The 72,089-nt window shown below is 37.8% G+C and overlaps 1 protein-coding gene across 1 annotated transcript; it reads left to right on the top strand.

Annotated features, from left to right (window-relative positions):
- Window positions 1-25,287: 25,287 nt before the first annotated feature.
- On the top strand, window positions 25,288-64,481 carry tox3 (TOX high mobility group box family member 3). The gene is made up of 7 exons (XM_079457354.1): window positions 25,288-26,071; window positions 48,545-48,607; window positions 54,068-54,319; window positions 60,166-60,423; window positions 60,565-60,792; window positions 61,128-61,208; window positions 62,118-64,481. The coding sequence occupies exons 1-7, from the start codon at window positions 25,973-25,975 to the stop codon at window positions 62,886-62,888; spliced, it is 1,752 nt and encodes a 583-aa protein (XP_079313480.1). The 5' UTR covers window positions 25,288-25,972; the 3' UTR covers window positions 62,889-64,481.
- Window positions 64,482-72,089: the final 7,608 nt, after the last annotated feature.

Here is a 72,089-nt window from a genome sequence, read left to right as displayed (position 1 = left end):
AAATGATATATATGTACTGTAAAACAGTCACTACATACTTTATATATTTATATATATCTTCCTATCTATAGGTCTGGATAAAAATAAATGCGCTTGCTTGCTTGTACGCCTGTTTTTTAAGCAAAGAACTGTTTGTCTCCATGCAGTGTAATTCTGTTTATTACCTTTATTAGCTCATTGTTGTTTTTGCTGCTAAATATATTTGAACAGATAGCACCTCATTACTTAGGATTTATACATTCATCACAATCTCATGGCAATTCGTAATGAATTTATGACGTGGCTGATCCGTAGGAATAGGTTTAGGGGTGGGGCTTCATTATTGCTTTTTCTCTAATAGTACATTTTTTCACAACTTTCATCATACAAATTCATATATATTAGCCATCTTGTGACACAGTCACTGATTCTTGTGAAATCAAATGAATACATATTATGTAAATGCAGGCATTTAACAAAATGTTTAACCTAATATACTTAACAGCTGTTTTGGAAGGATTTGGGAGATACTATAAGATGCATATGTGATACAGTACATGTAATATTTGATGTGCTGTTAACAATGTCGTATTCTGTCCCACTGGGCTGAAATATAGATGTGAACTTTGACCCTGGAGCTCATTCAAGATCTTGCCTGAAACAGCATTGATATAAATGCACACAGACAATAGTCTAGTCTTTTCACTCTGCACACATCCACTATGTCCACTAGACGAATACATTTGATTCTTATGATAATTGGTCAGAGGAGAATGTGGATAGGAAAATGTAATTCAAACAGATCTCTGCTGCTGTTTAGTTCACGGGAAAGATCAAAGCTCTTTGCCGTGCTAAAGTTCTTCCGATACTGTTGTCTCTAACATCTGCCTGATAATCACATTTCAGCTGTTGTCAAAGGAAGAGCTCTGATGGGGCTCAGCCTAGAGTCAGGTCATTATTACATCCCCATTGTGCTAAATGTTATTTATTGCTGTCAGAGAGCATTAATGTTTAATTCAGCAGTGGAAAATGGGCAGCTCAAACAGTCAAAGTCCGGACAAAAGAGCTGACTGAACCAATGCCAAACTGTAGGGGGAGAGAGAAGAAAAGAGATCGCTCGAGAGGCAAACATATGGCAAGGGAGGTCGAGGGAGTGAGCGCGCGATGGAGGTGACGACGAATGGATAATCACTTAGATAATGGTTTAAATTTACATGAGTTGTAAAGGGTAATGATGTAATATAATGTTTATCTTGTCTGAAGAGTTTAATTTCCATCAGCCTGACCCAATACCCCGTGACACAATGCATTATAAGACATCTCAAATGAACCTTATAAACAACACAGCAGCTGTGCGCATGCATTAGTGTTAAAGGGGACAGAGAGAGAGAGGCCGTGATGCATGATTAATTCATTAAGATCTTTAGAGAAAGGCTAGCTTTTGGCTAAAGAACCTCTTTCAGATTGATGACGATTTGATGTTTCATCTCTTCATTCCTTATAGTCCCACCTCCAGCAGGATAATAAGCATTTTAAACACCCTTCTATCTATTAAAAGACCTTTTCTTTCCCAGAATTCTTCTAATTATTGTCTAGGAATAAAATAAAGCCTGTCTAAAATAAATCTTTGTGCAGCAGTGAGAATAAAAAAAGACACAGTCCTCCTCCTGAAACGCGCTGCTGATGCCGAACACTCTGATGTTTGTCTTTTAGCCTGCGTAAAGTTCATTCATTATGTAAGAGCGCATTTATATTCAAGCAGTAGACCTTGAAACCATGAAACACACACACACAGTAAGATGCCCCGATAAATACAGATGTTTATTTTCGAATGCTCACCTCACACTTTCTGTTCACCTCATCCTTACGGTCTTATGATGAAACGCATCGGCAGACTTTAAAGGATGCGTGGTAAACCTTTCATGTCAAGCTCAAAGAAAATCAGAGAAAAAATAATAATGTGAATGTGTTGAATTAATAGCCTATTATAACCACTTTAACTGCATGGTCCCTCCCACAGTTTGCTTTGATAATGAAATTGATCCCTTTGCAAGTCATGCGCGTGTGGCCTTACTCTTATGATGAAAGGAATTTCAATGCGGAATCCGGTTGGCGGTTTAATATCATCAGAAGGACCGAGCGTGTTTTTTGTGTTTGGTTTAAAGTGCACCGGCTGTCCTCTGGTTTTGGAGCTCTCGCAGGGGCAACGCTGCCATGTCAAAACAGTCAAGTCATCATCCACTCACCAAGATCATCACGTATAAATCTTCTAAACGTCTCGCAACTATAAAAGAACACGTTGTTTGCGTGTTGCGGGTTGTGTGCATTTGGACAGAATTGTATAACTCTACAATGAAGGATGAGTTAAAGAGAGCGAGAGAGAGAGATTTGATTTTTACAAAGCTTTTATTTTGACAAAATAATTTAATTCACATAACAATTCAATAGGACGTGAAGATTAAGTTATTTTCAAAATAGCACATAGAGCATCCTAATATCACCAAATATTCTCAAAAGACAGCAAATCATCAATACATTTATAGTTATAGAAATCAATCAGAATTCTAGACCGCATCAAGTTGAAAAACAGAGGAACAATGTTTTGTTCTACATTTTGCTAAATTTTCCTTTTTCTACTCAAATAAGTAGCCATCTTAGCTTGACCAACTACAAAATTGAGAAGTTGATACACATTCCTCTTCTTTAAAATATATCCACATCCCAAAATGAGAGAGAGAGAGAGAGAGAGAGAGAGAGAGAGAGAGAGAGAGAGAGAGAGAGAGAGAAACGCAAGGAGTCCAGAGAAGTGAACACACATCAATGTCTGATAAAAGGTGCTTGACATCATCTAAGCAGTGCAGCCCATTTGTAACCAGGTTACCATCTATCTTTCATCAGTAATTGAGAACATGTAGCCACAGTCGAGAGTGTATCAACAATATAAAATGTTGTTAGCCTTCCATCAAGTCAGCGCAGACAAGAATTAATAGCTGTCATTGAAGAGAGAGAGAGAGACCCAGAACCTCACAGGACAAGTTTTGCTCAGTGTCAGAGAACCCAGTTCATTATCACTGCTGTCACACAGGTGCATGTGAGAGAGAGAGAGAGAGAGAGAGAGAGAGAGAGAGAGAGTATTCCTTTTTTTCAGGTTCATAAATAAAACACAACAGTGAAATGGAATTGTTATAATAGGCAAATGTTTTTATTTTAAATTGTAAGTCAGGGTTATGTTGACATATAACATGAAAAAACAGTTTAAAGAAAAACACTGTATAATCTTGTCCTGAATTTGTGTATATGTGTATGTGTGTTTATATACTGCACAAGACATATACATGTTTACATTTGAGTATGGTCCTGGACTTATTTTGGACTGAACATTCAAGAAGTAAAATCCTCATCCTTAAAAAAGAATAGTTGGCTGTTTGTTTGTCAGGCATTTTGGATGTGTATTATAGGATGCTTCTTGTGACTTTAAACAGAGAGTACTTAACTCAAGTCATTATCCCTCGTAGGGCAGTTGTCACGGAGGTACAACCGGGAATGATGTTCCAGGCCCTGTGATGGCCATGTGATTTTCTTTTCTCTGTTTAGTCTTTGTAGCAAATATATAGAGTGCTTTAAAAGGTGTTATCTCTCTGAATAATGTACTCTACTATTGCCTGTGTGGACAACTAAAGTGCTTCACATTTACAAACCAAAGTATTGAACAAAGGGAACCTGAGGAAAAACACAATGCAGTGTTTGAATGTGCTTGCTTTCTTGCTTTAATGAACATTTCAAGACTCATACCTCTCTGAAATTGCGAACATAATATTCAGAGGTGGGAAATACTGTATGTTGTAATTTGTATGTTGTACTTTTTGGAATAAATACTTTACTTCATTATAAAGCACATATTATACCGTGCATTTTACTCCACTAAATTTCATAAATAAATATTTATTGTGTTTTTTTACATAAAAAATATTTTTTAACTCCAGTAAAAGGTTTGAGTAAAATGTTTAAGTACTTAAGTATTAAATGTATCTGTCAAATGTGGAGTAGAATGTATGATATAGGGACAGATTTACCATACACGTGACAGTGACAGCTAAAATTTAGAAAACAAACTGTAAATAATATATTTATTTTATATTATTCATATTCATAATGTAACACAGCGAAAGAGAAATGTATCTTCCTTGTCAGTTCAATTTACGATATTTGTAAGTAAAATCAAAAAAGTGAAATACAGATTTTTAAAGACGTACTTGAGAGATAAAATACTTATGTATTTTCCCACCTCTGATAATAATCTGTCTGGATATCACATGCAATACTGCAGTTAAACAGTAAACACCACCTGTATTGTAATGAGATCTCTGTGGAGGGATCTCGTTCTTTTCACTTCCAAACATACTGTACTTGAAGTTTTCAGTCATAAACTGTTCTTTTCAGAGGAGTCAAGTCAGGTCTAGTTCACTTTAAAGTGTGTATTTTTCATTTTGATCAGTTATACATTGTCTCTATTTCGGATCATTGTTCTGCTGCAACACCCAGTTATATTTGATCTTAAGATTCAGACACAGAAAGTCAGAAACTCGGCTTGCTACTCTTCCATGAAACACTTTTTTCCTCGCTCTCTTTCTTATTGGTGAGCATCGAACACTGACCTTAGCTGATGCTCGAGATGCCTGCAACTCTAAAGAAAAGTTGTATTGAAACTTTATAAACTTTCTGGATGAGGTGCCGCTGTACTAAAGTTTAGCGTTTAGAGTCCAACAATCTTACACAGGCTATTTGGAAGTACAGGCGCATATGCATCTAATTTAAAGAGGAAGAATCAGCAAATACTACAGTACCACCACAAAAGTGTTTCCACATAGGCCCATGTTTCAGCAATTATGGTTCATACTGTTTTTGTTGGGTGTCATGTCTTGTCTGGGGTGCAAGGATCAGCACCAGATTGTGGAGTTTCCCAATTTTCAAAATCCTAGTTTACCTCTGGCTAGATCTGCCCTGTAAACACAAATGACAATTATGGATCTTTTAATCTAGAATGTACATACATGATAAAACAATAAGAGAGAAAGGGTTCACAGTGAGACAGAGACAGCATGATAGAATATGTACAAGTGTACGTGTGTGAGTGTTTGCTGGATGAGTTGAATGATCACTCAGCTCTGCTTGTGTGTGCTCTAATTACACTGCAGATTAGAGAAGGCAAATTAAACTGCTCAATGCCACTGGCAGTAATGACTGCAGGCAAATGATTGTAATTATGAACAGATTGCTTTACTGTTGATAATTAAAATAACAACACAACTTACTTTACGACTGAATGCCAATGGCTGTCTTAAAACGACACGGTCACTGTACAGCCGGCTTTCTTCAGTCTGTCTATCTCTATAAAGCTCTGTTCTTCAGTGTTTTATATAGTCTCTAACACAAGCAGCATCTCCTAACATTCTCTTCGCTGACCGTCCTATGGGGTCTTTTTCTTCATCATTAATTAAACATCACTATCACGCATGCTAGGTTCTTATCAAATAAATAGACATGAAATGTTGTGTTTAATATTTTTCGATTGTAGGATAAACAGGGTTCGTGCAAGGTGCTAGACTCCGTCTGAATTAAAAGCAATCTACTCGCATTTAAATCCATACAGCATGCGCCACTGAAGCGTTGTAATTTTAATGCGCCGGTTTGATAACAAAAGTGTGAACAGAATAGAAGTCAAGAGAGACGGAGTTATTTAAAACAGACTCTATGATCATCATCTTATTACACCTGCCACAATATTGTCTGACCTCCAGGGTTTCATTTGTTATATATAGTTATTCTCTAAGTCTAAGTTCTCTAAGGTGGCAGATTGAACTGGAAACTATGTTGTTTATCTCCAGCTTTTTTAGAATTTAAAGATTATCATTGAATTTCTGTTATAAAGAGATCTATGATTATCCTTGAAAATCAAGAACTGGTGCTTGAAAGTCTGTGAATTTTAGTATACAATGTCTGTACGAACCCTGGATAAACTCTGCTAACATTAATCTTCAATGATGGTCCTATTTATTTTGCAGTAATACCATGCATTGTTTTGTATTCTTCTCTGTACTCTGTACGCTTCCTTTTTTGTGGTTTAATGTAAAGCTGCTTTGAAACAATGCAATATTGGAAAAAAAGTTATATTTTTGTGTTTTTATTATTTATTATTATTACATATGAAGTACATTACACAATATTGGCAGCATTCCATATAATTGTACAATTTTATTGTTAGGTCAGTATTATTGCCATCATCCGAAATCAGGTAGCTACGATTTGTGAATTCTCTGTGTGTGCGCCTGTGAAAATACAGCCGAAACAATAAAGATCCGAAACAAAGGTATAAAATATTCAGATTGAAATCACACAGGAAATCAGTGGAAATGAAAATGTTTGCGGGTAGTCAATAACAAAACGAATCTGTTTTTGTTCCTATTGTCAGTCTCTCTAATGTTTGTGTTTGAATAAGACAGGTTTCATATGATAACAGATGGTGATTCATTTTACATTTGCCCCCTGAGCTGTGCGTATGTGTGTATGAAGTAGAGAGACAGACAGTGTATGTGAGACAGATTTGACTCATGCATGCCACTGGACTGCTGCTGTTGTAGTACTGTCCCTCATCTGCAGTAGAAAATGAAAGTGTGATGAAATGTAATATCAGCCCCCTTGGGCAACTCAGGGGAGACAAGCAAGCAGAACACAATATATATAATGGATATTACTGCAGTTCAGAACACACACAAAGTAGAATATGTACACACAAGGTAAAGGATGCTCCAAAATAAACGGTATCTTGCTTGCAAACACAAACAGATGTGCACATACACACACTGTCAGAGCAACATTAACCAAGTTTATCTTTTTTCTGTTATGTCCATGAAATTCACTTATATTTACCATCAGTCTCATTTTCCATCTTCCTAATGGATTTCAATAACAAGCCTTGAACTCCAGAGCCTATGAAAGTGCGGCACACAGCCATGACAAACCCAAATCACTGGATAACATCTATTATTCATTATCTAAGCCATGTTGAAATAAATTGCTTTTCTTCCAGTCAAGGTTGACTGGGAGAGGGGTGGAGGGGGAACGGGGGGAGAGCAAGAATGAGCAGACGAGTAAGAAAAAATGTCTCTCTGTGTTTGTGTGCATGTTGTACTGAGGACACATTGAATCTGTCAGGGTCTTTGTTATAATGTCAAGCTATAGCTGTATGAGGCTCTTAGCGCTGGTGCTATCAAAATGTGTTCAGTGCTGGATGTGTGTGTGTGTGTGTGTGTGTGTATGAGATAACTGCAATTTTTAACAGAGGCGCGATGGATATTTTCAGTATGACCTATTAATGGATACTGAAAAAAAACCCTCATCATTTGAATCCATAAGCACATTCTTATAATATGAAATATTATGTTCTTATAAGAAACGTGCGTATACATCGTATGTATATACACAATGCCTTAAGCATCTTTTGATGCTCAGCGTTAATTTGAATATGGAAATGCGCTGTTGTCCATTAGCAGGTGATGGGTGTTCTTGTGTTCCTTTCTTGCACCCTCATGGCTATGATAAAGGCTTATGGATATGAATTTGTCTGGCATCGTTAATGTATTAAAACAGATGGTAGCACACCTACAACGCATTAGTCAACTGCTCTTTTGTTGTCACAAATATTATAGTACGCACAGTTTGGTGAGGCCAACTCGAGAAGCTGTTTTAATTTATTTTGCCTATAGTGGTGGGATACTTTGTACCTGGAGGTCACACTTTTCAGGTTCAACTCGCTTTCGAGGAAAAACTGCATGAATTTGTACTCCATTGAAGTGGTAATTGGTAATTATAAAAAGTACTGTATAAAGACATCCAGATCCCTTGGTACAGCATACACAAAAACACACACTCCTACACATCGCAAGCACATCACAGCTTTTATAATAATGTGTTAATTAATAACAGGACTATCTGTCCTAACACAGTTTCCTCAACTCACTCACTTGTGAATATTTGCGCAGCTCTGATTTGTCTGTGTGAAGGCAAGTGTTTGCGAAGGAGTATGTGAGCATGTGTCTGCTTCTGCATCCCTCATGTTACAGGTTGCTATGGAAACAGTTTTTGACTGGCCCTCATCAAATGCTTAGTTCGATACTCTGTGTCCACCGAGAGCAGTTCTTTGATCACAGTTCACAGTTAAGGGATCTTAAAAATCAGGGCAAGCGACGCTACTTTAAAGACAAGAGAGAAAAATCCTTTGGCTGACAGGGTTTGGATAAGAATGTCTTTTTAAGTGAGCATAACAAATAACTCGAGCACTTAGTATAAAATGGTTGAAGCTCTGCATTTCCAAGTGTTATGTATATGTTGTTTGTATCTACTGTATATGTTATATGTAAAGATTTTATAAATAAAATATTTTGGTTGTGGTTTAATCAAATAGAAATGTTAAAACTGATGTCCATGTCAATAATAACCCAAACAAACATTATGTCTATTCACACCAAACCATATCACATAGCTACCTATATGGCTTTTTAGTGAACATTTAGATCTCCAGGTTTAAATTGTAACACGAATAAGCAATCTATACCTCTTGCTCTTGCTTAAAAAATGCAAGAGAGAGAAAAAGAGAATTGTTTTAATCATGTTAGATAATGTCTGTGACATGGATGGCTGGGTTGTGTTTGATTATTGATTGTTCTCATACATGAACCTAGACGATGAAGTAAATTAAATGGCTTGCCAATCAATTATCTTTTCTTTAAACTCTAAAGGAATTGCCAATTTTATCTTGATGCTTTACTGCATGTGGCCTTTGAGATTTACTGTGTGAGCCAATCGAAATCAATAAAGCCAAGCTGGAGTTAACCCTTAAATTACTAGTGAACCTTGTTTTAGGACTTACGATCAATTTATGAAATCCATAAAACCAAAACACAACTGTCTATTAAAGCATCTGTTAGATAGGATGTTCTGCAAAAGCTTATGCATATACAACACAAATTAATTTATGCATATATTGAATGTTATAAAATGTTTTACTTTTTGAGTCTCATAAAGGCTTTTTGCAAGTTTTTGTACATTACTTCAAAGATTCAAACATGTCAGTATTTGCTTTTATAGTTCAATAGCGTATGGTTCAATTGCTTTTTTTAGATCAGAAGCATGATTTTCTGTAAAATGTGACTTCCCCCCCAAACCCCAGCACCAAAATGAGTTCAGACATGCGGAATACAAAAGGATGAGAAAAACATAGCTTGACAGATTTGATGGGCAGATGCTTTGATTAAAATATCAAAACACCACACACAAACACATTGAAAACAGAATAGAGAGAGAAAAAGATAAACAGAAAGAGTGAGAGAAAGAGACCCTGCAACATCATTGACAGTGATGATTTGTTTCATAAATCCACTGCATTTCATTGGACTTCTAACTGACATCATACAGCCCTCTGTTCTCTGGAATTTGGCTAAGGGCCTTAAAAAAGGGCATAAAAAGCCTTTGAAGTATAAAACTGCTTCTTGTTTTTATAGACAAGGTCCTCTGGGCTTACAGTTAGAATATACACAGTGCTAACAGTTTCTTCTATTGTCATCTGCTCTGTTAATAAACCAGAAAGCCTCTTTCTATTAACCCCATTATATTAGTGTTATCAGAAAATCTCTTTTCAACTAACAGCAGGATAAAGTCATGTTCGCAAATTAACATTCATTAAATACCTTTTTTTCTTCCTTTTTTTTTACACTGTGCTTTAATGGAATTTTATGTTAACGGAATGTCGATCATCCATAATCAGGTAAGAGTAAGAGGGAGGTTATTGTAAAGAAAGGGCACATTTTTGAAGTAATATGAATATAGAAGCCAACAGTAATAGCATTTTTAATGTGAAGATTTGAATAGCCTCTTTCTAAAGCCATGTGAATTTGTCTTTCATCATTCCACAATCAACAGGAGTTTAAGTTCATCATTTTAGTAATTACATGCATGTGCGGATATCAGTAAGTGAATGGATTGATCACTGGTGAAATAGAACATACGAGAGAGAGAGAAAAGTGTGTAAGTGTGATGTTAGTGGGTTTAGGCGCCAGAGGATGCTTTTTCCTACACTTTAATTAACCTTTCACTCATGTCTTTAAACCTTTTGTGACTAGGAACCAAAGAATTACTGAGCTTGTATTCCCATGCAATCTGGACTAAAGCAACTAAAGAACAGTACAGGGCTAAAAGCCCCCTGAATATGTCTTTTCTGTTTTTAAGTAAAAGACCAAGTACCGGTAGTAAACGAAAAATGTGAAAAGATGAACAGTAATGATGATGTTTATCACTATGTACGTATTGCTATGGAAACTTACTTGTGATGTATTTGAGAATTATTTTTGTTTATAAAAAGGCATAAAGGAAGATTGGTCAGGTTTCATCTAACATGGACTCCAGGCCATATATGTCTAATCAGGTTTGAAAATGTAGAGAAGAATACCATATGACCTACATTCCTTCACTCTCTTTAATTCAAACACTCTTTCATGGCTTTCTGTCACACATGTTGACAGTAATTCCTTTTAAATGATCTGTGTAATGCAGCAGTCTTAATAGTGTTGAAAAGCAGCATTTGAAAATAACATTAAAAAGACCATTATAAGCATTAAAAATACAATACGGACATACATCATTCACATACATCATGACTCATCAACACAGTCTGGGCATGTGTTTCCTCTGGTAATGTACTTAAGGAGGACACACTTGCTTGAGTTTAGTTCAATATCCCATTAAATCTTGTTGTAATGACAGGACATGATATAATTTCTTAAGAATTTCCTTGTGTGAGTGTATAAGAATGTCTCAGAAGAAGAACAAGATTTAAAAGCCTCATTGGATTTATATTCTTGTCATTATCAAAGGAACATTTCACCCCTCCCCCCCCAAAAATAATCATAACATCATAAAATCATAATAAAGTCATAATTTATTCACCATCGAGTTCTCTAATCTGTATACATTTCTTTGTTCTGACAAACACATTTGGAATATCTTGGCATACTGATTAACTATTTTCAAGAACAGCAGTCTGGAGCAACTTACTTTCAAGTAAGTAAAAGCACTTGTCAAAGTCTATAAAGTCTTTTCACATATGATGAATGTTATGTGTTTTGACTCTATTCGGGAGATTTGCTGACCATGCAATTGAGTTAAAATGCCATTTTGAACCAGTAGGTCTACAGAGTCTTTGTTATGGCCCTCATTGTGTGGTGGTGACCTGTGGGTTGTAAATAGAAAGCCATCCCACATCCTGGTTAAAGCCTCATTAGAGTTTAGACCAGCTGGGAAAGCGGGTGGGACACTGCTTAAATCCTTTTGCCTGCAACTCCTACACAGACCTCGAAACGCTTAGAAATGGTTTGGTCTCCTAAAACTGTGAGCTTTTGTAAACCATTTTCTCACACTCGGGTCATTATTACAGGGGTCAAACTAAGTCATCAGCTCATTGGTTTACTGGGAAATGATTACCATCGCAAATCGGAGTTGTTAAATAACATTTCAATTTTAAGTGTTAAATGACACATTGAAATAAATCAGTTGTTTGCCTCTTCAACGTAACGGTGACATTTAGCTTTATAAGCGTTGTTCTCTTAATGATCTTACTGAACTATATGAAGACTTATGGAAGGATTTGCTGAACCAAAAATTGCATTATCCAGTCACTTCATAAATATAGGTTCATCTGCGTCGTTTCCTCTCTATACAAGCTGGATTTAGCTTAACAGTAATGATTCTCAGATGTTGCTAAACAGTAAAACACTCCAAAATGATGTCTGCCATCAAGTTGTTTCAAATCTTTACAAATATCTTTGTTCTGATGAACACAGAGAAAGGTATTTGAAATAATGCTTGAAACCAGACGGTTCTTGGCCATCATGGACTACCATAGTAGGAAAAATTGCTTCATAAATGTCTATGTTTGGTTGAACACAAAATATATTTTGAAGAATGTAGAAAAGCCAACAATTCTGGGGGCACTTTTGACTATTGCCATTTTTCCTACTATGGTAGTCAATGATGGCCAAGAACCGTCTGGCATTCAAGCATTCTTCCAAATATCTTTCTCTGTGTTCATCAGAACAAAGAAACGTATGAAGATTTGGAACAATTCGAGGGTGAATAAATTATGAAAGAATCTTTATTTTAGGGTGAACTGTCCCTTTAAATCATGCCAAAATGTAAATGTGCATTCACATTTTTCAAACCCATTCATCTTGTTGCTTAACAACGAAACTGACTTGATTATAACCAAAAACTAGTGTTGTGTGTTTATCGTATGCACACTGTGTAATTTGTGGCGTTAAGTGCATTACATGTGCAACGGCAGGCATATAACACTTTTACAGGTTCGTGAAAAGAAGTAAGACTGTGTAATGATGTTCATTTTCCAGCACTACAGCAGAACGAGGTACATCATTTCCAGCCTGTCTTTAAACAACAAACGCATGTTGAGAATCCATTGCCGCGAGCGAGCTGTATAACATATGTTGCATATAAAAGTAAATTTCTGATTGGATTACATTCAGTAGAGTTTTATAGAAACCACTGGCAATGCAGCAGCTCGTCAGTTATAGTCTGTTTCTTTGGATACGCAGAATAGTGCCAACAGCCCCAACTGCAGTGCTCGGTTTCATGTTTAATACTGCGAAATAAAATTGTAATATTCTGGGCCCAGTACACATTCCACTGAGTTTATCATCAGTTTGACTCATCGTGCAAGTGTGGTAGCAGCTGTGATGCTTAAGAAGAAATCTCTCTCTCCTTTTACCCCAACCCCACCGCAAAATGAATTCATTAGAGGTTGCAGTTTGCTACAAGCAGAAACTAAAGCAATTCTCTGCATCATTAATATATTTTATGATATTGCTATTCGATGTTACACCAAATGTGTTTTGTTATTATAAAATAGCAGCTTAAATTTGTTTTAGGCCTGGCAAAACAGATCCAACAGTTGATTATTTTTCCTACGGCCATATCTGCCCTGACTAATATAAAAATATTAATGGTGCTTTGCCAACACAAGGGTTACTTTGACTTAACCATAGGGGAACGTAGAAGCAAAATAATAGATTTTTGTGGATTCTACAGTTTAAAAATATCCTATTGCACTGATCTTGATGGGACATCCTAGTATTGACTAGCACTTCATGCTTGGAATATGCATTTGTCCATTCAATTAGGCAGCAGTGGAGGCGAAATCAAATGGAAACAGTGTACATTGACTAGTCTGGATTTATACTGGCCTCAGTATCGTATATACCAGCTGATGCGTATTGATTAAACTCTAGGAAGGCTCAGAAAGATTAGAGTTTGTATGTGTCAGAGGGAATATGTACATGCATCTGAGGTGTATGTGTTTATATCCCAGTGTAGACCTAAATCTGAATTTTCCAACTCATGAGACTCATTTAAAAAAGCGTTACATCATACACAACAATATTTTTGGACAATCTAAAAATGCAATAAGTCTATGATCGTTAGGTTTAGGGGATAAAATATACAGTTTGTATATTATAGAAATCATTACGCCTAGGGACTGTCCCCACAGAGATAACAAACCTGTGTGTGTGTGTTTAGATTGGAGATCATCTTGCTTCTCTTGAGTGTGATCTGAAGCCCCTCACAGATGGTGTAGATGTTCTGATTTGCAATATGGCATAGGTTAATATATGTGCATTTGTAAGATCTACTGATTATAAGACAGACAGGTGAAAATAGTAAGACCTGGCAGTACATGTGTACAAATATCTGTCCGTACATTTATTCAGCATTTGTGGTTGTTTTTTATTGCTTCTGCTCTGCAGCACAGAGTCCATGTCTTTAAAGCACATTAACCATTAAGCGCATTAGCTAATGTACAAATTGAATTCATACGATTTTTCATAGACTCTCGGTGAGATAATTTTACAGTATTTGCCGCAACAGCGTCAAGGACTCTTTGACTGTTATGATGGTGGGATCATGATAAATTAGGTGTCTCTTTGCTTCTGCAGCAATTCCTGAGATGTCTGATAGAAAGTCTGTTTTTCATTTTGCAGTTCTTTCAGCCTCGCAGTGTAAAACCCCAAACTGTCTCGGAGAAGCAAGAGAAAGAGGAGCAGTCTTTAGGGAACACTGAGTAAGATGAATGAGTCCTGTTTGAAAGTCAAAGATGAGCCCCCCCTTTCCCATCACCACCCTATAGGGAGGCTCAGCGCTGATTTATTTTACTACGCAAAACCCGGAAGTGAGTTAGCATTTTAGGACTTCCGGTTCCATCACTCCAAAGTCTATGGGTCTTTCTAATGTGTTTTTGGTTAATTGCCCGAAATAAGGTCTATGGTAAACAAAACCTCTAAATATTTTCACGTTCGATTCTATGACATAAAACACAGCCATTTTTAAAGCCTTATTGTGTCTTAAAAACAGCGGTTGCTAACAAGTTGCCAAAAGCAGCTACTTCCTTTGGTGGGGACATTAGACGTAAACAGCTCACAAAATGGGCACAAATCTCTTAAAATGTAGATGCGGATTCATTCACAGAGCAATCACTTACTAGGGAAATTTTTTTAAACAAAGTTTGAAAGAGTTGTCAGAGGCTTGGTGGTGGTTACGTTGATATTGAGCGACCTTAAGTGTAGTCTGTCTATACCATCGTGTTAGCTTTTTACTTCTGCCGATTGTATTTCAGCTTCAAAAGATTATCTTGATAGACAAAACCTGTAAACATCATAAACCTTTGTTAATCACGGAGCATATTTTATACGATCTTCCAAAATGCTAAATACGTCATCTCTGATTCTCTCCACTGCACAACAGTTCTCACATCACTATTACTGTAACATACCTGACACTGCCTGCACTTGCCTTTAATGACAACAACCTTTAATATAATAAAATATATTAAATAAATTCAAATTGACATTTAGTCTATATATTTCTTTCTGTGCCTCTTTCTTTTTCTCTCATATTTTTTAAACCGTGGCTGTTATTTGATTCTTTCCATTAAAGGTCCAGTGTATGAAATTAAGCAGCATCTAGCGGTGAGTTTACAAATATCAACAAAAGGCTCACTACACCCCTTCTTTTCGAAGCACTACGCCGGCTGATGCAGAACTACAGTGTTGTCACGTTTTTGCTTCTTTGTTGAAGGAGATAACATATTTATGAAACATGCTAGTTTTCCGTTTAGTTTATGGCTCCAGAAACAACATGGCCAATTCCATGTAAAGGGACCCGTGGAGTATGTAGATAGAAATATCTTATTCTAAAGGTAATAAAAACATTACGCTTCAATATGTATGGTCTTTATACACATGAAGACAGAGTTATGTATATTATATTGGATTTCTGTCAATGGATCCTCCAAAAAATGACATATTAGACTTTTAAGCACATGTGAGAGACTTTGGATTTGTGAAAGTGATTTGTGAAAAGAGAGAGAGAGAGAGAGAGAGAGAGAGAGAGAATGCCCCTAATCTCCCCTGATTCACTTTGACATGTGAATGACACGGTGAATGGTTACCATGGAAATAAATGTGTAAAATTTATGCATGCACCTTTTTTCTCTCAGCAAAAAAGAGGGAGATTTTGCTAATGGGGTGTAAGTGCTACTGGTTTCAATCTCTCTCTCTCTTTGTGTATGTAAATGTGTGTGTTTCTGTGGGTGTAGAGGCCATTATATTTTGGGTTGTGGTTATGCATCAAAGCATGTAAGGATGATTAGCAGTGAAGCCATGGTATGAATGCACAACGGTGGAAAGACTTCCAAGATTGGGTTCAGTAACTATATTTGTGCAACACAAACCTATAATCATCATGTATAATTCTACGCTTTGCAACAAATATATGCGATCCAGTAAATGTTTGATTTCCACCTTGAGTTTTCACAACTGGCATGTATTTAAAGTGAGCTATACACATAAATCTAAATAAATAAACAATAAACTCTCACACACACACACACACACACACAATCGCACAGAGGCCGTGGACAAGCCTCAGGGTACAACTCTACTATTTTGGTTTCCTGCATGAATTCCAGGAATTGTGTTAGTATGTGTGTGTGGCGGTGAAACAATGACTATTACATCCATCATTTCATTTTCTAAGGTACTACTTCATGTTCTCTTCCTAACCATATTTTACTGCCTTATTTTTACTTCTTAGATTTCAAAGTAATAGCTAAGAATAAAAATGCTTCTCCAAAATCTTGCACCCCGTGAAAGGAACCATTTACACTGTAATGCGAGATGAGAAAAGTCCTGTTTATAAAATGTGCAAATGCGGTTTGAAATATTTTTTTTTACTTTGCTGTGCAAAGCTCTCATTATATCCTGTAATGCTGAATCATGTATTCGGCATTGCTACACTTTCAGCAGGGTGCAACTGCAAGAATATCGCCTTCATTTGCTGTAGTTCAAAGGTGCTTTGCTCCTTGCTCCTCCATCTTTTAGACTGTTAGCCTTTATATCAACAGTCAGTAGAAGTAAGAAATCTGATTGAGCAGTTCTGTACACAGAGTAATAGCTCTTTCATTCTCATCCCCAGGCCAGCTAGTCTCTTTATATATGTATAATGCACACTATTACCAGTAGAAATGTACTTATAATCTTCAGTGATGTGATGAATTGGCTTCACAGTAGGCTATTTTACGGCCGTTCTATGGGTATTTTAATACTGTGGATATTTTTAGCAGGGAATTTACTGTACTATTAATCAAGATTACATCTTAAAGCAGTGATTTTTATTGGCAAAAATAATTTGAGAGAAAGAGAGCGGAAGACAGACTGAGATATTGGGAGCAAAAATAAACCAATGACTGTCTCAGGCCATTAGAATGAGGGATATTTCAGCTTGACTGAGCAATTCATTCTCAGCATGTCACATTGAATTTCCTCAATTCTAAAAGCCCCCTGCGCTCCTCACTTTTCTCTAACCTTTCAGATGTTGAAATATTACCTCCAAACAGTCATTTTACCTAAATATGTTCACACACTCGCTAAAAATCGGCACCATTTTTGTCTATTCGCTTGGATTGACTTTCATTTGGACAAACGCAGTTGCTAAAAAAATCAAATGACATCGTATTATGCTGTTACAAATATGTCAACCAGTCTGTGAAAACCTAGCTAAAGTCATCAATACATTTTTTGTGATATACTGTTTTCTATAAAAAAACATAAAATAAAACATTGATATCCTTAATACTGACGAAGGCAGTGTCAAAGATTGTGGAAGTGATGATTGAAATCAAACTTTGATGCTCATTATCTCATATTTAGATTTTGAGACTTAAGCTGGTTTTCACAGACGGAGTCACATTTAATGTAATTTTCCAACCCATTGCAATATATATACCATTGTATAGTTTTTGTATAATATATAAAGATGTGTATGAATGCTTTGTTCAGGAAGATGTTTGATCAGATGCTGTTTTGGGTGAGTGATATGCACTCCACAAGCAGTATAATATCTGCTATCTCTCTTTCTCCTCCTTATCTGACTTATCCCTCTCTTCCCTCACCCTGCAGTCAGACAGTTGTGACAGGCCGGCTTCTCTCTGACTGATGTTACCGAGATGCCAAATGGGAGAGAGAATGGCAATTATGTCAAACTGCGTAGAAACATGTGTCTGTGTGCACCATCGCCGACCCACCTCGCTGCACCTGATCACTCTAAATAACTCTGAACACAGGTATTCTCTGGCAGTGGCAGGCAGGAAAAGAGACAGAGCCTCCATCCCGAGGCTTTTTTGGCCTCACTCTTCTTTTTCTTTTTCTTTATTATTATCTTTTCTTTAAAGTGCGTTTTGATTTTCTTTTCCTTCAGCGACTCTGTCCAAAGCCTTGAACTATCTAAATAAATAACTGGCGGCATTTCTATTTGGGAGAAGCTTTAAAGTGTGGTAAGAGACAAGACTACACCGATATTGCACTATGTGTATGATTATCCGTCTTTGTGTCTACACAAACAGTACTTAGAGTCTTTTAATAAAAGACTACCAGTGCAGCATCTAGTACTGTATATTTAAAAATAGCAACCTGCAAATACATAGTCATGTTCCAACCACAAAGTAATCTGTAACTACAGAGATATAGTGCAGATATTCTGCTTAAGAGACTGCATTAAAAATGGAAAAGAAAGAATGAAGAAAAAGGAGGGAAAGAAAATCTAATAAAATACAGAAAATGCTATTGAAAGTAGTTTAGCAGTGGTTTGCAAGCAAGGCACCATATGTGCCGGCCTGTGGAGGTCTGTTTTTATAGAAAATAGTCTCCAGACTGGTTTTACTGCAGATCCACAGGCTGACAGCACAGGCTGGCACTTGGCCAGTAACATGCAGGCTAGAGGATTTGTTCATTTCTGCAACTTATTAGTGGGAGGGTGACAGAATTGTTAAAGAGGTTTTGAACAGCAGAAACACTTCTTACAACTGAATAATTGCTACCCTACAACAACACAATCAGTAAAGTTGTATGTGTGGTTTAACAAATCAAAGAGTCTCATGAAATGAAGACTAGTATATGAAGAAGAGATGTAATGTTCTCTACCAAAATCTTAAGCAAATTCCTGTTAATGTAATATCTGCTTTTGAGACTTGTTTCTAGATGGTCAGAAATTATTTTTCATAATTGTTTATTTAAAAAAATTCTACACAGGCATGATTTTCACTTCTTGTTCATGCAATGTACTTGCTACTTCGCGTTTCAGATTTATATATCCGTCATGACCACACATGTATAAACATCATGATGAGAGAACACTTTTCATTTGACTGACCTTGAAAAATTATAATAGTGCAAATGAAAGCATGTTTGATTTATTAAATTAACAACCTGCTATATTTAATGGATTTAATGGATCACTTTAAATAAAAGATTTAACACAGACTCATCTGGCATAGCAGTAAAAAATAAAAATTTGTCCTTTTTTCTTCTACAGCCAATTCGACATTAAATTCAGAGACAGCTGTCAGAAGGCAGCATGGTCTGTCCCTGATTAATGTATATTATTCATCTTACATTCATAAAGCCAGGATCTGATGTGGAATAAAATGCTCTTGTGTTTAAATAGATTGAATGTAAATGGAAACCAGATTCTGCATTCCTAATTCATTTTAATAAGGCCACAAATGTAAGATACTGTATGTTTGTTTCTTTTGATTTGTAGTGAATACCATCTTCCCATAGACTCATTTTTTGAGTTAGGCTTACTGCAAAGCTTATTGAGCACTGTCCCAGTTCTCACAGTCCTGCACAGTGATACTGCAGTGAAAAATATAAACACAAGGTCATTTGAAAGATTTATGACATGTTTATAGACCAACAGAATTCAGACTTCCTCTTCTTATTCAGTTTATTCACTGTGCTAACCTAAACGCTGCTACATCTAACATAGCCATTTCCCTTCTTATCTGATGGGAACACTACTCGGAGACAACACACACACATTGCACACAAAGGCAAAAAGGGCAAATCCTCTACATGTTGTTGTGGTTTTTTTAAAGGTTAAGATAAGACCAACACTCCTGTTCCTTTTAAATTCGTCCAATCAACTGATGTGAGTTTTCATTTTTGGGTATTCGTTTTTCATCATCTGCCTGTCTGTCCGTCTGTCAATGGACTTAATTCAATTCTTGCGGCAATATCACACACACAGGAAAAAGAGGGAGGAATCAAAGTTAAAGGCAGAAGAGGGGAAGAAAAAGTCATGACAGAATGAACGTGTCATTATATGCTGATAGAAAGGCACACTGAGGCATATAATGTAATTACTTCCCAACTTTCACAGCGTGTCAATCACGCCACTATCTTGTTATGCTTTAATGGGATATTGAAATGTCCTCTCAGCTCAGAAGCAATGAAGGCTCCTGCTAATTAGTATGAACGAGGAGCGTTAAAATAAGTAATGCTGTGGAGGACAGGTTTTAATTGAGAATAATATAATGCTCAATCCCTCAAATTCATCAAAGCCCCATGCTAATTGCTTATCAGACTAATTTTATTTCTTGTACATTTTTGGACCAAGAAAGTTTCTTCTTTCTCTAATTGATGTAAGATAATTACAGTGACATTTTTGAGGAAGGTGACATACACATTTTACAACACAGTGGTTAACAGAAATTAGGAGTTAAGTAGATTACTAATTAAATCATTACCAGTGGTGTGGTAATGACTCTGCATTTGTCAGTAGGTTAGTTCAAGGCAATTTTCTAAGTTTTTGTCTGTGCATAGGCTACATTCAATCAACATATTCATTCTCACAACTGCTTGCTGTATTTAACTTGCCTTTTGGATGGTAATTAATCTAATTTAATCATAAATCTGTATTTTTGTTGTTTAACAAATCCTTATAATGCACTTAAAATGTATACTTCGGTGCTATTTGTAACCACTGTCCCTAACCTTATGATAACCGATTATAATTAAATAAACCAACATCCGTAAAAAGAAAATTGCATAACTTTACATTTACCATCTCAGAGCCTGCTGATTTAAATAGAAAAATAAATGCAATTTTGTTTAGGTCATATTAAAATAATTAAAAAAGCTTTATGTTGAAATTACTTATTCGCAGGAATCCAAAACATTAAAGGATAAAGTTCACCTTAAAGTGGTCCCCATTGACTAGGACTAGGAATAAATATTACTATGGTCAAATCAATGGGGACCAATTTTGGGTGAACCTGTGATACACATTCTACACCAATAAAAAAATAAAGGTGCTTCACGATGCCATAGAAGAACTTATTTGTCTAAATGGTTCCATAAAGAACCTTTAACATCCCATGAACCTTTCTGTTTAAAAAAAGGTTCTCCAGATTATAAAAATATAAGAAAGAGATGGTTCTTTAAAGAACCTTTGACTGAAGGGTTCTTTGTGGAACCAAAAATTGTTATTCTATTGCATCGCTCTGAAGAACCTTTTCACTTTAATTTTTAACAGTGTATTGTATGGACACAAAACCAATGCAAGTCAATGGGTACCGCTGCTGTTCGATTACCAACCTTCTTCAAAATGTCTTCTTTTGTATTCTGCAGAAGAAAGTCACACAGGTTTTAAATGACAAGAGGATGAGAACATCCTAACAGAATTTTCATTTTCGGGCGAACTATCACTTTAAATCTGGGATGTCACGTTACAGCATGTGTGGTGAAAAATCTAAATACATAACAAATTTGAAGCAGTGTGTACACGGTTTATACTAGGTACTACAGTAAAATCCATATACTGAATATGCTCTCACTTATGAATCATATGGAGTCCATCTTATGCCATCACAGATACACAATTAAACATTACAGTGAAATATCACCTACAAGTACAAATACTGTAATGGCAGAGAAACAGGGAAAGAGAGATTAGGAAAGGGGGGCTGTAGGAAAAAGAAAGCGCTTTTATCTTTTATCTTTCTCATCATTACTGAATGCTGTAATAGAGACGATGGCCCCTGAGGGTTACATAAAATGCAAAGACAGCATAACCACACTGCATACTGCAGTATCAGCCACGATTGGGGGTTGTGGGTGAGAGAGAGAGAGAGAGAGAGAGAGAGAGAGAGAGAGAGAGAGGGGTGTGGGAGTATAGACTCAAATCTCATAAGAATACAATCTGTAGGAGAAATGTTTCAGTAAAGAGCACAGCAAATTTCTCCTCATGTAATCCAAGGTAACCCTGTGTTGTTGTATTATTATGGGCTGTTAAGAATGTAATGCATCAGTGTAGAACTAAAACACATTTCTTTAAGGCCTTTTAAGAATCTGAGTTACTCATGAGATGACATCATCCTATTTTAGTACTCAGTTACTATTTAGTTTCTTTCTTGATTCTGTTATTGTAAAATATTAAATACAACATTTTAAATATTTAGGCTCCTGCCCCTGGTGACAAAAACATTGAACGTTAATTATTTTGAGAGTTGAAAGTGTTTTGGCCATTTCAATTATTGCGCAAATGCATTCAATTCAGATATACGTATATTCATACGCGACTGCATTGTTGGTGACAGATGTCAGGCATTCCAAGACCAGGCACACATATTTTTCAAAGACAATCTAACTTCATTGCATTAGAAAGGCAAGAAAGATCAAAGACCTCTGTGGTTGTGGTTGAGCTGCCGTGTATGAATCTATGCAAGAATATGATGTCTTAAGAGGACGCAGGCTGAATCTAGACTATCTGTACACAATGGAGCAAAGCTGATTTCTCAGATAGCGGGTGACTGCAGTAATATTCTCTTGTTTGAGCTCTGGGTTGAAAAGTAACGCTGTGGGTCATAGGTCTGGAGACAGGAGTCATACTTAACAAATGCAATATGATGTACATGCTGCTATAAGACAAAACACCAATGCAATCATGTGCCTGGATTTGTTTACATTATAAAAAGGACCTGCAGGAGGCAATTTGTTATTTATTCAAATGTGATCATCGCATCATAAATTATTTTGGCCTACATAAAAATAGCCATAAAAGATTTGCATTGTGTGAAGTATTTGGCCTTGTTTTAAAATAAGCACCGGAGAATTGAGATATGAATATTATTGATTGCACTGATACCTCTTCTTCTGCGTACGCAGCTGTTCAGTCCAATTTAGAGCTCACTGCCACAATAGAGAGATCACATATTTAATATGAGGGCTGCATAAATAAAGATTATTAGGTTAATTAATTATTTTGCAATTATAATTCTTTTATACCTCCACATAATTACTGTGGGCTGCTGTAATTGAATTTGAACTTGTGCCAGGGAGGTTACCAATGTTGCCGGCTGTAGAGGAAATGACACGAAGTGTGAGCGCAGCATAATTCATGTGTGCTCAGACATTGACACTGAACCCACAGAGAGGAAATTAATTCAGTTTCCCTCCTGCCAAACCAGCAAACAACATTACACACACAAATAAATAATAACAGCGAATCAAAGATCGGCTCCTGGTTGCATTCATCACCACACATATCAAATGCAATAACAACGTGGAATGTGGAACGCCCCGTTTATCTGATCGTCCGTGTTTACACATACATGTGTAGATGCATGCGTGTCGGTGTGTTTCTTTGTCTGTTTATACATGTTTTTTAATGAGAGAAAAGAAAGGAAGGTTATGTGTATGGGCAGACAGTTCTTGTTGTCACACTTTGTATGCAGCGGATTTGACTTATTGGTAGGCTTATTTCAGAAAGCCAGCTTCTAGAATGCATAAAGTTATGTCTTGGATATAAAAAGCAAATGAAATTTTTTACTATTATTGCCCAGTATTAAAAATCTGATATTGAGAAAACTTAAAGGTTTAAGGCTTTTGGGGACAATAGCTTTTCTAACTTAATGTACAAGAAGATTACTGGGTTTACTGAATTAATTATATAAAGTTCACCCAACTTGTTAATAAAAAGTCAAGTTTATATTTAACTTTGTTATATTGTTTCATTTTGTACATACAACGCAACCTGTAACCTGTGCCTCTCTATCGCCATCCCTGTTTAAATGTAAAATTGCAGGTTACCTTATAATCATGTTCCTCAACAACAACCAAATTCCAACCTGACAATTTAAATTATGACATATTATTATAAGCTTACTGTTTGAGGTAAGAGTTTGTACTCTGACTCCTTATGTATTTAATATTTAATATCCTTATATGTTTTTAAACAGAAAAAAGTTATTATGGCGTTAGGAAGAGATCAAAACACTGGTTAAATAACTGCTCAAACAGATTGTTAACTGCATTTTTACTGAAATGAGAGTTGGATACTTTTCCAGTAAAGAAAAATATGAGGTTATTAAATAATGTTGACCCTATACTCAAAACACATCTTGACCCTATACTCAAAACACATCTATTTAACTTTGCATTTAATGAATGTGCACTGTGCCTCTGACCGTCCGACTGTTTGTACTGTACTTTATTTAATTTATTTTCTATTCTAAACTGTATTTTATTTTATTTTTTATTCTTAACTGGTTCAATTTATTTTTCTTATTTCTTCACTGTTCTGTCAAATGGATATTTTAATTTCTTCTATGTAAAGCACTTTGAATTACCATTGTGTATGAAATGTGCCATATAAACAAACTTGCCTTTGTCACAGAACCTTCCAAGAAGCACCATATACCATGTTTAATGTAATGCACTATAGTTTAAATGAACATTGTTTGTATGAATGTGTCATTGTAAACCAATTGCAAAAAAATAAAAATAATAGAAGTAAAACAGTAATAAACAGGTATAATAATACCATAAACAGTAATGAAGTTGTAAAATGAAGTCAAAGCTCTGTCTAGGACCTTTTTTTAGTGCAGGACACTGAACGTCTATCCAGAAAAACCTTGTTTTCTTAAATGTAAATTTTAGTATTTTGTGTATCCTGACTAAGGCAGCAGCCTACGCCTTTTAGGAAAATTTCTACAGTGAACATTTATAAAAAGATTGATTTGGCACTACATAAAAAAAACACTGCTAGTGAAAACACATTTATTTTGCACATTTATTTTGCTAGCTGACTACAGTATAGCGTCAGTCTCCTCTATGTGTAAACACCGTCTGTGTATGTACACACAAAATATGTGACAAAATCAGCCGCTTCCAGCTGAGCCTCTGCTGGTCAAGTTACTTTCATCTATATCTCTCTGATTTAGACCCAAGGGATAACAGAACAAAAATATATGAGGCATTCACGATAAGAACCACATGCAGGTAATGTCTTTACGAATAAAGTTTTGTACTGCTTAAGCTGTGAGTTCTCAACATTCTGTTTGAATAGCATACAAACAGTAAGGTTTTGATCTTACTTGTTACACTGAATATGACCCAAATCTTCTTACAGTAGTGTATCCTTATTAAAAACCATCTCCTTATTAAAAACCTTGGCAAAATGCCTCCAGCGTGTCTGTAGTTTATATAGCCCCTGGTGGTCTCATATGGGAAGGCTGTCCAGCTTATTCAATAGAACAAGTTTATTTTGGCTGTGTGAACAAAGATCTTTCTCCTTTCTGTCTCTCCAGCTGCCTCTTACATGCACATGATATTAACTAGCCTACTAACCTGGTTTATTGCTTAGCATTGCAAATAATTCCTTCAATCTTCTTTCCAAGCATCTACTGATCCTATTCTGAAATCTACAGCACTAGGCTATGGATTTTCCCTGGCAAAGTGAAGCCGTTGCTGAATATAAAAATGTGTGTCCACACATGCTAAGATCAGTTATGAACATAACTATGCACGGTTTCTCTTTCTGATAGGGGAGTGGCGATATGAGATGGGGAGTGGTCGCAATGAGCCCCACTCTTCCCTTCTTCCATACCCCTGCCATCACAGCCTGATGTTGGTCGAAGTAAACACAAGACCATTGGTTGTTCAGAGTCCCCTAAACGAGCTCTATAATGAATATGTAAACACAGCTTTCTAAGTTTCTAAGACGGACTAACGGTGTCTTCGGAGAGTGCCATCCATGCGTCCGGAGGGGTTAATTTGATGCAATTACCCACGCTTTAAGGGGCAAAAGTGTGCCAACTGACGTGCATTGCTTGAATTAAAACGCAAAGTGTGGATTGATGGATGCGTTTTTGAAACGGGACCAAATTTGTGTTTAAATTCACGAACTGTGCGTTTATGTAAGTGTATATCTTCTCTTATAGCGGAGTTGCTGTTTGCCGGCTCGCGTTTCTTTCTTTGTGTTGCTACCCAAGCATGCTTTTGAACCTCGCAGCGCAGGAGCAGTTTGAACATCGCCAAACCTTTTCTCAACATCCCAAAACTATGGCCGGCGATCAGTGCTTATAGAAGAGGATTACTTAAACTTACAACATCATCATTTTACCCTTTCTCCGTCCCTCGTGAGCCGTGCTTTTTTCCCCGTGAGACTCCCTGATTCGCGCCTGGATCGTTGAAGGACAAGTAAGAGAAATTGCGCCTTTTCACGGAGCAGCAGCAGCGCTTCGCCGAGAGGAAACATGGATGTATTTTATCCGTCTGCAGGGGGGAATTCAATTCCCAGAGATCCACAGAACCTGGATTTTTCCCACTGCTTAGGATACTACAACTACAACAAGGTAAGACAACCATTTTGGACCCCTGAGCCTTCAAACTAGGAGTGCAAAGTTGACTCCCGGTTTATGTTGATGTTTCAGCAAGTGTCTAGAGTTCGCAAGTATGTAGCTTTACTCGCTGCACGGTAGTTTTTTCTCAGTTTAACAGGATTCAACTTTGGAAAGATTTGAGTAAATGCGCACGATGTTTTACTTTGTAAAGCACCATCGTACAGCGAGCAGGTGTATGATGATCGCACTCCCCACTCTTCTGTATCCTCTCCTGTTTTTTTCTTAGCGTAAAACATCGCGCAAGCGTTCAATACGAAACATTTTGAGTTTGTGTGACTTGACAACTTTGTCGATGCCTCCTACTCTGTGGTTAAGGTAGTTAAGTGATGTCTGTTGTATAGATTCAGTAATGTTAAACAACGCAGAAGGATACAAATCAGCAGTAAAAGAAGTTTTAGACAAAGGACTGTCAGTGTGTTACGGGACAATGAGGGAATTGTGCTGCCCTTACAGATTCTGCTTGATATGACAGGATAGTTTTTATGTGCTCTGAGGGAACAGTTGTGTGATTTTCAGCCCGCTCTGCAAATGTTGTTGTTCACAGAAATAAAATCACATGTCACAGTTTTCCACACGGACACTTGTGTATTAAAGGTGCATTAAAACGTTGTCTGCACATCTCTAGACTACTTAGACTTTGATAAATAGCTTTAGAAGAGGGTTACAGGAAACAGGCTATGGGTTTGCTCGTATGGATGGTACAGTATCCGTCTTATCCACAAACACACGTATCACAAACATTGTATCATGATCAACGCAGCTAATCCAACCTACCCACTGCAGGCTTTACATGCTGTCTTTTTTTATCTTATTGGTTTGACTTATTAGGTACAGCACTGATAGTGTCACTCTGTAAAGACTGACTCATACCTCATCATCTACGTATACTGTAAAGCGTTTCTTTTACACTATTGGCCACCATTGGCAGCAAACTTGTTTAGAGACTTATATCTGATGTTAAGCTAAGTTACTGACGATTATATTGTGTATTTTACAATATTTTCATGGGGAGGGGGGATACAGGGGCAGGTGAGAGGGATGTGTTTATTGTTTAAAGTGAATATAAACTGAATGAAGAATAACTATGGTCATGGAAAAAGCTAATAATGACTAATGAGATTGCAACTTTTTACATAATTCATTGTTTATAATGAGCAGTAATGGGATACAGACAAATCTGGGTTTGGGACTGTGAGTTAATAAACTTTGGAATAACAAGTTAAAGGCCTGGGCCCTTGAGGCAGCTGTAAGGGGTCTTGATTTGTGTGTGCAGTCTCACTGTATGCGGTGGATTCTGGGTAATGACTCGAGTGTGGTTTCTGAAGGAGCATCGAGTTTATAAAGAGAGCACATGTGGTAGCAGTCAGTGAAATTTACTAGAAAAGTGTTCCTGATGGTTTAAATAAACCAATGGTTACATTTTGAAAATGTGATGTGATTTTACTTTTTGCCTTTTTTAGAGTTTTGGGGAAATTGAATGGCATGTTTAAACGTGAGCTGTTTGCGTTTCTGCTTTGTTTTTGGTCCAGTTTTTGTCCGCATTGATCAACAGAACTGACGTATCAAAGACAGGCCTGTCACACTAAACCAAAGTCTCTGCTCGCTTTATATGTAATGTAATCACTTTGTGGGAGCTTTTACATAATGCCAAGTAGGAGTCATTTGCATCCGAGGTGATTTGTTGTATTTACGCAGATCATTTACAGATGTGTAATAGTAATCGAAGCGTTTAAATTTGACTGTAAATTTTGAAAACATTTGAGGCTGCTGTTAAGGAAAAGTATTACTGTATAATGAGACAGCACATTTGGAAGGGAATGTTTATCTGAGTCCCATTTTATTTTGGTGGATGTCAGCATTCCTAACCCTATTCACTCTTAACCTTACTTTCTACTCTCCCTCTCTTTTGCTCTGTGCCTCTGGTGAAAAGCATTTCAAAATCATTTAGTTATGCAAGAGATGAATGAATCTTTTTTTCCAGTTGTCCTGGAAATGTTTGTGTGTATGCATTTTGAAGTTAATGTAGACTGAGCTGCTGGAAAGTTTGCACACACAGAGTGTTTATAAATTCTTATAATTAAATGTAAAAAAAACACATGTGCAAATCACACAGACAAAACCGTAAAAGTTTTTAATGTTAAACCTTTTCACTATACAAACTCCCAGCAGGCAATGACAGCTGTGTGGGTTTACTCAAATAGTTTATCGACCAAATCAGGGATTGTTTTGACATAGTTTCATAGTACATTTATTTCATATTGTTTGCCAACTGTTTACTTGTAATTACCTTTCACAACTGAATAATAAACACAAGAATATCAATCACTTAGTCTTTCCTCGTGAGCTTTTTTTAGAATTACATGCAAATAAATCAAATATTTATAGATCTCAAAGTGAAAAAGTAAAATGACTGGCAGAAGTCTAGTGGAGTCCACACATGTTCTTTTTGCAAAGGTTGAAGTCATTATGAAAAGGTGGGCGACTTGAAAAAAACAAACATTTCCTTCTCTGTGTTATGGACTCGATAACAATGTTTGAAAGAACTGATTCACAATAAAGTGTGGATGTCAGTGGTTGGAGGAGATGCAGCGCCAGACAGTGGACTCTCTGGAGTTCATCTAAAGGTTGTGATGAGACAATGCATGGTCTGAATGAAGTGCCTGTAGTAGCAGCTGTTTCATGGCCATGCACTAGAGACAAAGGCAAGAGGAAATGAGGTGACAGCAACTGGAGATAGCAAATTACAGTGGAGAAGAGATGACATTCAGATGTATTCGCTTGTAAAAACCCACACGTTAACTCTCCTCCCCTCTGTATAGAGCGATTCAAATGAGGCTTAGTGTTGATATATAAAGCAAGGGTTAAATTACATTCTAACATTTAGATCTGTCTACAGTGTTACAATGTATTTGGCAGGTGTGATTGTATACAGGAAGCACAGTCTGTGATTAATACATTTTCATTTGTATAACACAATTGCTCATTTATAGGGGAAGTAGAAGAAATATGTTTCTTGCGTCAGATTCTTTAAAAACTTTGTGGCGATAGAATCAATTTTAAGTTTTTATTTGCATGTCTATAGGGATTTGTGAAAGAGAACCCCTCCATCACGCCCCCAAGCACAATATTTGATGGAAAGAAAATATTAACTCTCCGAATGACAGCTGAAGAAAATAGCAACTGTTAGCTGAAATGCAAACTGTAAATGATACAGTTTCATATGCCACCTCCATTCAGACAGCATAGCATTTACAGAGCAGGAGCAGATGCAAGTATTTGAGGTAGGGCTGTGACGGTGGCCGTGACAACCACACCACTGCGGTGGTAAAGTGCCATGACGGTGTCGAACTGCGCCGGTGGCAGTAGGTCAAGTCACTGAAACATATATAAGTGTAATAAAAATGACAGTTGCGATAAGGATTGGTATTTGTAGCCTTTCAGTTGTGGATGGTTTTATTTAAAAGATTTAACATTATCAGAAATTATTGGCATACGTTTCCATTTGTGTGTTCGAGCGCGGGCCTCTTCCACTTGTCATGTGGTTGCTACACGCAAATTTAATAATATAAATATTATTTATATAAAAATATATACGTCTTATAGTTTTCTTTCACACCATCTGATAATATCCAGCAGAAATACTGATGCATTTATTGAATCTGGAAAGGTTTGATCAGAATACATCTTCAGTATTAAAGTGGCAGACAGATTGTTATTTGGACATGGCAATGTTCATGTAATCTGCTACTGACCAGTCAGATCTTGTTCCGATATAATGATCGAAATGATGTAGCCATCACAATGTGTTCTGCATTTATGTTGTTCTCTCTCTTTCTCGTCTTCTCTTCTCTGCTTCCGTCTCCATTATCTTCTATTGATCCTTTTCTTCAAGTGAACTTACACTTAATGCGATTTTGCGAAATGGTGGCATATGTCCTATGTACCTCATCCCATTCTGTGCATGGCAACTGAGTGCATCAGTCCAAGAAGCTTATAACGCAGAGTAGTCTAGTCCTCAACGGCTAAACATAACCACTGATCATCTCAGATGCATGAGAGATTGATGCGAGAAAGGTAACCATGCCAGTACAAGCCCGAGGCTCAAGAGCTCATTTCCACTAACCCCTATCAGCAGACTCCTCAATAGTGGCTATGATTGATTTAGTAACTGGCTGATATGATGGCATGTGCTTGGGCAAATATGTAAATTTGTAGCTGACACACACCATTAGCCAGGCCAGATCATGCTCTATAAATCATATCTGTAATCTTCTACATGCTGCTTACTGTAAATGCTCCTTATCTCATTTCCTCCAATATAATCTACATGCCTCAGCTGGCTGCGATGTGACGATTTCTGACTAAAATAGTCTGTTTGTTTGTTTGCTTTTCAAGCGTAAGTGAAATACAGAATAAAGTAATAATAAATACAACCTGGGGCAATGTGGCAGGTCACGTATTTGCATGTGTGTATTGGACTGTATGTGTATTTTGATTAGGAGAGACAAAGTAAGACAAAGAAAAGAAATGCATTGGGTCCGGGCTGCTGAAAACTGTCACCAAATCTTCCCCTGAGATTGCGTTGAACAAAGGTTTGATGGCTGCTCTTCAAGACAGGAATGTGGCCTATGCTAGGGACACAGTCTTTCTGACAACACATTGTGCTGATGCAAGTGAGCTACAGCATATGGAGAGAGTTTAGCATGTCCTCTTTCTTTTGTTACGAGCTGACCTGAAATTCTGATCCCCGTCCTGTTCCAAAACACTTCTCCAATCTTATTGTTGCAAAACAAAGGGTGCCAATCTGGAATGCTTATCAGTCAAACGATATTCCAGTTATGACATCAGCTTGTGATAAGAGAGAAGGCAAATCTCAGAGATGTCAGGGAGGGCACTGAACATCTTTGTCATGATGAACAAGAAAAGTGATCCTACTGGTGACATACTATTTAACAATATTAATATTAGTCAATTGCCAAACGTGACTGTTTTGCTGGCCAATTGACTTTGTATGTACTTTTTTTTAAATTACAAATGAAACCTTTACCTTTTATAAGGTAAAGTAAGATCATCCGGCTGAATTTCTGTTGTGCTTAATATAGCGGTTAAAACAGGCTTTTTCCTGGCTCAAAATGAGGCGGAGGGGGTGCCATCCTCCTGATCTTGTTCATACGTGCATGGGTAGGCCTACCATCCCTTTAAGTGGATTAACCAACACTTTACAAACAACATATATAAGTTCTAAAAATAGATGAAAATTACAATTATGAAGTTATATAAAACATAAAATGTATCAATTCAACAGAAAAGTTGCTTTAAATCAAATATAAGATTTTTATCATTTAAACTTTTCTACTCTATTCTACCAGCTGCTCTTGGTCATTGAATCTATGAGACTGGCAAGAGCAGCCTCTAACTCATCCGTACTAGTCCTATTGGATCTATCTTCTTCCTTTGACACTGTTAACCAACACATCCTACTGTCGACTCTCAAGGCTATGGATGTCTCTGGAATTGTACTACAATGGTTCAAGTCTTACTTCTCAGGTAGGTCATTTAGAGTATCCTGGAGAGGTGAGGTCTCCCAACATCTCAATAGAGGGGTGCTGCAGGGCTCAGTGCTTGGACCGTTGATTTTTTCTGTATACTTGACATCCCTAGGTTCTGTCATTCGGAAACATGGCTTTTCCGACCACTGCTATGCAGATGATACACAACTCCACCTGTCTTTCAGCCTGATGATCCGACTGTTTCTGCATGCATTTCAGCATGCCTGAGTGACATTTCTCTCTAGATGAAGGACCATCACCTGCAGCTGAACCTTGCAAAAACAGAACTGCTTGTTATCCCAGCCGACCCAAAGATTCATCACAACCTCTCCATTCAACCAGGCACATCAACCATCACACCCTCCAGAATGGTCAGAAACCAACTTCACGGATCATGTTGTCAGAACTACTCGGTCCTGTAGATTCATCCTCTATAACATTAGGAAAACCAGACCTTTCCTGTCTGAGCATGCTACGCAAGTCCTAGTCCAGGCTCTTGTCCTGTCCAGCCTGGAATTTTGCTATGCACTACTGGCTGGACTTCCAGCTTGCACAACCAAACCTCTACAGATGATCCAGAATCCAGCGGCAAGAGGGGTCTTCAATGAACTGAAGAGAGCACACGTCACTCCTCTCTTCATTAAGTTACATTGGCTCCCTATAGTTGCTCGCATCAAATTCAACATATATCTTCCATCAGCACCTGGCCGATTAGTTCTGACTTCTATCTCTTTTCTACTCTTTCTATCCTAAAAAATAATATAGCTTTGTATACTGTGGTAGGCTATATGAGACCATTTTTACTGCTCATGCTTTTTGTTGTCCTTATGTTGTTCCAGTTGCTTCCATTGTTTACCTCATTGGTAAGTCGCTTTGGATAAGAGTGTCTCCTTAATGACTAAATGTAAATGTGAATTCACCAGTTTTACTAAATGAGCAAAGCTCATTCACATCCTGTGTTCTCTTGTGGTTCACTGAGATTTAAATGATTCACTGTTCTTAAATTCGCTAGTGACTGAATAGTTTCAACTGTTCAAACAAATCGCTTCAAATTAGTCTTTCGTTTGCGAGTCGTTCTGATCACAATGTGTGTTTATACTGGCGAACTCGCTGTGTACAGTCACAATATCGCTGATTCAACGAGCCAACTGCACAGCTTAAACCTTTACAATGATGTACAACAGGTTAATTTAAGGAACTTTTTCGTACTTGGATGCAAAATAAACAATAGTCACTTGAACAGCCATGAAATATAGCTCTTAATAGCTCTTGTACTGTGACTCTTCAGCGCCTCACTGGTGCTGATAACGAAACAGCGCTTGCATTGTGCTGTAATGGCACAATGGGGTAAATGCACAAGGAGCGATGGCGTCCTTTCGCTTAAATCTCTGCCAGCTCTGTTACATCACAGTCTTTTGAATGCACGCTGTTTTTTTATTTAAGAACCCAACATAATATGGGCCAGAGACTGAGGCGGCAGGGAATTTGTCTGAGGCAGCCGCCTCCAATTTTTCAATACAGGAAAAACATTTGCATTTAGTCATTTAGCAGACATTTTTATCCAAAGCGACTTCAAGACAAAGACAAAGAATTCAGGGAGCAATAAGCGATATATCATACAAATAAGCCATACATCATACATATCCCCATTCATATGTCACACAACCCCAAAACCAAGTATAAGTGTTGTGTTTCTGATATTATCATTGAACTATTGATTGCTCTCATTTCCTTTGACCTTTTATACATCATTCAAGTTAAAAAGGAAGCCTATTATTTAAAGAACAGTCTGAAATGTGAATGTTAATGGCCCTATAAAGTAGTTGTTTTGTCAAAAGTCCCAGTTCTATCGGTCCCTAAAAATGTTCAAAGCATTCGGTAGCACCCACATTCAGGCTCAACCGGGTACTGATGCTCTGTCGGACAGGTTGTCATTCTGAAACTTTTTATAGACACAATAAGATGAGCGGTTAAGTGCAGCTTAGAAATAAGTCAGATTAAAGTCATATCACATAGAAAATGAAAGAGTTTTGTGGTGAAAGGAGTAAACATCCATTTATTTGAACAAATTCAAGCGGTAAGTTTCAAATTCTGTTAGCATTTGCATAATGTTCATTTGTTAGCGCCAATGCTAATCCAGTCAAGTGTCCTTGTTAACCATTTAATGCTTTTATAACTGTTGTGGGGTTAAATTAATTGGAGGAGATGATGGAGTTTACAGTACCTACTTTATATAGGCCAATCTGAAATCTGTGTGCTTGAAAACAATAGATGTATGACTAGCAATTTGTATGTCTTTGAGTTTAAACCTAACTCTATTAGGTTTAAAATGGCAAGTTTAAACTGAAGAAAAATCTATCTGTTGCATTTTTTATTTTAATATACAGTTACCTTAATGTAAGTAGTGTTGTCTTAATGCAGCATACAAATATTTTTGTTTTAATATTGCATATGCATTTTTGTTCAGTTAGTTGCCTTACTGAAGTTTATTATACAGCAGCAGACTGAGGAGGATGTTCATCAGCACGCAAGACCCCAGTGAGCACACAACAGTTTCAGCAAAAATTAACTTGTATACTTCATGTATACAAAATGCCATTTTTTTTTCTAAATTTATTTAAACAATGAACTCTATAAATTATATTGTGTTTCAATTAGCATGTACTGATGTTTTGCTTTGATACCGAAATAGGTACCAACAAACGTGGAATTTTACTGGTATTGGTACAGACTACTGAAATTTTGGTACCGTGACAACACTACAATAAAGTTTATTTTGGTCTGTCAAAGCTCTCGCCAGCTTTGTCCTGCTTCTCTGAAGTTATCGACCTCACAGGCTTGCTTGGATATTTTCGGTGACCTAAAAACAGCTTTTGCTCTGAATCAAGTCGTTTCCAAAGATACACTCGGTGCTCTTAGAAGTATATGACTCAATAAGTGTTCAGTGCAGTTTGTTTTCTTGCTTTATAGTTAAAATACACACTTTTATTTTCTTGAAATAAATCTGCACTCTTAAAAATGTTGAAATAAAAATGCTGTGAAATAAATGGAATATAGACCTACGGTTTAAAATGTGTAATATTTTATTTGTTAGTAAAAAACAATTAGTAATTGTCAGTGGGAATGGGTTAAGTTTTAACTGTATTACTACTCTTATCAATGCTGCTTATCGGTCCAGTACTTTAACGGTATTCTTATCGGTACTTTTTGATATAAATGAAATAAATATACATAAAACGTCTGTTTGCATTCAGCATACATACCTGACGTAGATGGGCATCAACAGATAAACTAGATTGGGCCGTCAAAAACAGTACTTTGACAGATTACTTGTGTTTCCACCCTGACAAACAAAGGTTTTTTTGCACTTTTGGCAACGAGCATTGTCACTGTCAGCATCAACTTTGGTGGAGTATAATCACACTTTTGAACGTTTAGTTCTCTCCGCTATTGTCGCAAATTAAGATCCTATTTATTCTATGCGGCTAATAAGAACCGATAAGGGTGGAGCTTATCGATGCTCCAGTCTTTTTAATATATGTCAGTTTTAGAGAAATAGAGAAAAGAGTGGCAATAAGGGACATCTCTCTCTCTCTCTCTTTCTCTCTCTCTCTCTCTCTGTCTCTCTGCTATCTTTCAAACCAGTATACAGGTCAGTTAATCACTCATCTGCCCTTATTTGACTATTCAGTCTGCTCTCGAACTCTGTGTTTTGCGGAGGTGAAGAGTGACAAAGAAAAAGAGGAAGAGAAAAGGGGTAGGATCTCATTATTGTAACTGAAGAAAGAGGTCTTTGAGACTGTGTCAGATATAATATTAAATCGTACTGCAGCACATCTATAAGTCCTTTGTCAGGTTACCGGTGTTGCGCCACACATACCCACAATGCTCTGAGGCTCCAGGTTGTCCTGTATGAACTGACAAAGACAGCAGGTGTGCAAATACTAGTAGAGCTCACAGAGCAAAGAGTTCAGATAGTGGGGGTAAACAAAAGACTCATTTGAATGAGCAAACAGAGCTCATATTGAAATGACTTGTTGGGGTAAAAACAGACATTAGAGTGAAGTCAAGGCGCGCTTTCTTTCTCCCTCTCTCTCTCTCTCTCTCTCTCTCTCAAAATCTTTACATTCTGTTGGATATTTAAACCCAAAAGGTGATAAATTGCACCTGCAGTGTTGTTATGGAAATCAGTGAACAATGTTTGTTTGCTATTAGCTTAAAAAGGTCATTGGTTGGAGATGCTATGGGTAACCCCTCCTCCACTCGCACGCATGGAAGCTGGGTAACTTTAAAATGTCTTTAAATCCGGTACTGAACTCAAATTGAAAAGGCACTCTCTTTCCTTCGTTCTCTCTGGATTTTAATTGGATCCTTTATAGGGGTGCATTAGACTGATAAGAAAGAAGAACCCTTTGTTTTACATGGGAATGTAATTCTCTGTAATTTATGTTAAATAAAACGTCAGGCCCTGTACACTTTTGGCAGCTCTTGCTCTTATTTTCTCCTTTTCTCACTCTGCCATCGTATTTGTGATTGGATTTGGTTGGTATTGTGTTTACATGAACACCTAAGATTCTAAATATAATTCTATGCTGTTTATTTTAGACTCGGATACAGTGGGAAAGAGCAGAAGACCCACCATTGTCTCGCATGCCCGAGGCAGAACAGGAGCGTGGTTTTGTTCTGTAGCAGTGAATTGCTCCAAGCCAAGGGCACTGATTTCCAAAGGCTGGCAGCTTGTGCTGACATGCCGACTCGCTTAAATTGTGCTTGACAGAACAACCCAGGGCAATTAATCATTTGACTAGCATGTGGAATGATGCTGTATCACAGACAGAGGAGAGAGTAAAAGGACCTCTCATACCTTTGCTCTTCCTATCCGATTCACCAACCATGAAATTGTTATCATGCCCGTGACAGCGTATTTTCTCTAGCAATAAAAATCAGACAGATCCGCTCTGTACAGATGTGCTTTTCCTCTTATTAAGATGCCGCCACGGACATTCATTTGTTGTTACTCGAATTCTAACGCATTAAGACGCATGTTCTCCGTTTGAAGACAAGGTCCCATCAGATTGAAGAATGTAGAACGAAAGAAAAGAAGAAAATGTGAAGCGTTAGTTGTTCCTAGCCACCCCACCATATGGTTTCTCTCACTGCTGAGCCAGCTGCTGATATTTATTTCATATGCATATTAAAACTGGAGAGTGGATGCTTTGTAGATGCTTTGCAGGAATTGTACAGTGATTGCTTCATTGCTGATGGGTCTTTTATAAGCCTCAGAGGTATCCTGGAAAGAAACACCAGTCTGCACTCTCCGCTAAAGTGTGATTGAATGTTGCGTTTAGCCTCTAATAAAGTTCTATTGGAGACTTCAGCAGCTGGCCTCCATCTGGAGTGTGTGGAGAGAGTATTAGTGTGTGCCAGCGTGCTTTTGGGGTGTGAGGAACTTCTATTTAAATACATAGGGAGGAGTCAAATCCAGCTTTTGGAGAATTGGACCGGAGGAATATTGCAGTTGATGCGGTGTTCGAGATAGAAGAGATGTTCCACAGAAGCTACAGGAGGACTTATCACGGATATCAAAATGTTGGCAGATATGATTGTTTTTTCCATCATTCTGTTTAACATGAAATTCACTTCTATGCAAAGTTCTTAGCAATAAAGGCTTCAGATGTGTGTGTAGCGAAGAGGCCAGAGGGTTTTAAATAGCACTGTTTGGTATGTAACTCATCACATGAGCATTTTGATTCTTTTATTACTGCTAATCTGCTGTTGTGACATGTTCACACTTACCGGCTCATCTTTTGTTCAGTGCCTGATGTAAATAGAAGCTCAATTTCTTGTCTCAATCATCACACCTCTCTCCCTTTATCTCCGTCTCTATTTCTCTCTCCATTAGCTGAGAAGTGAACAGTGAAAAGATGTAGTAAAAGGAGTTATGTAAGCCAATGGTTAGAGCATTAGAACTGAACTATTTAACAGCTAAATAAAAGAATGCTCAAATGAATAGTGCTGTGCTCAGTGTTGGGAGGAAATTCAAATTTATGTCCCTCAGAGAAACTTGTTTTGTGTCAATAAAGGATACCTGTTTTATTACTGATCGTTTTTAATAAAATCAGATGGATGGTTTAAAGGTTTGTTGTGAATTTTGCAGCATTCTGCGTCTGTTTTAAACCCCCAGTAAACTGTCACATATATAAATGATGTATTTATAGTGTTGCATGTAAAGTGTAAACACAGCTCGTTGGCTCCAGTGGCTCTTTTTTGTTTGAGTTCTACAAGATAGCAATGTTAACCAATGATGTGCGTTGGATGTGATACTTCCTGTTTACCTGACCAGTAGCAAACTTACCAATTGTTTGGAGAAACCTCTCATCAAATTATATTTTTGTAACTTCCGTTCTGCTTCTGATTCATACATTTGACATATCCCTGCTGTCCTTCAGAATCCTCGTGTCACCATATTTTGTGAATTTGTTTTTTTTGCCATAAATAATTATTATTAGTCATCCTTTATGTTTGTCACTGGGTTTTGCCAATATCTAACCAATAAAAAGCATTAAAAAGTGCTTGTGTACTTTGACAACACAGTATTTCATCATTTTAAAAGTACAGTGTTTTTTCCATTTGCTGAAAAACAGCAAATTTCAACATCCAAGGTTTTGGAAGAACAGCGATGAAAATGTGTGTTTGTGCATACATTTGATGCACTGCTGTAGAGGTGACCAGATGTTGCTGCAGTGTTAGCAGTGTTAGTCTTGCACTCCATAAAACCCTTTGGTAAATCCTCAATGGTATATTGTTTTGGACTCATTACCTCTCTCACTCACCCTGATAAATCTGTATGAGAGCATTCATCTCCTCATGCTCTCTTAAGCCACATGTCAGTGCTCTGGAGACTGGAATCTCCAAAACTGTGTTTACGCGGGAGCTCAGTGTACTCCTAAGCTCCACATGCTAGGCTGACTAACGCCGTGTAAAAGAAGGCTACCATCTCTTCTCATTAGGGTTGAGTCCGAGCCAACCCTGATACTGTTTGAAATTCAGTGTCTGTAATTGCTTTGCTGACCAGCCATTTTGTTAAGTGCCACACGGAGACTGGATTGTTATCAGTGCAATCTTTGTTGGATGAGCGTATAAACAATGTGTGTTCAGTAACATTCCCTACTGCTAAGCTCAGGTCGCTTTCATAAAAGGATCTGATTTAACCGTATTGGTTTCACCGAGCCCTGGCATGCAAGACCTTAACATCTTTGTTCTCAATTCAGTAGTGTTGGACACTATCTATTTATATACAGTCCTTCTGAAAGATTCGAGAGAGGGAGAATGTCCGGCCTTCGTCTTAGTCAGACTACAGCGCTGTGAGGAGAGCAGCCGTGATATCGGCAGTAATTCACGAGTGCACGTGTTCACACATTAGTGGGATGCAGTCGGACAGGCACAAGGTTGAGAGCTAATTACAGCATTTAAAACCTATCAGTTCCATATTATTAGCTGCCCGTGCCGGGTAAACAGCCTTTATTTGGTATGCCAGAGAAGTTTCCCCTCACAGCAAGGGCTCGGCGGCAGCAAATTATTTTCATCTTAATTGCATGTAGGTGGAGACATGAAATAATGGGGCATATTTGTGTTCAATCTGCTGTGTTTTCATTACATTGTGGAGGAAAACATTGTTAGTAGGAGTTAATTAACAAATATGAGTAATTGCTGGATGCTCATATTTATCACTAGCCTGTTCGCAACAGGCAGACCTGAAGCGCTAACGACAAAGTGCTACATAAATCAAAGTGCTTTTCTTTGCCAAAGCAGAACCCTTGGGAGGTACCTTAGAGCTTAATTAGAATCTAGAAGGATTTTGTTTTAAGTGTGAGGTGAGCAAGCACTTGAATAACAATGATAAATTAGACCCCAGAGCATTGCCTGTATGTTTTGGAACACTTGCGATGTTATATCCTATTTCTATATAATTCATATAAGTGCGATGGCAGGGGTGCTCTGCCAGATGTTCGGTCGGTCCTGTCCGTTCGATGAGAGAGATTAATGCCGAGATTGCTGTTACTGGCTGAAAAGTTTACTGAAATGATGCCAGAGCGTTTGCTGTGGAATTACCCAGAAGGGATTACGCGGACTATTTGGATTTTACGAGGGCGTTTATAATATTATTCTTGTCACAGAGTAATATGGAGGGATGCTTAATGTTTTGCTTCGGTGTCAGTCATAATTCAGGGAACTTGGCGGACAAGTCAAGCTAAATATTTGTGGTCATCCAATAAAGAGAATGCATTTGACTATTGATGGGATATTACCACGTAAGCCATTTTTCATCATTCCATACTATTTTCAGAAAGCTTTATCAGGGTCTTATTTTAAATGACATGACCAATTCTGGTGACGGATCACACAAGCATTGTAGCACGCTCATAATTTTTTCCAATATAGAAATGCAGGCAGATGCAGGCACACTACAATTGGATGCTTTATGTTAACACAGAGATCAAGAGCATGTTGGTCAAAATTAAGGAAGGGTTAGTTTACTCTTCATTTACTCTCCCTCTTGTCATTTTAAACTTTTGTGACTTTCTTCTGTAAAACACAAAAGAGATAGTCTGAAGAATGTTGGCAACCAAAAACCATTGGTCCCCATTGACTTCTATTCTATGGACACAAAACTAATGCAATGATAATATTGTATCTAAAAGTAATAATACTAATAATACTAATGCAATAACGTTTTTCTGTGACCAACATATTTAAAAATATTGTCTTTTCTGTTCTGCAGAAGAAAGAAAGCCATACAGGTTTGAAATGACGAGGGCATGTAAAGCTTTCATTTTGGGTGGACTATTCATTCAGAGACTCAAAGAAATTAAAGAAGATTTGCTTGATAACGGCTTAACTTGCAATGCTAAGGTGCAATGAATGGTGACTGCTGATTTAAAGAAACAGTACACAGACTTAAAAGACTCGCCTGACAGACACTTGTGCGATTCTTGATTACAGTCATACTGATACTCTGTGGACATGCATATGGACTGCCTGTCTGTCTTGGCATCCGATTCAGCCATCTGGCCTCAATTATGCTTTAAACATGCTTTGTTGTGGATGACAAGTCCACACTGACAGCGAATCTGCCAGTGTTTAAACGTCATGCCTCTGGCTACGATTATACTCAATCAGTCACTCTGAATTTAATTGGAAAGTCACAAGATGTGTGGGAGACGTGAATGAAAATAAAACTGTCTGCGTCTTCAGTGTTGTAGATTTTGAGCTTTTAAGAGCGTCTGTGCTGCGAGAATATGCTCGGTGTAGATCTTCACCAAAAACAAACAACTTGGAATTGAAATTTGTGCTTTGCAACGAAGAAAAACAATTAAGCTGTCAGTGCGTTATTGAAGAATTCACTCATGTTTGCAGTGGGTAAAAGGACAAATTAACTGACGATTCAGTCAAATAAGTTATTCAGGAACACTTTGTTTTTAGTCAACTTCATTAAGTTACATTGGCTCCCTATGGTGGCTCGCAACAAATTCAAGACTCTCCTCCTGGCCTACAAGACCACCACTGGTTCAGCACCCTCTTATGTCCACTCGCTAATGCAGACGTGCTGTATGTACCCGCCAGGTCCCTACGCTCTGCAAACGAAGGACGTCTTGTGGTGTCATCCCAAAAAGGTAAAAAATCACTCTCGCGTACCTTCTCTGGATCGGTTCCAGTTATGTGGAATGATCTGCCCGGTGCTACAAGATCAGCAGATTCTGTAGCCATCTTTAAGAATCGTCTGAAAACACATCTCTTCCATCAACACCTGAACGATCAGTCCTGACTTCAATCTATTTTCTACTCTTTCAAAGAAAATTTACGGTAGCCTATTATGAGACTTTTTGTTTCCTTATGCTGTTCCAATTGCTTCCATTGTTGACCTCATCTGTAAGTCGCTTTGGATAAAATTGTCTGCTTAATGACTAAATGTAATGTACATGTAGTCAGTGTTCTTGAATAAACATTAGTTTAGGATTAATGAGGGTAACTGTGGACATCTATTGACAAGGCTTGATCTCCTTATTGTAAACAAATGGGTAAAAAGCATTTCTTTTTATCTCTTCAGCACCCCACTTCACTCAATTTTCAATACCACCATTGTCAGCTCCATTCCATGCCAGAGCATATCTTTGCTCTTAGACTCGGATTAGCTGCTCACCATTGTCATTGACCTGCTGTTGCAGTAAATTGGCTAGCCATTCTGTTGCTGCTTTCCAAATATCCAAGCTAACAGTGTTACGAGTACACATAAGGTCCCCGAAGACCTCTTCAGATGCAAAGAAACAGGTCAAACATTGACCTAATGAAGACGGATGGTGGTGGACAGTGTCTACATGTGTTGTGGATGATGGTTGGCCTGTGGAATGCATCATGTTATTTTAGTGCAGCGCTTCTCCCATTTGGCTGTAACAGGGTTCAACTCAAATATAGGATCTGTTATTGATCCCCTTTTAAGGGTTCTCACTCTAAAATTGGGTAAAATTGAACACTGCAACAAGTGCCCTTATTGGAAGATTGTGCATTTTCAAGACTTGTGGTATTTACTGAAGCATAAGCTTGAATTTTGCATCAATTGCAAATAGACTCATATGATTCATAAGCCACACGGAGGCCGACTGTTTATTTAAATGCAATGTGGTGAATTATTCAAATGGTCTTATTTGTAGCATGTTATCTATTTATGAAGCATGTAGATCAACATTAAAAGTATGTAGTTCTTTGAGATGCACTCTTCTGAGAAGAATGCATGTTGACAGATTCTTCAATACAATTGTGTTTGTTGTTGTGGCTGCAACACAAAGGTTTCACTCTCGCTTCTGTCTTATAACTTCTTTGGTACTGAAGATAAGTTCTCCCACTCGACTTAAAAAGATGTGGCACAGTTTCAGTAACTCCCTCTTTTATTTCTGTTTCTCTTCCGTCTGCTGTCACCCTGTCTTAAAGAGTGGAATCATTTTAGGGCATTTCTGTGCAAATCCTTAGTACTCTTTTGTTCCCCGGCCTCTCAACGTGTCACTGTGATGACCAGACGTGAATAGGGAAGATTAGGTCATTTCTGCAGCACTGTGCCATTGTAATCTTAGCACTCCTTTGAAATGCAGAATGTGAGATGACAGATTAGGTGTAAACATACGTATGGGAAGCATTCAAATGGAATTGTGCTTGATTCTTTAAATGTTTTTTTGATGGCTCCAGCTGTTATTTTGTGTAATTTGACATGAGGTCTGGAACACAGTTGGTCCTACATGAGCAACACCCGTATTGCCGTACAGCTGTGTGTGTAAATGCAACAGGCACAAACCCTATAAACCAGTCATCAATATTTTAACATTTTCATTATTCTGTCTAATTTAAACCAACTGCACTGTTAATCTTCCACAACCTGTTGATTGCTCCGCTCCTCGACACATTTCTGGAGGGCGGCCATAACTGTGTTTTCAGAAAGACTCCTGTCAGTGGCGCCAGGCTACACAGCCTCAAATTGGAATGTGGCACTGGCCTGGGAATACAGCCAAGATTTAAATTAGACAATAACCTCTGGCCCTTCACGCAGGCTCCTCTCTGCAGCTGTAGGCTGATCCATTTGTTTAATATTGTGGTGTATTCGGCAGAATAATGAGCTGATGTATGAGTCGGCTCTTAACAGTTTGTGTTTCACAGACCCATCAACTGGCAGGCAATGGATCCACTGTAAACAGCTATACAGAATGTGTACAGTGTGTGGGGGTCATTAAATACACAACTAACACTGTTTGAATTTGTCTTGGAAAGATTAGTAATGAAAATGATGGATGCAATACTACTGAGGGAGTGAATTTTATGGGAATGAGTGTAACCTGTTATAGGATATACTTTACAAGGTTTCGCTTTGTTAACATTACTTTTGTACACTACAATTTTTTTTAATGTATATATGTTTTCATTTTGCACTCATACACATTTGAACTTTTTTTACATTTCTAGCTGCTTAAATGATGTTTCATAATGTATAAAAATAACGTGATAGTTCACCCAAAATTTTCACCCATTTACTCACGCTCTAGCCATTTCAAACTATCATTTTCTTTTGTGGAACACAAAAATGGGTGATACCCATTCATCCTATATGGACATAAAACCAATGCAAGTCAATGAGTCAATAATTTTGTGTTCTGCGGAACAAAGAAAGCCATACAGGTGTGAAATGACAAGAGAGGCAGAAAATGATGACAGAATTTTAATTGTTTTGTGAGTTGTGCCTTTAATTTATAAAAATTATATTAAAATTTAAAATGCAGAACGTTCATTGTTAGTTCATGACACCCAGTGCATTAGCCAAATGTCAATGAATCAAACCATTTGCAAAGTGTTACCCTTTTATGTCGTTACTTTTTGATATCAGCATCCATACAATCTATTTCCTCACTTTCCTGAGATTGTGTGTGTAAGTGACTGAGCGTTCTGTTCTATTGTGGGAATCTCTGAAGCTATATCCAGGCCAGGGTGTTAGCTTTTCTGTGACAGAGAGCCAATAGTGCTGTACCCAGCAAGATCAAACATTGAAGCTTTGGCTTGTCAGTGCTTCTTTAAAGGTTTTCTGTAAGGATTCAAATAGCTGAGCTGGTGTATGACTTGAACACAGGAAGGTATGGGGGCTGTCATTAATCGGAGCTATGTTTATAAGACAAAACAGCCCTCTGGTGCGAGTCTCTACAGCAGAAACAGAGGATAGTGCAGTGGGAGGTGGCAGCTTATCCCTTGTACACTTCTGCGTGACTTCTGTGGTGTACTTTAAAATGTGTGGTCAAATAGATGGACACATTGTGTGTTACTTGGCACCATACATTATTATTATTGCTATATGGATTGTACTTAGTTAAGTGTTTGTAATATATGCTGAAATTAATTTACTTCATTTACTAAATTCATTTACATTATGGATCTATTTCATATCATTCACCTGGTGGAAAAAATCTCACGAAGTTGTCAGATTTCGTTGTAGCCACTTGTAGCTCCATAACTGCATTTTGGAAATGGTCCCCAGTTCAAATCGTCTTCGTTTTTATTTTCCAAATATGTTTGTACCCAATGAGCTGAATATGAAGATCCTTCATAGCATCGTATAATGCAATTATTGTCATTTCTTCATAATCCATTATACACACAATTCTGCTAGTCTTGGTTCTTTTTAACTGGGTGGTGTGTTGAAAAGAATAGAATAGCGTAAAAGAGAGAGCTATAAGAAAGAGGTGACTGTCTAAAGCAGATTATGATGGTGTTCTCTCTTTGTGTGGTGGTTTCATGTAATGATTTTAGCTTTAAACAGACTTTTGGTGATCGATTCCTCCTGCAGATCAGAACAGCCTTGCTTCAGGCTCTTTGTGTGGGCCTACTGAGCAGAGACATCAGTTTACAAATTCCCCCTGTGAGAAGATGTGTGTAGTTTTATGTTTGTGCGTGTAGCACTCTTTTATAAATATACCTGTGTTTTTGTCTTATATTCACATTGGTCTGCAACCTGAAGTTTTCCATCTTTGAATTAATAAGGACGGAAGGTGTTATATTTTTACTAAAATAAACTGTTGAATACGTCAAACTTTTCTATGTTTGTCCAACTCTCCCACTGACATATAACGACATTATTACCTCAGTAATTCTACAGACAAACCGTTGGCCACGATCACAGACTTCGCAAGTGGATATTTACTGTTTGGTTTATGTCAGGTCGTAGTTCTTCAATATTGTTTTTCCCCCCAAGATGATTGAATTCAGTGTTGTAATAATAGGTTATTTTCCCTTTGGAAACACTTGCATATATATAAACACTAAGGTTATGAAATTGTGCTTAGTACGAACGCTGGGGTCCAAAACCTGCATGACCCTTCAAGCATGCTTAAGTATCATTTACAATGTCACATTTTATAAACGCAATAAAATTGAGGTTTTGGAGGTAACAGTAGTTTCACACAAACACACAACCTTGGTATGAGTAGACAAGTACGTACATACAATCACATTCCTATTATATTGTGTAATTTGGCCATTTGTTAGTAAGGAAAATGAATTATTATTGAAAGCTAAAAGCTGTCATGTTTATTATATTTCCATTTACCAAATATATACAGCTTTGGAAAAAATTAAGAGACCATTCCAAATCCATCTGTTTTCTGGATTGTGGTCATTACAGTCCTGTGTCTGATGAATTTCAATAAAATCAAACCTCAGGATGACAAGTCATCCAACAGCAATGTGAAAGACTGACAACATGGCAAGACACATGGAAACTGTGATAAAAATCTAGGTTATACTATTAAAATATTCTTTGAGCTTTCCCTAAATGCACACATATAAAAGTGAATATTAACTTGTTTTCTTTGCAATATTTCAGGTCTGAAAAAAATACAGAGCATCTTTTCTGTTATTTTCACCTGTTACTCCCGTTTTCATTTTCTGCAAATAAATGCAAACTAAAAACTATATTTTTATTTGAAATTTGGGAGAAATATTGTGAGTAGTTCACAGAATTAAACAAAAATTATACATTTACCGAAACACATGCCTAAATAGTAAATAAAAAATAAATGATTTTTGAAGTAATTTTGAAATGGTTTCAAATTTTTTCCGCGGCTGTATACTCATATAAAAACACAACTGACAAGTAAATTTGTCATTTTAAACAGCAGTCCGTATGTTATTGGTTTGAGAGTAATGTTTGTTCAGTTAATATTCATGAGTTGTGCATGTGTCAGTGATGTGATGTGAGGAAGAGAAGCAGGTAATGGGATTTAAAACAGAGTGAATGGTGATGATGTGAATGAATAACTTAAAGCCTGGGGCAGTGCTACTACACACACACGCATTCACAGTCGCACACACTTACACACCTCTTTCACTCCCCTTATTGTTTGTATTATGTAGACTCACATTATTGAAGAAATGAGGCATAAACTTTTCTTCTGAGAATCCACCTTGTGATCTCTCTCTCTCTGATTCTGATATATTATATTACTATTTTCATGGTGATGGGTGGTAGGTAATTGTTGTCTTGTAACTAAGTGGTCCATACAGGACACCCTAAAAATATTGTCAATATTACTCTAAAGCAGATAACATTTGCTTTTTATAAACTGATCTGAATTATTTAAACACAAAATGCACCACATACAGTAAACAAGAGACTGAGCACCAGTTTAACGGTGTGCAGTATTGTGATATGATCACAACGGTTAAGAGGGTGCTGCGGAGCAACAGTGAAACAAACAGCACAGAATGATGGTCATTTTTCAGTGTCTCCATTATCAGAAAGACATCGTACTGCTGACATCACGGTGCTGTATTATGTAGACAGCACCAGGTGAGTTCTACAAAAGGCCTCCTCAACCCAAAACACCTGCTCTTCAAGACCTGCAGCTGCCGGCAGGCTCGTGTTTGCGATGCGCATGGGTAGATGCGTAAGCGTGCTGGTTAGACTTTTAACATATCGGCTCATTCTTTCTCCATCTCCCCCACTCTTTCTCTCTCTTACTCTCTCTCCAGGGCATAGACTAATTAATGGATACCATTCGCAGTTGATTAGCTACAGTTCCTTCAGTAATTACATTCGCATACTAACCACTCAGACAAAAAGATGAGGGCGAGAGAGAGAACAAAGCAAGGGAGAAATAAATGAATGCTCTTCTCATTTTGCTCTGATCTTAATTTGTTTCTGCTATTGTTTTGCCTCCACAATAAGATAAGAAAGCTCTTTTTTACTTATTTTTTCGGCTCTTCTGGTTGTGTAACATCTGAAGGAATCACTTTGTTATAAACAGACAAAAGCTTGCTGTTGGTTGCAGCATTGAATCAGGGCCTTGAGGGTGTTGTGTAGATGACTTTCTTTTGCCGTTCTGGTTGATGTTTGTGTCTGTGTGTGTGTGTGTGTGTGTGTGTGTGTGTGTGTGTGTGTGTGTGTGTGTGTGTGTGTGTGTTTGCATGATTTGTCTGGTTATAGAGGGCCCTCTGTGCTGTCCCTCCAGCTGCTAACCCATAATTCCTCATTTTGCTGGCCCATTGTTCCTACCTGTCAGTGTGTTTGTGCCTCTGAAGAAAAGATAGGATGGCTGCCATTTTAACAATTTTCTATCATGTATGCTTTAGAGGGATACAGATAGAAGAAAGGATTAGAAGAAAATCTCGGTTAAGAAGCGACGCTCTAAAATACTACATGGATGTCCTGTACAATAAACAGCACAATTTCATCTTTTTACATGTCCTCACAATTTATTTGCATATTGTTTTTAAATGCTCAGGCCACAACTGCTCTCATTTCTTCTTCTTTTTTCTGTTGGCGAGTCCTAACCCACCCTACCCATAATATAACCTGCTGTGTTGATGTGACAAACACAGCAATCCATCATCATGTCTGCATAGTCATTTAGCACTGGTAATATGTCTTTGTGACTCACCCCACCTTTGTATTGCAAAGATAATTTCTCCGTTACGGCCACACCTGTCTCTCCCTCTCACACATTTAGTACATGTTTGAGGTGAATAAGCAATAGGGGGTTGTTTTTATTACAAGTGTACACTTTGCCATCTATTTATCATTTATTCTTAATACAAACAGGCTACACGTTTTCTCTTTATTTGGTTTTCTTGGGAAACAAATCCCTGATCTCATAGTTTTTAGCTCTTTACCAGTTAAACTACAGGAAGGGTAAACTAATGAACAAATGAACTTTCTGCACTGCTACTGCTTCCTAGTAAAAATAATGTTTGATATATCCTTTATGTTCAGATGTAGTTGCTATTTTTGTAACAAGCTGAATGTTGACTACACATTTATTGACTCATGTTTCCTTCCTTGTTTTTGCAGTTTGGGAATAACAACAACTACATGAACATGGCCGATGCCAATGGAGCTCTATTAGGGGCAGATGTGAGTATTTCTAAACTAGACATTTCTAAACTATCACATATCACTGACACTGGGACTTCTAAATTGTCATTTCCAAGCATAACCACTTATTGTTTAAAAACAAAGCCAATTAGCTTTTTAAGTTTAAAAGAAAAGAGTCATTTCAGTGGCAGTTGTGCAGCTGCTACATTTACATAAAACATGATTTGCTTCCCTGATCTGCTATGGGAGTTTCTGTAAAGTCTAAAGCTTGTTACGCCAGTGGCTATCTGTTGGTACATTCCAGTTGTTATAATCTGACTGAATGATTCCTCCAGCAGTGCCGGTATGTTTATGTGTGTATGTTTACATACCGGGTAAAATCGAGTGGCTCTATTGACCAGAGGTTGTGAAACAAAGGGGTCGCAGCATTGAGATGGGATTAGCGTTCATTTTGCGAGGGCATAAACTACTGGAATACTGCCAGTGATCTGTAGGTGAAAGCTCAAGCATCACTTTTAGATGGTGGCAGAAGCAATACGCGTAAACACCACTCCCATACTCGCCCAAAGATAGGATCAAGCTAGTAAAAAGAGAAAAGTGTCAGTTCTTATTAAAGTCACTCTTTTTTCCGTCATTGAGTCTGAGAATACAGTAGATTGCATATCTATCTGCTTCCTTAATACAATATAATGTATGTTGTTGCTCAGTGTTACAGTGTCACTCCTGCCTGATTTCCATCCCATTTCCAATGCAAATCTCCCTCCCCATTACATCTCAACGGCATTGATAGACTCATGCTGGCTAAGCAAAGATAATGTGTGCACGTGTTTGTTTATGCTTGAAGTGTATGTGTTCGTGTGTTGACTTGCTTTTTAAAAATGTTTTGCCAGCAGTGAAGCCACAGCTTTGTCACGGGCAGTAACCACATTTGATCGAGTCGGTTACAATCTCCATGAACTCTTGTGATAAAAATGTTGCTTTGCCGAGGCCAAGTTCCAGGTTGGCACCTGCAATGGAAATAGAGATTTTTTCAGCGTTCATGGATATTTTTCAGAGAAATCAAGTGTATATTTCCTCCTACATACAGCAGATGGTATTATGGCACATGACAGTGAAATTAAAGCATTAACATTTGAATGTTTTTGGGCACACCTCTAGTATGTTGGGAAGGTATTGTTTCATATAACTCAGGCTGAGAAGAAATTAAAGGCATTTTACCTTAGTGACTACTGTAATTTCACAGTGTGATAGGTTTTCTGTGAGCTTTAGCTCTTTCATTAATCTGCTTAATGTGTCATCTTTAGGAGAGAGAGAGAAGAGAGAGAGAGGCTGAGCAACTCTCGAGTCTAATACTGTGGGTATGTGTATAAAACATTTGGTTTAGCCTTTAACCAAAACTATATACATTTATCTTTTAAAATCGACCTTCAACAATAAAATCCAGTTTGGCCATCTATATTCATGCTAATAACATTAATCTTGAGAGATGAATAGGATTTCACATACAATAATAGTAAACCATGTTATCTTAAAGTTTGTAATGAAACACGATATGGAAACAGAATATCACGGTGGTCGATCAGGTGACCTCTCCCTTCCTGCTTTATAACTGAAACTGATAGCATCATATTTTGTTCCACTCAGCGAGAACATTTATCACGCATAATCTCATTACATTACATACGTGTAATCACTACTGTATATGTAGAAATGGATTTGAAATGGCCGGTATTCCGAGAGGGCCGATTCGGAGCCATTGTCATCTGAGTAGCAGTTCTCTCTCTCTGCTTGACTGATATTAGGAGCTCTGCCTTATCGATTTTTCTTACCAGTGTGCTCAGTAATTGTGATGCACTGCCTTTTAACAAGTGCTGCTTTGGACTGCTGAATCAGTTTACTAAATCTACAAAATGAAAGGAGTTATTGTTTTTTAATCTGTGCTATTGGTTTGCCTTTGTTATCATATTAGTTGTAGCATATTAGGGTTGATAAAAGGATGGATGGATGCAGGCTGAATATAGATACTGAACTGTAGTGTTTGTTTAATTTTCTTTTGTAGGCGACTTTGTATTGTATTGTTTTTAATTCAGTGTACAGCATTTATCTTGTACGGTGTGAATTAAACAAAGATGCACTGTATGATTATTCAGCCTGATCTCACAGGAATTCGTAGTTATTTTACATACATTAAATTCGTATGAATTTGTATTTTGTGAATTGTACAAAAACGTACGACTACTAGACATAAAGCAATACTGAAGCCCCACCCCTAAACCTAATGTAACTGGCTCGAAAGCAAATTATACTAAAATGTGAATAAGATTGTACGAATTATCTTAAATTAGCCACCTCGTAAAATAGTATGTTTTTGCCGTGAGATTGTGTTGGATTATTAGAGAAAAGCAAGAATTAGTCCACACATCCATCCATCCATTTTCTTCCGCTTTATCCGAAGTCCACACAGTCTTCTTTAAAAGCTAGTCTGTATGACGTATCGCTTATTGCTCTCTGCAAGTCGCTTTGGATAAAAGTGTCTGCTAAATGACTAAATGTCTGCTAAATAAAACTAATCTTTTCCTTACATCGACTGTACGTCTTAAGTTTTCAGTTCACAATCACACTTAAGGGTTAGGTCCCCCAAAATCTTCATTCTGTCATCATTTCTTGTCATTTCATACCTGTATGATTTTCTTTTTTCTGCAGAACACAAAAGAAGATATTGACATTAGAATCACTATTTACATGTTCTGGCACTGATTCTGCAGCCATCTTTGTTCACAAAAGTACACCCTCCGGTGTTTTATCGCCTCACCCCAAAACACTGCGAGCTACACCAGACAGGCCCGAAGCACATCTCAATTCTCATTTATCGCTGCCTCCCACAGCAGATGTTAATTTAATGTCTGTTTTCTCTCTTTCCACTCATTGTGTTCAGTCTGGTGTTCAGTGTTGTGTTTTGTTGTGTTGAAAGGTCAATGTCATTTTAGTTACGCTCTGATGTGAAAAAGATGAAGAAAGAGACTTTTCCTCGCATTTGATCTTTGAATGTCGTATCAGATCTTACAGTACAGCTGTGTTGTTAGGACATTTAGGTCGGGCAATGCTAGTTTTTCCTCTCTTTCTTTTGCTCTGCGGTTGTTGTACTGTGAACATGCTGGCACTGCAGGTCTTATTCATAGAGAAAGGTCATGAAGTAAAGTCAATGAAAAGAGCACCTCTCTCTCTCTCTCTCTCTCTCTCTCTCTCTCTCGCTCGCTCGGGTCCTTTCTGCTCCGCTTTCACTCAACCTATGTTATTCTTCCTCCACATGTCCTGTGATTGCCTGTTTTATATCTAAAGCGACTTGTCGGTTGGGTATCGTTTTAATTTGAGCAATTCCGATTCTTCTTATCGAATCCGGTTCTTATCGATTCTCTGTTCCGATTCCAATATTTTTTAAGACAATAAATTGCAAATACTTAAAGAAAAAAGTTTTTACCTTTTATTCTTGCCACATTTAGGCTATAACCAGTAGGCTTTAACTGTTAACTGTGACAATTCGTCAAATAATGAAATAAACAACACTTCCATTAAGGAATAATCACAACCAATTACAAACCAAAACTATTTTAAGTATAACACAAAAATACAACATAACATATATAACTTGCAGTTGCTAGATCGTCCATTATCTAAACAATTATTTGTGAATAAAATACTGCATATTGTGCGTCATGAGATAAGGTCCTTGTCGCAGGTCGTGGCAGACAGATACAACTGTAAAATACACACTGCCGTTCGCGAGTGACTGGAAAAAGTCAGGAATTGATAAACAGAACCGAAATAAACACATCCTATCGAATCCCCCGTTCTTTGAAATTTGGAATCGGTTCTAAAATGGAACCGGTTCTCGATACCCAACCCTACTCATGACACAGTTTGTATTATTTATGCTTCTATACTGCTGTTTTGATTAACAAACTGTTAACTGCTGCAATGCCAGAGGGAGGGGAAATGAGTTTGTAGCTGTGTGTTAATGGAGAACTGGGAGACAGAGCAGTGCCGGCCACTAATGGTTTTAAATGATGGTAATTTGAACATGTGTTAGGAGCTGCAAGCCCCTGGCCTTCACCATGCTCAACACACCACTGCCTGTACACGATCCACTACTCACAGCTGTGGAAAAAGTGCTGTAAGTTAAATGCTGGAATAGAGCCATATACAAACGTAAAAGAAAAAATGGGACTGGCAATAAAACAGTTTCTTAGACTTAAATTTGTCTGGATCTCATCATACAGTCATTGACTGAGCTTCAAATATATAGTATATGTGAATGTGCATGTGCATTTGAGTGTTAGGTTTTGCGTTACAGTAAATTGTGACCAAATGTTCCTGGAAGAATAGTTAAACCTGAAATGTCCTATACTCAAAGGTGCTAAAAAGGTTCTTCACAGCGAAACCATTTTTGGTTCCACAAAGAACCATTCAGTCAAAGGTTCTTTCAGATAATCTAAAGAACCTTTTTTTGCCACAAATAACCTTTTGTGAAACACAGAACTTCTTTAGATGTTAGAGGTTTTTTATGGAACCATTAAGACAACAAACATTATTCTATGGCATCTTGATACGTAAAGCACCATTATTTTTAAAAGTGTACATTATAGAATCTGTGTTTGAATTGCATTGAAAGGGAGGAGATTGGTTTGCTTTTATACAAATTGAAAAATGATCTTAACAATTGAGAAATGGGGAAATATCATGAAAGATAAGAAATAATTTCAAGAGCAGAAAAGAGAAATAACGTTGAACATTATGTTTGCATGATGTTGATGTGGTTTAAGCAAATGTATTGGACACAATAAGTTGTTTTTTAATACAAAACATTTTAATTCTAATTTGAGAAACTAAACACAGGCAAATTAAATATAATATGATGTAATTCACTGACAGAGGGATTTAGTCATGTGATGAGCAGATTTGTACAACTAAGAGTAACAAAGTGTGACACTTCTGGCCACACAAAATAATCAATGTGAATGTCCTGTAAATCCATTAGTCCAGTTCCATCATTTCCCTTTCCCCTCAAACAAACATCATTCAGCTCAGATTAAGCAGTTTTCATTATGTCGTACTGCTTGTCTGATAGCGGTGCAGTATTTCATTTCAGAGTCAGATGTCTTATATTTTCACATCCTGTTTCATGGAGAATGTAATGGATAAAGGATAAACATTTTCTTGTACGAGATTTAAATAGGTTTTCTTATCTTCTCTATTTGGGTCAAGAGTTATTTCACAGCTCGGAGATTAAACACGTTTCCAGTTTATGAGACATCAGCAGGCTGTGTTTACTTTCTACAGCTTTTGTCCTTGAAACATGTTATTAAGAACATACACAGCGATGGATAGCGGGGGCTACAGAAATTCATCTGCATCGCAGATGGCTCTGCTGCTATTTTATAACTTGTTGTTAATTACTTTAAAACTTGGCATTTCTGATTATCTCCTTTGTCTTCTCTCTAGACGTTTCACACTCCAAGTCTTGGCGACGAGGAGTTTGAAATACCCCCTATCACCCCTCCCCCTGAAGTGGAGTCTGGTATGGGCCTTACAGAGGTGGGCTCAACTTACCCCGGGCTACCTGACCACCTCAACCCTCATCGGGGTTCATTCACCCCACAGTTCCCACCCCAGGGCCTGGAGCTCCCCTCAATCACCATTTCCAGAAACATGATGGAGCAGGAAGGTGGACAAATGAACAATGGGCACCCAGGGGTAAGGATCGGGTTATTCTTACATTATAAAGATCTTATTGTTTGCAAATGTTGCTATGCAAGGGATGAAAAAGTTATATTTGAAACATCCCGTTCACCCCCAGCTACATTTTTCTGAATAAATTGTAGATGTTTTTCCTTCTCTAAATGCAAATAAGGTGTTCTGTGCAAAACAAATTAAGGTGGCTGATATACCTGGCTGGTATATAAAAGTGGATTTGTACTTGTAAACAGTAGAGAACAGACAGCAGTCTTGCCAAGAGGCAACGCATTCAGTAAAACATTGTCAGATTTAGCTGAATATAATCATTCTGTAACCTTGTATCGCTGTGATTACTTATACATTAAAAAGAAAGGTCTAGGCAAGCATTTGCTTCATAACAATCATGTTTTACGATCAAGCTTTTATGGCTGTTAATTCAGATCGAGAAATGGCTTCTAAATGCCACAGAGATGGATTCAGCGATGAGGAAGCTTTGAAAATGCCACGGCCTGACTAGATATATTAAAACCACTATAATAAGAAATAAAATCACTGTCATAGAAGGACACAAAGTGACATTCACCGGCAGATGACGTATGGCAGACATCTGTGCGTTTTTTTCATGCGCTTGAATCTGAAAAATGACTCTTTTTCTACTTTTGTGTACATATGAAATGAAACATCTTTATTTACATTCCAATATCGACAGTCAACATCAAGTTTTACTGCTCTTCTCCTGGCCGTCCACGCTGCTGGCGAGTAAAAACATTGCAGCTTTTAAAATATCTGTGCTGCATAAGTGACCGCCGGAAGGCTTTTTGCCTAAAGAATTTTCATTTCATGCTCAGTTAAGCTCGTATGCAGCCGGAAAAAAAGGAACCTTGACACAATTACAACGTGGACGGTTCTCACCGCACTGTGAAGGGATTAGATTCGATTCCCCAACATTATTCCTCTTTAGCAGCTATTTTTGTGGACACTGCCTGTGATTGTGTGGGGACTATATTAGCAGGATTGGGGAGAATGAGGGCACTCTGCTCTGCGTCTGGTGGATTGTGACCATCCCTCGGATTCTTTTCTGTCGCTCATCACTCAGTGTCCTCCTGAAAGACTCTCAGTCTCTTCTCTTAATGGAGTTGATCTCAGTTTGTTCTGCTCTCTGGGACTTGTGCGGACAGCGTTGTGCCGTTGAGTCAGTGTTTTAGATTTGTAAAGGACTCGGCAGGGAAGTCAGATCCGTAACCTCTAGCATTGTCCTTAAGTGATTTTTTATGTATTTTAGATTTTGTAATAATCTAAAGTAATATGACGGACCAAGAAGGACGATTCAGGATCACATTGATGTAATATTTCAGAGGATATGTGAAGAGCAAGGGCATAAACCAGAAATGCACAGAAAAATAAATAATATAGAAGTATTGGATCTGTAGTTGTGTGTGATAGTAAATCGTTCTACGAGGGACGTTTTAGAGGTTAAAACAGGCTAGTTTCATTTGCCTTCCGTGTTCCTGAATTCATGCCAGATATTCCTCTAATTCCTTCCCTCTGATGCTGCACGTCTGTCAGGTGAAATTAGCCGCAGATGCTGCTGGACAAACCCAGCTCGGCAAAATCCATTTCTCAGCTGTGAAGAAGCCTGGCAGGATTTTGAATGTGAAGTCATTATTTATTTAATCTGTTCTCCTAACAAGCTCCTACATCTCGCTCGAGTCTCGTTGGATGTGACTGGTGCGCTGCGCAGGCCAGAACTGATGAGTATCTGACCGAATCCAAAGGAGAGACTTTGCTCCTTCCGATTAACAGAGCAGATCAAGTATTTCTGGCATCTTTTTTGGACATGAATTATTTATTTGGCTGACATTTATTTAGCATAAGTGTCCTAAGCATTTTTTGAACAAATTAAAATGTGTAATTTTTTTGAAGGATCATCATATAAACATAACTATGTCTTCAGAGGTGTATAAAGACCTTACATAATAAAATGAGTTAAACAGGGAATTATCTCAGGCAGTTAAAATGGATGTTCATGGTTTGGTTACAGTCGATGCATTTTCACTGGTCTCATTTGTTTAGAGCAGGTGTTTGTGGGACACCTGCAACACAATGCCATCTTAAAAATGTGATCCCTCGTAAACAGTCAAAGCTCTGACTGCTGTCTGAAAAAAAAGGAAAATATGTCCAGTGTTGCAGAAACTATATTTTTCTTCCCCAACACTAAAACACACACACTTTACTCTGCTCATCTCTCTCTCTCTTTTTCTCTTTACACCTTTCTGTTATCTTATCTCCAAGCTGAGTAGTTGTGACATCAGTTGTACATCAATCTTTGAAAGTGGATTTTTTCTCCCGCTTCACCTTCATGTTTCTTTCTTCTCCCTTTTTTTCTGCCAGACAGCCATTGTGACATATTGGGACACTAAGAAATGAAAGATATTCATGCAGGCATGCAATACTTGTAATGAAGTCTCAGTCTGACCTTCTGTGTGATTGATTCTGTAATTTAGTTTTCTCAGCCAGTACTTGAAATGAAATGAAATCATGTTGAACAAGTTTTAAATACCCATAGTGCAACGGGAGAGGTGCAGGAAAGGAGAAAAGGAGGAGAGATCGAAATTATGTTTTGGACTTTGTTTTTAAGGGTTCCATGAAACGGGAAAACGTGTGTGTGTTTTATAGACAGAGAGATGGAGAGAGAGTAGGTGAAGGAGAAAATAAAAGTAGAAAACAATTTATCTTCACGCTACCATGGTTTCAAAATTCAATTTTTCGTCTTTTTCTTGGGGAGCCAGTTATTCAGGTACCCATAAACGCTAGTAGAAATAAATCAGCGCTCTGGTAAAGGTTCCAGCGCAGCTGTGAATACGTGCAGGGGGCTGATAAACTACCCATAATAGAGGCGACCTTTTCACACTGGCCAAAGTTGTGAGATTCATCCTCATAATTACCATATAGATGATTTTACCCCATTTTCTGTTATGGAACGCTTCCAAGAGCTTGGCGGAAAGATTGAATGGAAATTGAACTTGTTAACATTCTTTTCGGCACGGAACATCACATACCAAGCTGCTTTTAATAAACTCTATGATTTCGTTCCACCCCCCGTCGCATCCAGAGGCTTGTATCTTAAAGAGCAGACCCGAGACCCTCATTCATTGACACGACATCTTCGGATTCGTATCCGCCATCCCAGTATTGCTTATGTTATGGTTATGAACACATGCTGGAAAAAGGGGTCTGAGAAGGGTTTTTGTTGACTGCTTAGTTGCGCTTCCTGCTTTTGATGAAAGAGGTGAGGACACTATTAGAGGCAGAACCAAACAGTCATCTATCAAAGGTGTCTGTGTGTTGTATAGTTTGGCAGCTGGTCAGCTTCTCTTTTAGGTGCTTTTAATATTGAAAGCTTAAAGTATAGCATCAAAACTTTTTATAGCACGTTGTTGGGGAATAAAGATAAAACGGTCCTTTTTGCCGGCGGAGATAGGCTGATTGCATGAATAATAACAACATTTGCACAAGCACACACAAACACACAGACGAGAGGATAGGGCACATCTGGCCTCTTTGCTCTTCAGATAAGAAGTTATTTACAGATTTATGAAGACTATCAAAAGCATCTGTGTAGATGTGAGCTGTGTATCTGCAGACAATGTTCCAATCAAAATGCAAATGGAGGCTGTGCAGCAGGGACATAAATAAACAGATCGAATACAGACCCGCTCTTTCTACAAGCTAAACTACTCCGACAGCAGAAATCACATTTCTTTCATTGCCTACAAAGGCTGCTATTAGCAAAAGCTGCCTGCCGTTTGTGCCGGTTTCATCTGAATGTTTCATTCACTCCTCTTTATTTTCTATATACTGATTTGTGCCGCGTGCATAAATATCTCTTTTTATTCGAAATTATCTCATGGTTTTATTTTCCGGCGTTTGATCACTCGATGTCGTGTCTGGAAGCGGAAAGATAATGTTGTCAAATCAAATAGATGCTTGAAGATAAATTGCATCAGATTTTTTCTAAATCCTCTGTGGGAATTATTTCTACATCTGTTCTGCTCCGTGCTACGGGATCAAAGCTAAAGACCAGTTCTGACCGCTTCTGAAACCATATTTGCCAAAGCAGTCGGTGTAAGAAGAAACATTTTTTGACAAAAAGAAAATCAAAAGAGTAAGTGGGCATATGGTCCGTTGACAAATGCAACGTGTTCAAATCATTGATCATGTCAATGTATTCACTTGGGGAAGAGCCGGAACATAGAGACCTGCCAAAGACTTTGATGATAAATATGAGCTCGCGGAGGCTCCGTGCGATACGTTTGTGTGATTCTGTCTCTCCTCGCTGTACATTAGTGATGCATAGAGAACTCTGTCGTGATTTTAGCGGGGCATTGGTAGCTGTTAGTCGAGTAGTCCTGCAGGGACCGTGTTGAAGTGTTAGAGACAGATGGTCTTGGCTAATGAACACAGAAGACAGGTCTAAAACAAAGAATACTGCCTGCTTTGTCACTGCTCTCTTGAAGTAATGATGAAACCAGAAAAAAGTATTAACCTAGGACAAAATGGGGCTATAATTGTTTGTTTGATGATTTTTTACTAGATTGCTTTTAATCTGTTTGGTTTACTTAATTTGTTATTTTTCAGAGACAGTGGTACAATATTTTGTCAGTCAGATTTCCTTTCTCACCCTAATAATGTTGAAAACATTTGTTATTGTTTTGCAGATTGTGTTTTTGATAAGGCACAGATTTAATATAAAGCCTTGTGTGCCCAGGGAATTAAAAATGAGAGAATCTAATCTGTGTGCGAGGGAAGGTGTTAGAATATTGTACTAAGCGAGAGGGTTCAGCAGGTCTGGCCAATATGGCCAGGTGCACAGCTTTATGATGTGTTGACACATACAGATATTGAATTCCAGTCTCTGAATACCAGATGGAGGGGGGTTGATGTAGTAAGATCTTGACAAAACGAAAAATTGAACAAAGATGAGATGAACTCATAGTTTTGACTGCTGTTTGAGTTGATTTTGCTCTGTAATCTGGTTGCTGTTGGCGGCTGTAATTTCACTTTCCTGTTTAGTCTATGCAAAACATGCAAACCTTCTTAGTGTATAAATCATCGCACAAATCATCATGTCAAAAATATCACGGATGCTTTACAAAACTAATATTCAGAAGTCGACCGAGTGAAAATCAAACAAAGATTGATAGAGTTGGTTATAAAGAAATATAGACCCTGTCTTTCGAATTTGTGGATGATATACAAGATGACACCTGTCGTCTGCTGAAGTTCTATCATCAAAACATGAGTGGTATCATTTTACTGCATGTCGACATTCAACACACTTTTATCTGAATATTAACCTTATTAAATATTAAACTTCCCATATCGAAATTTGATTTATGTGACATGTTTGTATGTACCCTGTACTGGAAGTTTTATTGCCATATGTTATCTTCATATTCTTTAACTATATGAGGTGATGTAAGATATATATGTTACCAATATTGAATGTATAGTTTAAGTTTTTTAAATGACATGTATACCTAAAAGATACCGTTATCTGTAATTTAACTCATGGTCACAGTACAGTACCGTTGTTGTCCTTCTGAAACGTAATGGGAAAAACAGCGTATTTTTTTAAATGATTAAATACTTTGTTGTCAAAGTTGACAAGCACTTTCTAATACGTTTTATTGGTTAGATACTTGCAAAACCCAGTGACAAACACGCAGTAAAGGGTGACTAAGAATAATGATTTATGACACAAAATATGGAAACACAAGGTTTTAGAAGGTCAGCAGCGATTTGTGTGTATCAAGCTATTTTTCTATACGTTGTGCTCAGAAGTTCCTCTTTTTGTATTGCAGGGCATTGGTCACTTGCGTCAATACCATCCAAACCCCACAATGGTGATGCGCTCCATCATTAACATGCACAACCCGAATGGAATGATGTCACAAAACCAGCTTTCCACCCTCAACCAGTCACAGATCAACACACAACTGGGGCTGAATATGACTGGCTCAAACATAGCTCACACTTCCCCGTCCCCACCCGCCAGTAAGTCGGCCACGCCCTCCCCCTCCAGCTCAATTAATGAAGACGATCAAGAGGAAGGAAACAGGGTGAGTGTAATTCGTTTTTTTTTTCATTGACCAATGTTTCGGAGCATTGTTTTCATTTCTTCATTTGAATCAATAGTATATAACATGAACAGTGCATCTGTTGACATTTTTTTATATTAAGTCTCTCGCTGTGTCTGTCAGGTGATTGGTGAAAAGCGTCCAGCCCCTGATGCAGGTAAAAAGCCAAAGACGCCCAAAAAGAAGAAGAAGAAGGATCCCAATGAGCCTCAGAAGCCAGTGTCTGCATACGCCCTGTTCTTCAGGGACACCCAGGCAGCCATCAAAGGCCAGAACCCCAACGCCACATTTGGGGAGGTGTCGAAGATCGTAGCTTCTATGTGGGATGGGCTGGGAGAAGAGCAGAAACAGGTAAAAAACTGTTTTATTAAAGCAATTTACATTACAAAATATGTTTGAACTCAAAGAATAAAAACTGTGTTTCAGGGCAGATTGTTTTGTACACGGGGCTCTCTGTTGGGAGTCTTTTTTATAAAGTAGAGACACAAATCATTTAAATTCCTTATCTCAATTTAACATCAAGGGATTCATATCTGGTGTTTAACAAACTGCTTTTTCAATCTTCTTTAGTTTTTTTAGTCTGAGATGAAGCCTTCAGGCTCTCCCTTGTTGCGAGGATCATGCTTGCCAGTCAATGTTCCGCTAATTACCTGTTTATCACACCTCACGTGTTCTGTTTTCCGCAGGTTTACAAAAGCAAAACAGAAGCAGCAAAGAAAGAATACCTGAAAGCTCTCGCAGCGTACCGCGCCAGTTTAGTGTCAAAGGTGACCTTTTTTCCCCGTTTCAGTATCTCTTCATTCATCTTCGTCTCTATTTTCCTTCATGTTTTCTATTATACTTCTGTTTACCATTATGTTAATAGTTCTCACTTTGAGGCTGGATAGCTTTCACCTTGAGGTTTTAACCACTTTAAAAGATGAGCCCTTCAAGCACAGTAACATTTTCAATGAACGCAATAAATGTTCTGCTGACAACTGAAAGGTGATATAATGTAGCAGTTCCTCTTGTCAGATCCTGTGTCTGTTTGTTCCTATGCACAATAGTGAGTGTAAAATGCCATTTTTATGAAACAGTTGGAAATAATTAGTATTAAAATATGATTTTTTTCCTACTGTGAATGTGTAAAAATAGCAGTAAATACAGCTAATGAATTAGAACAAGATATTCATATTATCCATAATGCTCCATTAACCCCCTGTATCCGTCAGGAACATTTGCATATTTGTTATTTCTTTCTAAATTATGTTAATATTTGAACACCGGATTTTCTTACACACTGTTTGCGTAGCAATACTGAACGTTGTGTATGTTCAGTTGTAAGCCCCCACAGTAAAGTATTGGAATTTTTTTTCTGCTAAATTGTCATCACATTGTGTCTCAGTGGTTGAATATACATTAAATAGTTCATTATTTTCAACGATTTCGAGTCTTATTTCTGATCTTTTTCTGGGCTGTAAGACAATATAAAGTTAATAAAAGTTATTTTTTTAGATCACTGAAAGTAAGACACCAGCAATTTTCTCTGAACAGCTTTTTTCTGTCGAGTCAGTCACTATATCAGCACTAATAAAACAGAGGGCACTGCACGAGAAAGAATCTGTTGAGTACCAGAGTTCATCTGTCTGCTCTTGTTAGCATAGACACTCATGCGCTGCTCTCTATTTCTGTCTCAGGCCGCCGCGGAATCGGCAGAGGCCCAGACCATCCGCTCGGTCCAGCAGACTCTCGCCTCCACCAGCCTCTCGCCAGCGCTCGTACTGCCTTCTCCTCTGTCCCAGCACCCTTCCATGTCCGCTGCCGCGCAGGCTCTCCAACAGGCCCTGCCTCGAGCCATCGCCCCCAAACCTCTGCAGATGCGCGTGGGCGGTGGCCAGATCGTCACCTCTGTCACGGTAGCTCACCAGAGCATGGCGCCCAGTGGCGTGCAGTCACAGCTGCTAGGGCAGATGGGAGCGGCCGGGCCACAGTCAGTCGAGCAACTGTCGTCTCAAATGAGTCCGCCGATGCAGCCGCGGCACGCCTCCATTCAGCAGCAGATGCAGCAGCAGCAGCAGATGCAGCAGCACTTGCAGCACCATCAAATGCAGCAGCAGCAAATGCACCATCAGCAGATTCAGCAGCAAATGCAGCAGCAGCATTTCCAGCATCATCTGCAGCAGCAGCTTCAGCAGCATCACATGCAACAGCAGCACCAGCACCAGCAAATGCAGCAGCAGCAAATGCAAATGCAGCACATGCAGCAAATGCAGCACATGCATCAGCATCAAATGCAGCAGCATCAAATGCAGTCGCAGCCCCAGTCTCAGTGTTCACCCGTGCAGCACTCGCCTGGCACGCCTCACTCCGCCTCTCTGGGCAGCCCGCCGCCCCCTCCTCCGCCCCAGCCTCACCCCTCCCAAGTACAGGCTCATGCCCAGGTCCTGTCGCAAGTGAGCATCTACTGAACCAAAACCCCTGAGACCCACGGTCGCAATTCAAAGAGAAAAGCAGTTGTTATTGAAAAGCATCATTTCAAGGTTGCTTTTTTAAGTTGCACTTAAGAAGTGTGTAAGAAATATGAATGTTTTACAAATAACTGTCCTTTGTTCTAGATGGATAAGATATGTGTTTAAAGGACAAAGCATCTTAGCTGGATATTTTGTCTATAAGGCTGAGCTACGGCAAGTCTGTTCATAGACTTGATTGCCCCGTAGTCATTTGTTTGTACATTTGATTAATTTCGTTTATTTCTCTCTGTTGTGGAGTTTAAACTGTGCCGGAGCACGATGACGATGGCGTGGGAAAACGTTTCGAAACACTTGATGGGTTTTATTTAACAGCTTTATTTAAGATTTGGGCATCATTGGATTGACCGTCAAAGACAAATTTCATAAAGAGGCACTGTATTAAAAAAGGGAACAATACACAGGTACTAAACTGGTCATCAGAGACAAGCTTCTCCGGACAGTGTGATGTGAATCCTACCTTACTTTTTCCGTCATTCTCCTCGGCAGTCCAACAGATGAAACTGTTTAACAGTCACCGCTTGGAACGCCTCATCAAATTATCCTGCTTTTATAACCGAGTGGTGTTTGAAATATCTCATGCCACATTATAAAACAGGGAATACTTTTTTTGTTGGAAAGAACAATGGACAGACCTCCACAGATCACTTCAATCATCACGTCTCTCATAAAATTGTCTGTGACCTGCTGTATGTGTTCTAAGGAAAGAGCAGAAGATCATGGAGGTTCTTCTCTGCCCAAACCCCTCGAAATCTCATTCACTCCCCAGTGTGTAGTAACAGCACTCCAAAAATTCTTCTTCTCTGTAATTATCTTATTTTATTGAATAAGTTATGTTTCTGTTTTTTCTTTTGTGTAATTTTATGAAAAATGACTAAATTACTGGTTTACTGAGGTATTTTTATTCAATCATATTCCACATTTCACAGTGAGGACAATTAGGCAGGAATCCTATCAGATCTTTTTTACTACAATTGAAAGGACACGAAAGTATTTTGTGCCCGCTGTAAAAGAATCTGTGGTGTGGATAAGAGAAATGAAGTTGTACATTTTTCATACCTCCTGTGGTAAAGTTTTATTATGTGAGGCTTTAAATGCAGAAGATGGTGAGCTGACCAGTGTCCTGCTTTATCTCATAACACTCTTTTGTACTTTTTTATGAGTTACAGTAGCACTGATTCAGTTGTTTGTATTTTTGCTTACAATTCAAAATTAATTCCTTTTAGAACATGACTGCAAAATAAATACAAGCTCCACCTGTTTTGAAACTTCTATGTTTATTAAGTTGAAAGTTTTATTTTAGACATCCAAAAACATTTGAAGAGAGGCATTCCATCATCAATATGACACTAGCCATAATTTTGTATTATATTTCTCTGTGTCTCACTGTTTGCAATTAAAATAACAATCAAAAATATTTATTTCAAGGAATTGATTCATTTCAAGACTATATTAGCCATACTTTTGTATAAAATATTTCCTCAATGTGTCCTTGTTAGTTATGAAAGATTTAAAATAAAGACATCAGTACTTAAAAGTATTCAGTTGATTTGGAAATGTAATTGTACTTTTGTGCCATCATCAAATCATACAAACTGTTTTATTTTTATTTAAAAAATGTCTTCCGATATGCATTTTTGGAAGTAGCCGTGCAGTCTGCAATGCAAATGTCATGTCGATACATTTTGAGGATGACCTCTGAGCCCCTCGTGCCGGAATATTTGTGGGCGAAGGTAGACTTACAAAGGCTAATTATCATAAACAAACAATGACAGGTCAGGACAGAGGATAGATTTTTTTCAATGGAAACATCCAAATGAAAACAGAAGGATGACAATCTGTTTCTGTTTCATTCTCCATTAATATAATTCTCTGACACTATTTTGTAGGCAGTCGGTTATTTTCAAGAATGCTTGTGTAATTTGGAGGAGAGAGGATGCCGTGATTGGCTTTCCAGTCTGGTTTTGTGTCACAGAGAAGCCCACACTCTCACTGTGATTAATTGCAGCATCTGTTCTGTCAGAGGGTGTAGTGGAGAGGTCTGCAGGAAAACTGCAAATAAGTGCTGGCAACAGTCTTAAAGCGCCTATGATGAAATGAAAATTAAAAACAGCGAGTACCCTGCATGCCCTGAATTTCAATGGCAAGACGTGAGGAGAGCCGAAGAGGGAGAGGGTGAAGATTGCTAAGCATAGAATGTAAGGGCCGTGTCCATGGCGACCAAACACATCCTTTAAAAACAGCCAGTAATGAGGGGCTGGAAAATAGCGGTTATTATTCCGAACAGTCTCTTGGAGGGCAACATCAATAATGCATGCGGTACCTTGTTATTTGGTAAACCTTGTTATCCGCGCGGTCTCGGTGAGGATAAATATCTCACAACAAGGGTTGGAACTCTGACACACCCCGGCGCTAAATAAATAAATAAACAAAGGGGTCCAGATATTTTCTAAAGTGATTCTGTGTGTTCACAGTGCTGATGATGATTATGAATTGTCTCACTGCTGTTTTGGCGAGAATGAAGGGCGAATATCTAAAGGACCTCATTTAAATTCAATCATTGCCTCATAATGGGGTGGAAAATGTGAATGTTTTAAAATGTATCAGGACATGTGAAGTGTTTATTTCTTATTTATGTAAATGCATTTAAAAAAATGACATCATAAATTCACCAAACTACTATAAATTCCACCTCGACTGTGTGCTGGAATCATCCTCCATTAATGCGATCATGTCACGTCTATCAGCAGAATCTAGTTCATACCGCAGTTACATGATCTGCCAATACAGTTTTATTGCGTTTAACCTAATTTAACCATACGTCCACTGCTGTTTGTCACTTGTGCGTAACATTTCAGGATATGTTTGCGATTTACATAAAAAGGTCATGCCCCTTTTGATCAATGATCGATTGGTATCTTCCATTACCCTGCTGTCTATCCTATACAATGGGAATGGTGCGACAAAAGGTCTGAGGCAGACGCTTTTATCCAAAGCGACTTACAAAGAGTTCAGGGAGCAATAAGAAATATGTCATAAAAGAGCAACAGTACAATAAATGCTAATACGAAGTTACTAGTAGTTTTTGGTTTCTGTGATCCGAGCATGAAAAGTAAAGCACAAAGAAATTTACTTGCTGATTTACACAAGCTCATTAATTTAGCATAAATAATATTTTACACCACATTGTAATCTGTATGGACCACTGTGAACGATGTATAAAGAGGCAACGATTCATTTTCATAGTTAGCAAGCTCATTAAATCTTATTACCACTAAATGCAAATATGAATGAAATGAATTGTCGTGAGCATTCACTGATAAAACAGCTACATGACAGATGGAGAATTTCTGTTTGTTTACATTGTTTGCGTTGCTTAGCAACAATAACCAAATAGGGTAGAATCGAGTAGGGCAAGGGTCAATCTTCAACCAGAGAACATCCGTAATGCCGTCCGGTCGGCCATGCTGTCTGCCCTCCATTATCAAAACTAACCCATCCCCACCCGACTCTCAAAGACCACATGTGACCTTTGACCTGACTCGAGACACCTGGCCTTACAGGGAGAGAAGTGTTTCACTGACTTGTTTTGGGCAAGATCCTGTTGAACCCTGGGCAGGGTGGCAGCATTTGTTTGCACAATGTTGACCTCGCAGTCAGAGACAGAACTTTGTTTAGGTGCTGTTGACCTACTGGTGCTGTTGTGAACATTTGTGTGAAAGACTTTCCAGACTGAATGATCAAGGCTAACAGCTGGGAGTCTGAGAATAAAACCAAGAACTTGACTTTTAAGGCTGAAGGTTTTTTTTAGAGCGTAACCTTATAGGATAGTGCTATAGGTTATGTTTGCTATGAAATTAAAAATAGTTATTATTAGAGTTAATGTAATTCAAAATTCAAAGCTCAACTATAAGTACTCTCAGTTCCACAACAGCGACTGAACACAATGGTTCCTGAACAAATACATATCAGAATAGTTATTAACCAAAATTGCATGTCATATCACAGGGTCAGATTTGTATTATATCCTTTTTGAATAGCTTTTTATATAGTTTAAAAGTTTGGAAAAAAAGAAATGCTAAAGTTTTAATCAGCTTTTTTGTATTATTATTTTACAGTAAAAAAGAAGAATAGAATAATACTTATTTTCCTAAATGTTTTTTCAATTTCAAAATTTATTTTCAATTAGTACTAGCTTTGATAGACAGTAAGCCTTGATAGGAAGATAAATATTATAGCTTTACTCAGTACAGTAACCACGAGCCTTTACTCTTCCAAACCACTTCATCAAGGCAATGCTTCAACAACACAGAGCCCAATTTCTCCCAAGTGAAGATCAAATGGGCTTCTAGCTGTTCCCAGCAGCCCTCTCAGCTCTGGCAGAAAGAGCAGAACTGGACTATATTGGAGTTTAAATTCCCAGAAAATAGTTTTCTCTACACAGGATATTTACATATGCTTATTAACGTCAAGTGAGATTTTTCCGCAGAGCTGAATTTCATGCTCTCGCTGCAACGAAGAATACAATGAAACTCAATATTTTGACTTCAGCGTCTTTATTTATATTTTTAGCTGTCATTGATTGAGTAACATTTTTTTGTTGTTGACAGAAAACTAGACTAGACTAGAGATAGAGAGAGAGAGCTGTTTCACTTCATTCTGTCTCCTTAAGTTGCAGAATATAAAACCATATCTTGTTTCCCCCGAGTTCCCTCTTTCCAATTCCTTTTCAGTATTCGATGGACTTTGTGTTTTTCAGAGAAACCTGACTCTCCGAAATTGCTTTTTATTGTGACTTACTTAGGCTGTTAATGTAAGCTATTACTGAGCTCGCATGTTACTATAGCAACAAAGCTGATAAAGTGTACTGGGAGACCAAAGTGATAGATTACATGTGCATGCTGTGTCATATCCAATAACTCAAACGTACTATACGACACATTATTCCAGCGGCCTGAGAGAAATCAATAAATGTGGACACAACCAACAAGCCATGCTCCATCTCTCTCTCTCTCTCTCTCTCTCTCTCTCTCTCTCTTTACTTCATTCTCTCCCTGTGTCTAATTTCGTACGATGTAAGGAAGCTGTAGCAGATCAGACCATGTTTCTATGATGTCTGCGCAGAGCTACAAGGGGCAGGTGCTGTACAGACACCATTCAGAGGGAATCTATTCAGCTCTTCTCCTCCGTTTCTCCATTCATGCAGGGCAAAACGCCATCTGCTCCTGTTGTGCCTGGAGCTCTCACAGCTGACCAAAAAAACACCCCAACAGCTGTTGCCAAACAAAAGCCAAACAATGGGGGCAGCAAAAGGTTACACAAGAGTTTGAAAGAGAGTGGCAGACCGAGAGGGCAGGGGGATAACACATTGCTCGGATGAAAGGAGAGTTAGAAACAAATCTTTTACAGATTATCAAGAGGAATGCTCTTTTCAAAAGAGGAACAGTTAAAAATTAGATGCTAAATCTATCCTCTTGTCCCCATGAACTTGGTGGAGTCCTTTTCCACTGTCGTACAGAGAAGGAGGAAACCGTATTCATGGCTGGTCTTTTGAAGTCCCGAATGAGTTTCACAATGATGAAGAACATTACATGATGCAGCCTTAGTTTATGAGAATTCCTCCTACAACATTTAGAAAAAATGTCAAATTAGGATGTAAATGTACACAGGTAATGTAATCACTAACATCACTAATATTACATTTGAGCTAATATTAACTTTTTTTGCTTGAGATCGATACTCCCATAACATTATCCTCACATAGATGACAACCTATGAATCATCATTCACACCCTTTTTAGGCAGGTAAGCAAACTACACATGGTCCAGTGATAAACCAACAAGAAGACTCAAATCTGCCAACTGACCTCTTCAGGTCAATCATTATGTACAGTACAGCTACTGGTCTGTATTGATGATTTTGTGTCTGGTACCAGACATGATGTTTTCCAAAGCATGTGGATTTTCTCCGGGAAGAGGAATCTGACACTGTAGAAATTATGGTTGATCTGCCAAAGGTTACACGCTTCCTTAGGCCAACACTCACAGAGAGATGGATCTCAATCCTTCTTAACACATCCAAACACTGCGCATTCTCTGGCAAAGCTGCAAATCAGGTAGAATATGTACTTGGTTTGGTCAGAGTTTGAGCTGAATTGTGAATGAAACCCCACAGACAGCAAGTTGGCATAAAAACTATCGATAATCCTCCATAGCAGCGTGGTATTTTATAAAACATATCTGTACTTATGTTAGTTTGCTTTAAATGAACCTGTCTTGATCACCGTACAATAGCATAAAACAGCTTAAGAAGATACTTTATTGTATTAAGGAATGATGTACTTTGATGTCACTAATGAGATACAGTAGTTCACCCAAAAAAAGAAATCTGTCATCGTGTGCTCACCCTCTTGTCTTTTTAAACCTGTATGACTTTCTTTCTTCTGCAGAACAGAAAACAAATATTTTGAAGAATATTGGGAACCAAAAACCATTGGTCCCCATTCACAGCTATTGTGTAGCACATAAAACCAATGCAACCAATGTCAATGGGGACCAACGGTTCTTGAAAATATCTTGTGTTATGCAGAGGAAATAAAGTCATACAGGTTTGAAGTGTCATCAGGTAATGCTACAGGTAATGATGACAGAATTTTTATTTTTGACTGAACTATGAAATGTACAATAATGTAATCAAACCTCCCTGAACCTATAGCATGTGTCTTGTGGCCAGCATTATCACCTTTAAAACACTTCACTGTATGTTGGTTGTTTACAAATCAAATTTCAATTATAAAGGAATAGTTAAAATGATGGTAAACATCAACACAATGACACACCATGATGCTTCAGTACAAAAGAAAATAACTGATCTTTTACAAAACCACAATCTTCGGTAACGCTTTAGATTGCGGCCCGAAATGTTTGATCTTTTGAGACTAAAATCAAGTATTTCAAGAGCGGTTTAATTTGGATGTTTATATGGCATGCACTTCCCTTATAAAAACATTTTTTTCCCTTTATTCCCCAATCTTTGCATATTGTTCCCCTTTACCAACAGATATGTACTGTAGAGGTACATTATTGTTACAATTAGTTACACTGTATATTCTGTTTAATTATGCAGTACGTTGAGGGCCCATAATCGTTACCTTCTAAATTTAAATCATCATATTTTATGCATTCCCCATTAGACCTAGCCATCACAAATAACATCCAACTATATTACACATGTGTAAATCGACATGCTTTGACCACCCCGGTGGCGTGATGGTGGTGTTTGTGAATGCGTGTTTATGTACCTCGCCCCAGCTCAGAGACTGGTTTATTATGTCCATGCTTCCATTCAATTTGTCATCTGTTTGACTATGTGTTTATGAGGTGCTGGGGCTATTTATCACACAGCTCCTAATGCACTAATTCTGTGTTCATGATCTTCACAGGGTTCATCCATCAACATCAGGTTGACAGAACTCCTCCCCATCACCATATTCTTAACCCCGCCTCCCCGAAAGCTGTCTGCGAACATATGGGCCTCATTTTTTCAGCAGTGTCCTAAATTTCACACAATCACTCCATCTCATGAATCCAAACAAGCTGGATGACATTTTACAAATGGCATGGTAGCATGTATAAATACAAATCGATATATAGATTCTATATACTACAGGCCAAATACCTTTAGTTATTACAGGCATTACTTTTTTCATAATTACTGTGAATGTGAGCAACTGTTAATGAAAGATTATGGACACACAAATAAAGTAAAAAAAACATGCAATTAACATTTCTGCCTTTGTACTTTTATTTTGTGGACTTTTAATTTGTAGCTAGTTTTCCCCTGTTTTCCTTCATGGTTTTCTCACTTGTGCAGTGCTAGCCTCAGTTAGTCGTGTGTCTTTATGCCCTTCGAAGGGCATAAAGACACAGGACTAACTGACATCCATTGTATGTTTTTGTCTTAATAATAAATTACATTGTGGTAAGTGTTTGGTCATTGTTGTTTAAGTGTTAGTTTCTGTTGGCGCCCTCTACTATTAAACTGCACTTGAAACTCTTGCTGTGCTCAATTTGTTACATAAAAATCTTGTCTAATTATCCTGTAGCGTAATAGCTGTTAGCTGTTATTTGATATTATATATATTATATTATTGTCAAGCTGTGATCACTTTAGTTTACCAATACTTGTCTTCGTGAAAACTGATGGATTGTTTTGCACATCATCACAGCGTGTGAACATTTCAGTGCCTTTTCAGATCAGCAGGGCTCCTTTTAAATCAATTACATGTCACTTAAAAGTAGATACCTACTTGTTTGGCTGTTTTAGTATGCGGTAAACATATAAAGGCTTGGTAAATAGTCTTTCTGAGTATGCTTAATGTTGTATATAATTATGATTTTATAAGTAAATGTACTGGTTTCCATTTCTTATGTGGAACACTGATAGGGTCTGAGTAATCATGAGAAAACATAATTGTTTATTAAAAATTTGATTGAAAATGAATTTTACTTCGTATAGGCCTAGTAGTGATTCAGTGTTGCGGTACTTGTAATAAGTCAGTTGCGCAGGATATGAAAGATGATTTGGGCTGCAGAAATGAAATGGGGGATCTGTGTGATGTTCTATGCAGCAGTAGCAAATGAAAACAGGGAGTCTGGCTGTGCAGAAAGGTCAGAACATGTGTTGAGGAGATGTCTTTTCTTGAATGATCTGTCAGGGCTGGGTTGTACTTAAAGGGATAGTTCAACCTAAATGAAATATATTTACTCTTTCATTTCAAACCTGTATGACTTTCTTTGTTCTGCAGAACACAAAAGAAGATATTTTGAAGAACGTTAGTAAGAGAACGACGGTGGTACCCATTCGCTTACATTTGTTGTGTGTCCATATAATACAATTAAATGAGTATGAGGGTGAGTAAATGAATCACAGAATTTACATTTTTGGATGAACGATCCTTTAAAATGGTGCAATTGAGCATAAGACTTAGCTTAGCCTACATAACTTACAACTTTACAAAAGTGAAAAACTACCAGTTAATGAAGAGCATGGGTCTTACAAGTATTACAGGTATGTTGAATCCATTTTTGGGATCATTTTTTAATCATTATGTTTCAATTGTCATTAAGGGAGAAAAAACT

The sequence above is a fragment of the Barbatula barbatula genome (genome assembly GCF_947034865.1).
Source record: "Barbatula barbatula genome assembly, chromosome: 1".
NCBI classification, from domain to species: Eukaryota; Metazoa; Chordata; class Actinopteri; order Cypriniformes; family Nemacheilidae; genus Barbatula; species Barbatula barbatula.
This window is presented reverse-complemented; position numbering and strand designations above follow the sequence as displayed.

Coding starts and splice junctions, on each gene's coding strand:
- tox3 (XM_079457354.1), top strand. CDS start 25,973: ATGGATGTATTTTATCCGTCTGCAGGGGGGAATTCAATTCCCAGAGAT. Junction 26,072..48,544: donor GATACTACAACTACAACAAG/GTAAGACAACCA, acceptor TTGTTTTTGCAG/TTTGGGAATAACAACAACTA. Junction 54,320..60,165: donor TGAACAATGGGCACCCAGGG/GTAAGGATCGGG, acceptor TTTGTATTGCAG/GGCATTGGTCACTTGCGTCA.